Here is a 71,413-nt window from a genome sequence, read left to right as displayed (position 1 = left end):
TTTGTTTTTGTGCAGGTCCGTAAACTGGAATTTCTGATTGCTTTTCTGGTGTCACTAATAGCAACTTGTTTCTTAGTTGAGCTTGGGTATTCTAAACCAAATTCTTCAGAAGTTGTGAGGGGCCTCTTTGTTCCGGAACTTAAAGGGAATGGAGCCACTGGCCTTGCAATCTCATTACTTGGTGCTATGGTGATGCCGTGAGCTTCCTGTCCATCTCTTTTGTCCCAATCATATCTTTATCTTTTGACAAAAAAAAAACCATTTTCATGTATTGCTTTTATTACAGGCATAACCTTTTTCTCCACTCAGCATTGGTACTATCAAGAAAAGTGCCACGGTCAGTTCATGGGATCAAAGTAACGTCCAGCTTCCTTTTATCTTATCCATTTATTGTTCTGGTGATTATAATCTTAACTACTACTCCCTCCATTTCATATTATAAGACACTTTGGATTTTCTGTAAGTCAAAAATCTTTTAAGTTTGACCAAGTTTATAGAAAAAATTAGCAACATTTCCAACAAAAAATGAAAATCCTATAAAAACATATTCAATGATGAATTTAATTAAAATAATTTGGCATTTTAGATGTTGGTATATTTTTCTATAAACTTTGTCAAATTTAAAGAGATTTGGCTAAGGACAAACCAAAAATGACTTATAATACGAAACGGAGGGGGTATCCTTTATGTGCCTGAATTTATATCTTTGCTGCTGTGTGCATGTGTCCAGGCAGTCCTACTGAAATTTTGTATATACCATTTGAGTATAATTATGTAACATGTATATTGGCATGCAGATGATATAAGAATATAATTGTTGTGATTAAATAATTAATTTATTTCGTCCAATTCACTTTCTTGCAGGAGGCATGTAGATTCTATATGATTGAAAGTGCATTTGCCCTCACGATAGCGTTTCTCATTAACATATCTATCATATCTGTTAGTGGTGCTGTCTGCGGATCAGATAATTTGAACCCTGAAGACCAGATGAATTGCAGTGATCTTGATCTTAACAAAGCTTCGTTTTTGTTAAAGGTTGGTCAACAGTCTTGTGGTATACATATTATTGTATTAGCTGAAATTATATGATATACTGTTCATTTTGAGCTATTTTTTTATGGTTTTGTTATGGACAGTGTTGTATGTATCATGTGATAAGTTGGATGCATGCAGCCTACCTGATTTATGAGATTTTATTATTAAAAAAAAACACCTTATGATAGGAAACCTTGTCTTCTTTGGAAGGCTCCTACTTTACTGCCTTTTCCACATACTAGCTTAATGCCCATGCTTTGCGACGGACAAAAAATATATTAAAATATGGCATAAAATAAATAACTTTTTTCCATAAAATGTATTGCACATCTTTTTTCTATAGGGAATATTCATCTTAATTTAATTTTATGTGTCGCTGTCCCTTTAGATTTGATTGTTTCTTAATATTAAGTTTAGGGGTAATTTGCAAAAATTACAATGTGAGTAGGAATTGCAGCCACCGCTATTTTCTTTTTAAAGGATGCACTCAAGAGTTTAGAATACTTTTCCCTTTTAAAGGATTATAGAAACTGTGCGTCAATAGTTCTGAAATGTTCTTTGTCGATTTCCATATTGTAATTTAAGTCTGATCCATATTGACCTTTATCTGTTGTTATAGAATGTTCTCGGAAACTGGAGCTCAAAGTTATTTGCAGTAGCCTTGTTGGCATCTGGCCAGAGTTCTACAATTACAGGAACTTATGCGGGACAATATGTCATGCAGGTTATGCACATCTTGTTTTCTTGTCCTAACTTGCAACTTGGAATTTTAATGGTAGACCAATATCTTGTTGTATAATGCAAAACATACTAAAAACATATAGATATATTTGTAATGTTACCCAGGGAGGTATTCACACGTATAATCACTAGGAATTTTAGTTGAGTTTTATTGTAAGTTATTTAGTAAATAAATTATAAAAAACATTAGGTTTGAATGGCTACCAACATTGCTAGTACTAGATTTTCCTGTTGAACCTAGTCTTGGAAAAAATGCAAGGAAATACGGAGATTGGGGTGCTACCATTGACATTGGCAGATTAACGATGGTCAATTAAGTTGGGGATAAAATGGACAAAGTTGATAGGTAGTTCAGTGCACTACCATTTGCAAGTGCCCCATATCATTCCAGGAGAGGGTCACTGACTCTTGTGTATGTATCTAAATGTTCAACCAAGATAGTCTAACACTGTACTTTTAATTTATCAGTATTTCCAGATGTATGAAATGTAATCTTCTAGGGGCTGACCTTTGCTGATTTGTTCATTCAGGGGTTTCTAGATCTTCGAATGACACCCTGGCTACGGAACCTTCTAACTAGGTCCTTGGCAATTCTGCCAAGTCTGATTGTTTCGATAATTGGAGGTTCCTCTGCAGCTGGAAAGTTGATTATCATTGCATCGGTAATTGCATATTATTTACTATTTTAAATTATAATCCATTCATCCTTCTTAATCTATAATGGACTTCAATGCACAAGAGAATTTAATTGTTCCATTCCATATGTCAACTTTTAATTAATGCCTTACTTTATTGTGCACAGATGATACTGTCATTTGAGCTTCCTTTTGCTCTAGTTCCACTCCTGAAATTCACCAGTAGCAGGACAAAGATGGGGCAACACACGAACTCAAAATTTGTAAGTTCTCATCATGATGCGGAAATATATTAGTGCAATATTTTTGTAGCAACACCAGTATGACACATCTGAAATGCTTTCTCCTGAATGCAGATTTCTGTGATAACATGGGGGATTGGCTCGTTTATTGTTGTCATCAACACCTACTTCCTGATAACAAGCTTTGTCAAGCTGCTTCTCCACAGTGGGCTATCGACCGTCTCCCAAGTATTCTCCGGAATATTTGGTTTTCTGGGGATGCTCATATACATGGCTGCAATTCTTTACCTTGTTTTCCGGAAGAACAAGACGGCTACCCTGCCATTGCTGGAGAGTGATTCGACGGTCCGCATCACAGGCTGCGACACGAGCGCTGAAGGAGAAGGTTCTCTGGGCCATCTGCCCCGGGAGGATATCTCCAGCATGCAGCTTCCTCAGCAGCGAACTGCTTCTGATCTAGATTAGAAAGATGAAATTCGACACACTCAGTCACTCACCAAAGAAAGTATACCACTGATGATAACCATATGCAATCAGTAACTAGCTTCCCCAAGAGTTAGCCAGTTGGTCACTCAGGTATTCACCTATATCATCCTAGTGAATACTGATTCTATAATCTATATATAGTGACAATAATTTTGTCAGGATCTCTATAATCTATATATTGTGACAATAATTTTGTCAGAATCTCTGGTACTGGTGATTGTACACAAGCGGGTTGGGATAGCTAGCTAACTGTGGACCTGTGACATGACAACAAAGCTAAAGTTGCATACAAAATGCTAGACTCAAATGCTTCTTACATATAATCGTGTGTAGAACAGATGTGCTCATGTAATCATGTGCACAGTGAACATGCTGATTTTTCGGGAATGGCAACAGTGCACTAGCTAGCTCATGTCATTGGTATCAACAAAATACACATCTTTTGGACTCCCGAGCTCACTGAATTTTCTTCTCGAGATATTATACTGAGTTTTTTTTACCATCATCGAAAAATACCTTGAGGGACCAAAAAGTATATTATAAAATTTTGGTATCTTAAGATATATTGTATCTCAAGGTATTAATTTTTTACATAAAAAACATAGTATCTCGAGGTATTTTTTTAAGAATGGTAAAAAAGACTCTTAATATAATATCCCCGTCTTCTGATCTTGGTGCCCTCACCTCAAAGGCTCAAACCGGTGGCCGCCGGCCGGTCGCCGGAGTTTGCATCCCTTTACATGGCAAGGCTAGTGTCTGAATATTACCGAAAAAACTACGCTCATTTTCCTCTCCTGCAACACCACCCGGACTGCCGTCATCAGGCTGCATTTCCGGCTTATCATCCCGTCGGAGCGGTGGCCGCCGGCGGGCCGGCCGCCGGAATTTACACCCATCTCGAAAGGCGGCTGGCTTCTGAATTCTGACATATAGAATGGCAAATTATTGGATCTTGGATCTTATCATGAACGCCTCCCGAGGCTGCCGCGCGAGTGCTGCCTGATTGCCGCATCTACGCTCTCGTCGTCCTCGCGATGGGACACTGGGACCAACCACCGCCATGCCGCCGTGCCGGAAACGGCCAAATCACCGGTCCATTGCCGCGGCGGAGGATCACCATAAGAATGGCATCCATGGCGCCTTTGAAGATTTGGTAGGTGTCTATAGGTCTAGCTGCCTCTCCGATAAGATGGCGACGAGAGCTCCGCCATTGTTGCTGTCCCTGTGTCTCTGCTTCGTTTCTTGCTTCAGCTCCCGGTGGTCCGATGAGCTTGCAGCTTCCGGCAATGGCTACTACCGGACCACGGCGTTTCTGGTGGACGGGGAAGGGAGGCGGCTCCGTGCCGAGCTCGCTGCCTGCGGAGGCGGGCCGACGGCGTACGGCGACGACGTGCCAAGGGTGGACGTGTATGCCAGGTGCACACGTCCGGCCCCTTTCTAATTTCCTCGATTCATATTTACCCTGTTTTTTCATTTATGCTTATATTTATATGTCAAAATTTAAATTTATAACTTTAAATCTTAGAGTTGATTTTGAGTTTTTTTTTGTCGTAGTTTATTTTTCAACCTTTTAGATATTTATAAATTATTTCTCGTTTGCAAATATGTTGTTTCACTTATTCGTGGAATAAGCAAAAAAAAGGCAAATGTGCTGATCCTCTAGATTTATATATACATTAATGAATCAAGATACATACATGAAACATATTTGTTGATATATAGATAAATTTAAATAGAGTCAAAATATCTTAAATATAGGACAGAGGGAGTAGTACTTTCACCTTCTATTTTTTTTTCTTGAATTGTTCAGCAAAGTTGATGAAAATAATTCTGTATTTCTGTCAAGTTTTCACAATTGTTGGACTGCATCCAAGGCCATTTTTTTGGGTCAATTTCCATTTGGCTGGCAGAGTACACTCATACCAAAATGTTTGGTGCAGCTTGATGAAATTTTAGAGCCACCGTGTCCGAAAAACTCACGGCTGGTAAGAATATTATAGGATTTTCGTATGAATTAGTTTAGTTTTCTAAAAAATCTCTAAAGTTTCTTTGTTTCAAAAGTGGCCTGAAGTGCAAACTTTCTAGATGGGTTTTTATTTCGAAACAGGTACACAACCAGCTATTACATATGAGTCTGATCAGTTAAGTTACTGCTGATAAGCCGTAGTAAAATACTAATATGAGCAAACAAGCTAAAATAATTTATGGGTCTAAATTTTATATTTGTATTATTTATGGTTTAAAATTTAAGACTAAAAAATAGGCTACCATAAAAAACCAAAACCAACTTATTAAATTAAGTTTTAAAATTTAAATTTATACCTAACTCTCTTTACACATTGACTCAAGTTTTGGATTTCCAGATGAGTGCATAGCTAACTGTTTATCGAGTCATTGACCCCATTTAGTAGAGCATTTTTCCCATCCTTAAAAAGGTACTATGAGATATCACTGTTTTCTATGTAAAATTTGATACCTCTAGTACCTTAGACAATAGAAAATATTAAATTTTACATATAAAACAGTGGTACCTCACAGTACCTCTTTAAGGACGTGAAAAATACTCTTCTTAGTAAGCACAATGCAAAAGCCCTAACACAAAACACACACGACACATCATATCCCTATGAGCACTTTCGAATACAGGACCGATCATATGTTGAGATTGACAAACGTACTCCAATTAGATCATCCAAACGCTATATCGCCTTTATTAATACTAGAATGGTCACATACGCATTCCAATTAGATCGTCCAAAATCCAGACACTGGGGCTGTAATGCACCACAGCAATTTGGACGAAATATGCTCTACACCTTTTGGCCCATGCTTGTAGGTGTAACGTACAAATCTTCTGAAGCAAAAGGTACAAGCTAACAATAATGTATATATAACCGGATAAAAACACAAACGGTTAGGTTACAAAAACGTTTTGACATCGAAAAGCAGAAAGCTAAAGATATATGCATCACGAACTAATTAACAGAAAATTAACCAATTATTGGCGTATCTAGAGGCACACGCAAACATGAAATTTTTTGTTGTTGTTTTTTTAATGTTTTCCTGCGTTTTCTCTCTTCTTCCTGGACTATCTCCCGGGGGTCTGCAAGCGATGAGAGGTGTTCAGACAAAGATAAGATTCTTTCAATAAAAAAAAAGCAATTAAACGGATCAGATAAAGCAATCATTGATGTTATGATAAAATAAAGATAGAGCAATGATTGAAAACAGTTTGATTTTTAAAAAAGGTAAAATGCATCTTGTATGGTATCACAGCTTGTAAAGGGTAGGTGCAAATTTAGTCGATTTTTTTCCTTCAAAATTGCTCAAACGAAACACTGATCTGTTCGATCCAACGGTGTAGTCACGTCAAATGTGTGCATTATGAACTATTCATTTCCAATTTATATGCTAATGTTAGTCTCTTTCCACAAACATGGGCTATTCATTGCCAATCTATCTTCTCAATTTTTCTTTAAATTTATCAGTGACTATTTAGGTGATACAAGAAAGTAGTGCATGTCCAATCAAGTGATGAAAAAAACTCTCTCTAAATATAGTTGGATTAATTTGCATGTTTATTGATTGCCTACAAAACAAATAAGATCTCTATCCACATGATACACGAGTGCATGACTATCAACTCGGCAACAAACAGTCTATATATGGCATTAAATGTATTTTACGACATCCCCACTCCTGAATCATGATGAATAATTTCTTTGAGCAATTTACAATATGTATGAATAAATTCTACCCCTCTATTTTTTTATTAAACATTATAGACTTTTAAATCTATGTTTAACTGTTCGTCTTATTTAAATTTTTTAATTAAAATATGTAAAATTATAAGTCATGCTTAGAGTTTTTATATTAATATATTAAATTATAATAAAATAATTAATAACTATATAAATTTTTTGAATAAAACGAGTAATCAAACGTTAAATAAAACAAGAGAGAGTATAATTTATTGATCCTCGCATCATTCAGCTGCGGGTATCAATCAAACGGCCGTGCATGACACGGTAACTCCGCCAGGGATCTCAACCATGCCGGTTTCAACTCCCAAAAGCAAACGCCCTTTTCAGTCCAGAAAGAAAGATCAAAAAGGAAACATTATATATATATATATATATATATATAAAACAAGACAAAGATCAAAAGAAACCCATAGCGTATCATCTCTGATTAATTAAAGAAAAAGTTGTCAAGAAACACAATCTTCTGAAAACGGCAAATAAAAAGATGTAAAGTTCAGGTTCGATCAGAGACTAAGCCTTGCACGCACTAGATTATCTTCTTCTCCAGTTCATCGCCTTCTTCCCGGGGGGAAAAAAAAGAAGGAAAAAAAAGCGCGGGAGATTGCGTTACATGTTTGCGAAATTACGAACTTTTTTTTCAGCTCTCGTGTTTCAGACACGATCGAGATGGCCAGCACCGACAAAATCGCTCTCGTGCGAGCTATTTACTATTTAATTAGCTCATCGTCTTGTCCAGCGAGCTGCCACTAGCTCGTAGCCCATTGGCGAAATCGTGGGCCTTTTTTTTGGGGTGTCTCTGACGGCGATGGGCTCGCCGTCGACCTCGCCGCCGCCGCCGGCGCGTCGTGGCGCCTTCTTCTGCTTGTTGCTCGTCTTCCTCCTGCTCGCCGTGCCGCGGGGCGTCGACTGCGGGTACAGCGTCGCATCGGTGGCCGGGTCGAAGGACCGGCTGAAGGCGCGGCTGGACCTCGCCGGCGGCACGGCGGAGCTCGGCGCCGACGTGCAGAGGCTCAGCCTCACCGCGAGGCAAGTATGATTTGCCGTCTTCCACGATGAGCTCTTGTTATTATCTGATCGAGATTTGATTAATTAATCTTCTCTCTCGAGGTTAGCAAGGAGTTACTAATTTGTTAGATGCTCGATTGATGGTTGGCAACTTGGACTGAGATAGAAAATTAGAAATTATTTGTTCGATCGTCCACTTGGGTGGTCAGCTAGATAAGCTTGATTTGTGTTTATTTCCTGGGGCGGCTGGATCATTATGATATTCAGATAGACAGCATGTCAGAATCCCTTTAGTTTATGATTTTCTTTTTCTGGTTTTCTTTATGACGATGGAGTAACTGAGACGTTGATTAATTGATTATACGATGAATAGGACAACCTACCAAATTAGTAGTAGGAGTATTCGTCAAGCAGATGAGTACATATTACTAGAAATAACCAAAGGTCTTTTGACTAGCTCCAGTCTATGTTTGAAACCGTCTTAGTATCTGAGTTTTTATAAGTACATAATACAGAAACATGAAAGTCCTAAAAGAGTGATGATATAAAAGGCAATCCTTTTCTTTTTGGGAAAACTGAAAGAAGAAGGGAAAAAAAAAGATCAACCGGAGATTAAAAAAAAAAAGAAGGGAAATCCGACAAAGTTTCGGAAAGTAAAAAAAAAAAAAAAAAGCTAAAACAGACGCGAATTTTTTTTCTGCGACCACTGCAAAATTTGTGCTAATAAACCCCATAATAATCTTAATTTACTAGGAGCAGACTAGCTACAGTGATTTCTAACGGTAGGAAACAAATTTGGATCATTGATTTATTAGGATTGTACTTATCAGTAATTGGTGTAATAGTATTAACAACATTAGGAAACACATCTAATTACTATTTTTTTTGTTGGCGCCGGTGGCAGCTTGGAGACGGACACCCGGCTGCACGTCCGCATCACCGACGCCGACCACCGGCGATGGGAGGTGCCCCAGGACGTCATCCCGCGCCCCACGCCGGAGTCCTTCCTCGACGCGCCGCGCCCGGGCGCCCGCGTCCTCTCCACCGCCACCTCCGACCTCACCTTCGCCCTCCACGCCTCCCCGTTCCGCTTCACCGTCTCCCGCCGCTCCACCGGCGACGTCCTCTTCGACACCTCCCCAAGCCTCGTCTTCAAGGACCGGTACCTCGAGCTGACGTCGTCGCTGCCGGCCGACCGGGCGTCGCTCTACGGCCTCGGCGAGCACACCAAGCGGACGTTCCGGCTGCAGCGCAACGACACCTTCACGCTCTGGAACTCCGACATCGCCGCCAGCAATGTCGACCTCAACCTCTACGGCTCCCACCCGTTCTACATGGACGTGCGGTCCGCGCCCCCCCGCGGCCGCGGCGGCAACGGCGCCGGCGCTGCGCACGGCGTGCTCCTCCTCAACAGCAACGGGATGGACGTCATCTACGGCGGGTCCTACGTCACCTACAAGGTGATCGGCGGCGTGCTTGACTTCTACTTCTTCGCCGGCCCGTCCCCTCTCGCCGTCGTCGACCAGTACACGCAGCTCATCGGCCGCCCCGCCCCCATGCCCTACTGGTCATTCGGTAAGCTCTCTGTTTTAATTCACTCTGTTTCTTCTTCCATGATCATGATCTCGCCGCCGACATTGTCCGACATTGCTGCACTCGTGCTCGTTGCAGGGTTCCACCAGTGCAGGTATGGGTACAAGAACGTGGCTGATCTTGAAGGCGTCATCGCCGGCTACGCCAAGGCGAGGATCCCACTTGACGTGATGTGGACGGACATCGACTACATGGACGCCTTCAAGGACTTCACGCTGGATCCGGTGAACTTCCCGGCCGACCAACTCCGGCCGTTCGTCGACCGCCTCCACCGCAACGGCCAGAAGTACGTCGTCATCCTTGACCCAGGTACACTACACACGTCAACCAAGTTCGATCGGTCGCGTCAATGGCGAAATCGGTGATCGTATCAATGGCATCATCAACGCAGGGATCAACGTGAACACGACGTACGGCACGTTCGTCCGAGCGATGAAGCAGGACATCTTCATCAAGTGGAACGGCAGCAACTACCTCGGCGTGGTGTGGCCGGGGAACGTCTACTTCCCGGACTTCCTCAACCCGCGCACCGCCGAGTTCTGGGCGCAGGAGATCGCCACGTTCCGGCGGACCATCCCCGTCGACGGGCTGTGGATCGACATGAACGAGGTCTCCAACTTCGTCGACCCGCCGATGCTCAACGCGCTCGACGACCCGCCCTACCGCATCAACAACTCCGGCGTGCGCCGCCCCATCAGCAACAAGACGGTGCCGGCCTCCGCCGTGCACTACGGCGGCGTGTCTGAGTACGACGCGCACAACCTCTACGGCTTCCTCGAGGCGCGGGCCACGCACGCCGCACTGCTCCGCGACACCGGCCGCCGGCCGTTCCTGCTGAGCCGCTCCACGTTCGTCGGCTCCGGCAGGTACACCGCACACTGGACTGGCGACAACGCCGCGACGTGGGACGACCTCCGTTACTCCATCAACAGCATACTCAACACCGGCCTCTTCGGCATCCCCATGGTCGGCGCCGACATCTGCGGCTTCGGCGGCAACACCACCGAGGAGCTCTGCAACCGCTGGATTCAGGTAACAAAAACACCGAGTTCATGTGCCCTCAATTAATGGCGCGAGTTGAAAAGGTTAATTTGGTCGTTTTTGTGTTTGAAGCTTGGCGCGTTCTACCCGTTCTCGAGGGATCACTCGGCGATCGGCACCGTCCGGCGAGAGCTGTACCTGTGGGAGTCGGTGGCGCGGTCGGCGAGGAAGGCGCTCGGGCTGCGCTACCGGCTGCTCCCCTACATCTACACGCTCATGTACGAGGCGCACGTCACGGGCGCGCCCATCGCGCGGCCGCTCTTCTTCTCCTACCCCGGCGACGTCGAGACGTACGGCATCGACAGGCAGTTCCTGCTCGGCCGCGGCGTGCTCGTGTCACCCGTGCTCGAGCCGGGCGCGACCACCGTCACCGCATACTTCCCGGCCGGCCGGTGGTTCAGCCTCTACGACTACTCCCTCACCGTCTCCACCAAAACCGGCAAGCGCGTGACGCTCCCCGCTCCGGCGGACACGGTGAACGTGCACGTCGCCGGCGGCAACATCCTGCCGCTGCAGCAACCCGCGCTGACGTCGTCGCGCGTGCGCCAGAGCGTGTTCCACCTCCTGCTCGCGCTCGCCGACGACGGCACGGCCAGCGGGGACCTCTTCTTGGACGACGGAGAGTCACCGGAGATGGTCGGCGCGCGGAGCAAGTGGAGCCACGTCAAGTTCAGCGGCGCGGCCGAGAACGGCGGCGTGGTCAGAGTCAGGTCGCACGTGGTGCACGACTCCTACGCGCCGAGCCGGACGCTGGTCATCGGCATGGTGGTGCTCACGGGCCTGCAGTCGCCGGCGCCGCCCAAAGGGTTCGCCGTTCATGTCAACGGCGTCCAGGTGAACGCGAGCACGACGGCCGGCAGCGCCGCCGCCGGGAACCACAAGAACGGAGCGCTGGGCACCGTGCACGTCGGCGGGCTGGCGCTGGCCGTCGGACAGGAGTTCGATCTGAAGGTCGTGATGAACTATTAAAGCCATAGAATTCGAGCATTATTAGTAGCTCAACTGAATAAATTTCGACGAAATTGAGTTGGAATAAATTGGCTTAAATTTGTAAATGGCCGAAACGAATGTTGCATCTACCCCTGGCCCAACAGCAAATTCTAACTCACGGGCTGACGGCCCATCTACCACTCGGACCAACTTATGGCCCACTCGTATTTGCGCACACCGTTCCGGCCCAAGAAGCCCAATACTGCTCAGAAACCGGCCCAAGATTCAAATGGGCTGGAATTATCTGGAGAAGCTTGCTGCTCTCTCGATCCAAGTTTTTGTCTTCTCTTTTCTGCTTCGTTTTCTTTTGTCCAGTGAGATAAATCAAATCGAACTGAAACCTATAGATTTAAACGATAAAATTACGAAGAAAACTATTTTAACTGTGCTCTGAGATGCTTGGTTACCTTGACTGCTCCCTTTGGATTTTGAGTTTTTGACTAGACACCGAGGTGAAATCACTGAAATGTTCAAGAACATCTATGCCAATTTGAGGCACTTTCAGACGTCCAAGAGACCATAACCCAGCAACAGTTCAGAAAACGATCACCGGTTTCAGATTTAGAGTTGAGAAAACGACCACTGGTTTCAGATTAGAGTTCAGAAAACGACCGGCCTTTCTTTTTCGCGTGGAAGCAGTTAGATAAGCATGGACAGAGAGTAATTAACTGAAGCGATCGATCGAGTTCTAGTTAATTAATCCATGTCTTTCCAATGTCCTAAAGATCGAGACAATAGGTGTTCTTTTTTATCATTATTTGTAACGACAAACTAATCAGCCTCAATCAGCATCGTATCATTGTCTTCCATCGCGTATAAGTATTGATTACACGCTCTCCGACACCCAAAAAACGTATTATACGTCTGATTATTGTAATGTCTTTCCAGGACAAAAAGAATCAAAAACTGTTGGTTTGTTCATTCAGCACTGGTTCTGCAGCCTTCATGACCTACAAAAATGCAAAATCATTCTTAATGTTTCAGGCTTTCAGCATCATTTTCTTGTGTACATTATATACTAGCTGCTAGCTGCCGGCCGGTAAAGTGTAGTAAATTATACTGTGTTACGACTGTGTAATACTAATTATTGTGTGTAAATTATTGGCTGAAATGATTGAGATGGGGACGTTGAAGAGGAGATGCAAAGCAAGGCCAGCAAAGGAGAGGTGTGAGATCAGTTGAGATGCTAATCAATGGTGCAATAATTATCTTTAGTCAGAGGGGGTACTTGTGGAGTTAATAGTACATGATGTACGTCACCCAAGCACAGCAGCATGTACAGCACAGTGCTGAGCTTAACTGAAGACCTAGCTAGCTAAGACAATTAGCAGATCAAATGCAGGTTGTTGGGGGAGAATTAAGCCACAGGACAGTATTGAGGCTGAGGCCCACACCCTGAAGGCTGCAGCTATTTGTCCTGTTTTCCATATGATAGTTACTTTTAAAATCATATTAATATATTGTTAATTTTATAGTTAATACTTAATTAATAATATGGTAATAGGTTTTTTTTCATCGGGGAGGGTTCCTAACATCTCCTCTCGAACACAGCCTTAATGAGCTGCATATTATAGTTTTTTTCTTCAAAACCTTTAGTATTTTTAAAACTGTATAAAACTATATGTTCTTATTTAGATTCTAAGAATAGGTAGTTACAAAATACGCAAAATCAAGTATTAGTCAAAGGTTGAATTTTACGGTTTCTTTTTTATACTCTCGCCAATTGGCTACTCACAGTGTACTATCTCCGTCCCATATTAAGTTTATTTTTCAGTTTTTAGATATAATATTTTGACTTTTCGTCTTATTTGAAATTTTTTTGCGTTTAATATTTTTATTGTTACTGGATGGTAAAACATGAATAATACTTTATGTGTGATTAATTTCTTTTAAGTTTTTATACAATTTTTTTAAAAATGACGAATGGTCAAACTTTGAATACATAAATCAAAAAATAAAGTTATTATGGAATAAAGAAGGTAGTACTTATTAGAATCCTTAGTTTCTCCCAATAGAGCCATTTGTGAAATAAGAAGCATCCAGCTGTGGGATCTAGGGAGGATGACAGCTAGGACCCACCATGTACTGCTCACCTATGTTTGTCACCAGTCTGGCTAGCATATACTAGCTTGAGCTGCAACAGCCATCACTATGCATAGACTGTTTGGCATGTCTGTACCCCCGTAGTTGAGATAAGTACATGCCCAACTACTTGAATTCATTGGTTAGGCTGGCAACTGCATCATTAATACTACTATGTAAGGATCAAAACTATTTATATATGTGGATATAAAACAAAGTACACCCTTTGAATTTTTTATGCATGCCTAATGATGATGATTGGGTAGGAGAGTATCTTCCATTCATATCAAAGTGGTGGTAGCAGTAGTATATATCAAAATGGATTAAGGAATGAAAATATTGCTACTTAATGTTATTAGTTGGTTCATTGTTTGTACTTGCAGTACTGTTATTATATATGATTCACATGTTGGTGGTAATTAAACAGTTTACAAATTATTTTTTCAGTAAGTAATCTCAGTCCAATAGTTTATTTCAGTTAGTTAGTTAGTTAGTAGTAAACGGTTATTTAAGGTCAAGAGACGTGATAAACTCATGACATACGTGTGAACTTAAATCCCTCTCACAAAATATATTAAAAGAATCAGTGCTAGTTATGACTTTTGTCTTTGTTTTTTGTCCACTTGGGCAGAACTGATCATTTTTATTTCCCTTTTACGTACATTAGATCAACTATATTGGTATCACGGGATAAATAATAAAATAGATGGATGCATGAACTGATTAAACTCTTCTGTGTACCTAGTTCACTCTATTGACATTTTTTTGGCGAGGATATTGAGTAGTTTTTCAAGAAGACTTCATTGACTAATTCACTTGATATAGTACTAACGACTAAAATTCCTTGTAAAGTCAAGTTAATTAAAAAGGAATAGTCTAAAGTACTCTGAATTGTTCTGAAAAAAAAAGTACTCTGGATTGATCTTGTTCTTTCTTTGGTGGGACGCTATTGATTTTGTTTCTAAGGATTAGTGAACCTTCTATGCAGCGGAATCCTAGACAGGGTACAAATTATTTTGAACATATTTGAATCTAATACCTCAAAATATTTTAAATGGATTGAAAAATGTAGATTATCCTTTTTCAAAGCTCCAAAAATAGGATTAATATAAAAAATTTTCCGTGTGACACTCAAAAATGGAAGTTTAGCAAAAGTGAATGGATTTCTCACTTTTTCTCGATTACTCAAAAGATACCCAAACAACTCTAAGCATGCACGCCACATGAAGAACACACCTATAAATGTGCCCCTAACACACGCTAAAAGATACGGAGTACAATAGCAAACTCCTAAACTCTCACTATAAATTTCTAATGAAATCGCAGTTATATGTGCATAACATTTATGGGTATATATAATAATTAAACCTTGATGGTGTAACTCTCACTATAAATTTCTAATGAAATCACAGTTATATGTACGTAACATTTATGGGTATAATAATTAAACCCTGATGGTGTGACTCTCACTATAAATTTCTAATGAAATCACAGTTATATGTACGTAACATTTATGGGTATAATAATTAAACCCTGATGGTGTGACTCTCACTATAAATTTCTAATGAAATCGCAGTTATATGTGCGTAACATTTACCAACACGTTTTCTTATGATTTGAACAAGTCGATAAGGATAAATCCAAACAAGTTAATTGAGTAAAATATTTGGCACCAAACGTCATCGAGCATGATCGAACCAACAGACTACCTATTATATTTATAACGAATTGAATTAGTGGTTTGTTAGATTATGTCTAAGTAGAATGGGATGACCAGAATGTGTTATTGCCTCTGTTTTTGCGTTTGACCATCCGTCTTATTAAAAAATTAAGTATAAATATGATAATATATATTATGCTTAAAGTACTTTAATGATAAAAAAATCATAACAAAATAAATGACACTTTAAAAATTGAATAAGATAGATGGTTAAATGTTATGTCAAAAAGTCAGTGTATATTAGATTTAAAAATAGAGGGAGTATATGCTTTAAGAGTTGATTTTCCTTTTTTTTTTGGTATACAATTTTACTTATTTGTATTCAGAAAGCAAAACAAGAGTCGACATAAGGACCCCCACAAAGAAGATCCTAATTCTATTTGTATATGTACTTCCTCCGTTTCATAATGTAAGACTGTCTAGCATCGCCAAGATTCATATGGATGCTAATGAATCTAGACACATATATAAATTATATACATTCATCAACGGATGAATTTAGGTGAGGCTAGAAAGTCTTACAATACGAAACGGAGGTAATACGAAATGGAGGTAGTATATATATATCCTTTTAGGATCATGCACTAATTTTCCATCACACCCTAGTACACAAATAATGTATTTACATCATTGATAATAATCATTCTTTTCTGGTCACTATTTTCTTTTGCAAATAATGTGAGCTAGAAATCTAGAATGGTATTATACGTCTATACCACAATTACATGCAATAGCACATAGCCACACTTTAATAGTCTCCTCCTCAATTCGCAGCAATATATATGTATAATCTCCTTCGAAAATCAACTGAGTGAATTCCACATTTGTGTGAATCCACTCTCAGCTAAGTAATCAAATCCATCCTGGGAAAAATTACTTTGAAGTGCCTCCCTCTTCACATTGCCTTCAAACTTGGTGAATTGGCTCAGCACATCCTTGATCGCCCTACCCATGTTTTGCTCTTGATCAGCCATGGCCGTCGACGGTGTTAATGGAAGATTGTTCATCGTCGACGACGATGGATGAGAGGGATTATTGGAGAAGCAGGGCACTTGCTCATAGCCCTCTAGGTTTTGCATGGAAGAACCAGGCTGGTCAAAGGCAATGTAGTTGTCAATGAGAGGAGGCAGTGAAGTTGTGGCCACACTGTTGTCATTGTAGATATCTGTGGGCAGCTTGGCAATGGTTGCCCTACTCTTGTAGAACACTCTACACAAGACCCAGTCCTCCTGTTGTTCACACAAAAACATTGGATGGAGATTACACTAATTGATACATATAAGTATTTTGGTTTGTGTTAATTATTTGAAGAGAGAGCATCCATCACATTAAGAAATTATTGGAAAGAGACATGAATGCTTTATAGAACTGAGTCAATAGTTGCACATGCATCTATTGAGGTGTATCTAGAAGAGAACATAACTCATTTGTAGCTGGCATGAGAGTGACATGGAAATAAAGAATAACTATGAAATTATAAGTGAACCTCATTAGCATTAACTAATAACATCATGACCATATATTAAGTATTGATGATATGTTCTAATCATAAATTATGAGATACTTGACATCCTCACTTCTTATTTTTATATATATATATATATATATATATACATGCATCTAAATTATCATGAAGGGATGCGTAAATTTGGTGTTTCTCCCTTTCAGTCATATATATATGAAGTTATGAGAGGAGACATGTACACAGTTAGTTGTCATTCCATTATCCATTGCATGTGTATATATAATATCCCAATGAAGAACAACGACCTGGCATGCGCATAATCCAGTCGGTCTCCTTCTCATGCAGATAACATATGAACTGAATCATTTAAATATTTGAACTATTTTCATACTGACTAGCTACCAAATCCAATACTTCTCATTGGCACAAGGTCTATATATTCTATATATGTGAAAATTCAATATTATGATCTCCATTTTTCCTCCCCCCCCCCCTTTCTTTTTTTTTTACATTCATTATTAGACATCGTACACATATATAATATATACAATAATCAACTAATCAATGCATAGATAAAGGAATGGCATCAAGCAAAACGATATTTTACATGGAGTAGCTAGTAGGAAATGAATAATATGTATACCATAAATTAAGAATGTGTTGAAAATAATATGTACCTTGAGAGGCAACTTCATCGCATCGCCTTGTTCTTCCTTGCGGAATTCATGCATGACCCACTCAGTCTTCTTCCCCTTTGGGGCTCTACCTTTGTAGAACACTAGGGTTTTTCGCATGCCAACGAGCAACCCCTTCCGGCTTATTGGGCGATCCTTCCCCGTGGCCTTCCAGTACCCTGATTCAGTTGCTCTATTTGTTCTTTGGCCAGTGGCATACTTCCTATCCCTAAGGCTATAGAAGTACCACTCCTTGCCCCCAATACAAGCAATCTCTGAACTCAAGAAGAAAACAATCAAAGGATAAACACATAATTAGTCAAATGTAAATCTATTAGCTTTTAATGATCATAAATGTGGATATGCAAAATTAGGTAATTATTAGCATCACCCTCTAGTAAGATCTACAATTAAACTACAAGAGAATTGAAATTAACATCAATTTATTAATGGGATACAAGTAGCTATGAACAATACATATTGCTAATTCTTGGAAAGTATATATAGAAAATGAATTAATCATATTATTGCACCCATTCAGCATATATTTTCTGTCATTTATTATCTTTTCAGTTGATTGATTTCCTGGCTAATATTCTATAAATAGGCAAAGTGAGAGGCCCTCTTTTGGTGTCAAGTTTGTCCCCATCCAGTGGCTGTTAATTCCCTTTAAGGATCAGGCAAAGTGGGAGAATATTTGATTGCATGGCAGCAACAGGGACACATAAGGAGGAGAAGGCCAAGAAGAGGCCAAACAAACTCATGGCAGTGAGAATATCCTTCTGTTATGGGAAGGCGACAAGCAAAGCTGGAGGCAGACAAGACGTGTGAATTTGTTTCTCGTTGTGGGGTTAATTTCAGCAAATCATCTGATCAAAGCTATCCTCCACTGGAATCGAATTTGAATTTTAAAAATATATGGTACTGTTCGTTTGAATTAAAAGACAAGTTATTATTAGCCACCCCAGAAATCTACGCATTTTAATTTGGGATTAATGATCTCACTATGTATATATATGATATTTCTTGCGTTGGCTCGAGACTTTTCAGACGGTTAGCAGCTGTGCATACAAACAGAGAAACATTAAATGTTGTGTCAAAAAAAAAATAATAGTGCCAGTAACTAAAAACAAAGGACATGGGCACACCCAAAAAAGGGGCCAAGAAAAGGGAGAAATTAAAGAAAAAGAGAAGGCATGATTCTTGGGGTATGGGAGGCTAGCATGTATGCACAGTTGAAATTAATCTGCAACTTGATCTATGAGAGTTGCACAAGATGTCAGGATCACTTCAGTTATTGCTAGCTGGAGTTAGGAAAGGATCAACTGACAATATGTCAGACATATGCACCTTCAGTTTGGAAGCATGCAATTGATTGGATCAAGAAGGTGTAGCTGTGCCACTGAAGGAAAAACATTGCAGGCATGTAGGAAAGGAACAAAGAGAATTTTCTTGGAATAGATAGGTAGAAGTTATGCATGGTTGGTTACAAGATATCTTGTTCTTTTTGTCAAGGAAAAAAAGTTAAAGTTGGTTCCAAGATCTTGATGAATTCAAGTACCGATTTCTGCAGAACCAACCAGCAGCAAGCTAGATAGATAAGCACATGATTGATGACCTTAGATGCGTGTGTGCACGAACAGATAATAATTGTGCAGTGGGAAGAGATTCTCAGAACTGGAAGAGTTCTGCAGGCTAGTCTAGTACATGGAAGACTTGTCTGTTTGGAACAGATCATCCACACCATTATTAATTCCATCAGATACATACAGAACTGCAGGGTGATTTTATTTTTAGAGGTAGAGAACAAATCAGATGTTTTTAATCATTAATTTGACAAGCTCATCTTAGCTACCGATCGATAGAGAAACTAAACAAAAACTACACAATAAGAAATCAATACGAAGAAAGAATATACAGCAACGACAGCACACGGTTTCCCCCCTCAAAAAACAGCATAAGAATTCAGAAGCAGATGAACCAATAGCAAGAAAAAAAATATGAAGAAGCTCAAATCGACCATGGCCATGGCCATGGACAAGCTCCATGCATATGATCTGAAGACGTACGTCGACAAGCGGAGCCATGGCTAGCGACGACATGATCATGGGTGCAAGCAAATTAAGATCGATCGATTTTGTAGCCGAGTCGTCTTACCAGGAAGGTCCCAGGGCTCGCACTTGTTGAGATCGACGTCGACCATGGCCGGGCAGCCGTAGACGGTGGCCACCGCCGCGCCGCCGCCGCCGCCGTCGAGCTTGCTGGCCAGGTAGTCGAGCACGAGCTCGTCGTCCCGCGGGTGGAACCTGAACCCCGGCGGCAGCCTCGCCTCCACCATGCTCAGCGAATTCATGGCCGCCTAGCTAGCTCCTAGCTGCTGCTGCTACCCCTCGAATTCTTGCAGCTCGACGAGATCGACACCGATCGGTGCTTCTGCTGTCCACCACCACTCCAAGAAGAAGACGAAGAAGAAGAAGAGAGATCGAGGAGTAGCAAGCTCGATTCTAGCTAGCTTGTACCAAGAGAGAGAGAGAAATTCAGGAGAGGAGTGCAAGGAGAGGAGGGTATTAATAGGATCGTGGTAAACATTAACAGCTCAGCTGGTTGGTCAACTAGTGTGTGTCGATGAAGAAGAGGAGAGAGACTTTTCTTGGTTCGCGTGCCAGATGCCAGGTGGCGCTCATTAACTCGTTGATTAATTAGGCCGCGAGTGATTCGCTGGTCGAGCTGAGCTGAGCTGAGCTCAAGTACGTAGCTGATGATCATGTCATGCTCCTTCGAACCCCATCGCTGATGCATGTGTGCAGACGACACGACCATTTTGCAGCTAGCTGCATGCCATTGATTTCAGGGCAAGCATGCACTGATCGACCTAACCCTAACAGAAGATAGATAGCTCGATCGGCTAATATCTCAGATTGCTTCGCCTAATTCTTCGCATTTGCAGCTCTCGATCATCAACAGATGGATGGATGCAAGCTGCATGGCAAGGTATGGGCTGTTGGGCACGAAGGGTATGTGCCTTGGTGTTCACATATGCAATTAAGGCGGAAATTTGAGAGGCTAGTTTCAGTTCAGACGAAGATATATAAAATTGCCACGCGTACAACGAAAGTATGAGGCAAAAAAAGCGGGGGGCATTTAACTTTTTGCCACTCTTAGAAATAGCACCTAATATATTTGTCACCCGCTGTCTATGATATATGGAAGCTTATGTTCTATGATATGTGGACTCAGTGACAAATATATTAACAATATTTCTGAGAGTAACAAAAAGTTAATTATTCCAAAAAGCGGCCCATGCAGATATTCATACGATCCATCCTTTTTGGTGATGACTTGTATATGGATTTGTTTGAAATATCATGTGATTTTGTTATTTATTTTCTACCACCTCCGTTCGTTAAATATAAGAGATTCTACGGATGAATTTAGATATGTGTTATATTGATTCATCTATAGAATCCGTTACATTCTACCGCCTACGTTTCAAAATATAAATATTTATAGGTTGTTTAACATAAATTAAGGAGATATTAACAAAAAATTAGTCACTTCACTGGTCAATGTCTGAATTTTGAATAGTTTAGATCCCTTTATAAGTATTGATTGGCAGAAATGTTTGTATTTTGGAACGAAGTGAGTACAACATAAGGCACCTATTTTTTATATGCATAATCTACCATGAAACTGTGGTATCCATAGCAATTTTTCGTTGACATAAAGGTGTGCTTACCAACAGCAAAAGTTGTTCAAGCTAGAAAAGTAAGCAGGGATGGGAAGGAGATACCAATACGTGCATGTATCAAAAGTAAGCATGCCCGTAAAGGTTACCGGTAAAGTGACGATATTTTTTTGCCCAAGTAATATATAATTCAGTTTCCAAAAAAAAAATCTCTTTTCAAAAGGTTCTTGTTTGGTCGATCACAATACACTTTTTTCTTCCAGTAATCATCATAAATTAAAGCAGATCACCGGGTAATACATTTAAGTAGTGGTGGCTGTTAATTACTTCTCTGGTAAAAAAATATTTATCGCTTAAGATAAAATTTTATCAAACTTACAAAATTCTGACAAACAATTTATGTTAAAATAAATTTATAAAACCTAATAAGTTCATGAGATTATGATTGTCATTTTCGAGAAGAATCTATATATTTTATTTGTCTTATATTAAAATTAAGCATTTAAGAAATTTTAAGAATTTATTTTATAAATTTAACTAAAGGACATATATTCTTCGACGAGAGGAAGTATCTCATTGCAACATGTGTACGTATCAATGGAACCGACTTATTAATGGAAGGTCTCTCTAAGCATGTGCGTAATTACGGAACTTGACGAGGCATAATTCAACGTGGAGAGGCGTACGTCAACATCAGACAAATACGTATTCTCGCCCCATCTATACGTACGTGCCGGGTGTATGTTACGTGCGGAATACGTATTTTTTCGAAGACCCACTGTTAATTTCCACCACGTACAACCTCGATCGAACCATTGAAAAAAGCAAACTTATACCATCATGTTCATCCTGTATTAGATCGAGCAAAGAAGTACGTATTTCACGAAATACACATGGCTTAATTGGTTATGTTTTTTTCTATCAAACCTACTTATTTGGATTTAAATTATAGATTTGACTTAAGTGATTATGTTTATGCATAATTATTCTTATGCTGGTAGGCAATGCATCGGTAAGACACCCGTGTTAAAGTGAGTAAGACTAAGAGAACTGAGTTGAAAATGCCATAAGTCTTATCTTATTTAATTTTTTTATGATGTTGTGACCATTTATTATTCTCAATTATAAACTTCTCGATTAGAAATAGTTATATATTGATCACACTTTACTATTCTCTATTGAATGTATAATTTATTTTAAAACTTATTTTAATTTATACAATTAAAATTAATTTAACTCGGTGAAACACATGTACATTTTTCTATGTACATATACATTTGCATAGGCTGGGCCACATCATGGCCAGGTCAGACTCGCGTACGAACCGCGTCGGAATGAGCCGGAGCCGTACACGTCAGCAGAGGGCCCACCACTCCTGTAGGGCCACGTGGCCAGCACATGCCCAACACACACCCAACCCATCGCCATCCGATCACGATCGTAGGGTCGATGTGCACCGTCCTCCCCGCCATGGGTCCCCATCCCTAAGGAACACTCTGTCGCCGTCCGATCGCGATCCGACGGCTGCCAGTGTCCACATCAGCACACACACATGCAAGTGATCGACACGGGCACCCACAGTACGAGCCACAGTGAACTGCAACTTGACGTCTGTTTTTCGCTGCATTATGCATATATAATTCTATGTTTTTTGTTGGTAATGGACTATGGCACACACATTATCTGAGCTGCTGATGATCATTAGCAGCTAGCATCAAATGCTTGGGCTTATAAGTATAAATTTTGTATTTGCAATATAAAATTAAAGTTGATTTTAGGGTTTTTTCACCGAAGTTATTTTATTTTCTAGACTTGATTTTTAAATCGTCAAAAATTCATATATAAAAGTTTTATTTACAAATTATTTTTCAAACCTCTTTATATATCACATCCTCGTCTCGTTGCAGTGCCCATGTGTTCATCATCGTCATGTTACACCGATGGTTATGTTTCCATCTCCTTCTGGCCAAACAACTGTAGCCAAATCAAGACAAAGACACAACCATCACTAAAAAAGCAAAAAAAAAATAAAATTTGGTTTGCTAACATATTTTGAAGTAAAAATTATGTTGAGCGGTTCGGATCAACCAGGATCCTGACTCATTAAGCAGCCCATGAGTCATGACCAGGGACGGATCCAGCAAAAAATAGCAAAGGGTCTGACCAGATGACCAAAGCAATCTAACATAAATTAAAACATGTTGTCTCGTATGTTTTAATTTTCCTAGATACACTTGCTAACATATCCATGGAAGAAATTTGTATGGGGATATTAGGGAGGGTCTCCATGGTTCCGATGCCGGTAAGGGGGCTGAAGACCCCTGCTCACACGCCAGCTCCGCCGCTGGTCATGACTATTTTAGCAAAACTCTCTATATATGTGTGTACAAGTTTGCTAGTCAAGGGCATCTCCAGGAATTAGAGGTTTGTGAGCAAAATATAAATAAAGGCCCTAAAATACAAATGAAAGTGAGATACATGGCGGCACAGATGGACATTGGAGACATCACTGAGATGCAGTGTTTCAATTGTCACCGAATGACATGTGCTAAATCTTAGAAATATGGATCCTTTTCGTTTGGCCAGAAAAAGCCAAACAACATAGTTGCAAATGAAAAATAACTTGTGAATAATTTTTTTATATATGTGTGCTCTCAACAATTTAACAATAAAATGCTAAAAATAAACTATGATAAAACCCTCAACTTTCATATACATGTTCTTATAGTTGAAAATTTGAATTTTCTCTCATAAGCATAAAAAAAAGATAAAAACCGACTAAACCTTCCTGGTATATTTTGGGGCCCTCCAGTTTAACAGGCCCTGAGCGGTCACTCAAATCGCGCATGGCCTTGGACGGCCGTGTTAATACTAGTTTCACTTTCTTTTCATGTTAGACCGTTTCGCTCAATTTATTACCGGAGCATATCCGGTGGATGGAGCGAAGTGGCTGGCTGGTGCATGCAACTCGATTAAAACGAATCTGCGCAAAAGGGAGGGTGGACAGCTAGGGGTGGATTGGCTGGAGGTGCAACAGACTGGTGAGAGGTTAGGCTGGGTGTGATGACATAAGGATTGCACGGCAATTTGGAGGGCATGGCACGGGATTTTGGACACAATCTCTGGAGTGTGATGAAACGAACCGGTCCCTGCCGGCTCACCTCACCTGTCATCCGGCAACGCCACACTAGAGATATCGTCATGTGGCCAAATTGATCGGCAACGTCGACATATCTGCAGCAGATGCTTTTGATTAGTTAATTAAATAATCTGAGTGTCGTCGAAAATAAATAGAAATAGAACGATGGTGGCCCCGTTCGAATCTAATTATAGATTGTGGTTTTCGTGTGTGTGTTTTTTAAGCTTCTGAACGTTGTGAAATTTTCGGTATAAGAGTTCCTCGTATGATCATATAAATTAAGATTTTTCATTTTGTAGCGGTTAATTCAGTTGTTTATACGCTTAGATTTTTTCTAGAGAAGTGTATTTTTACTCGGCCTCTGTATCCGGCTGTATATATGCAATATTTTTCTTTTAAAAAAATAGAAACTTAGCCCAAGTAGAGAATTTAGTCTCTCAAATAACTTAATCTAAAATTTATATTTCTAAAGAAATTTGAACCCAAGATCTTGGATGAACTAAGCTACGTGCGCTTAGATTTATTAGAGGAATGGAATACTGCTAATTGTTTTTCATGCATCGATTCCTTCTCTTTTTGTCGATTGATTGATAGCTTTTGGGCTTTTCTGGATTAAGCATCAAGGCATATTGATTGCAGAGGAATTGCTGCAGAAAAGAAGCATCTATTCCCGGGGGAGAAAGAGAGCCGTCAGTCACACTGTCATTCAAGAATCAAGATTCAAGAGGGCTAGTGCACTGAAAAAGCAGCCGCAGTCTCGGCAACTTTTTGTTCCAGTTTTCAAGCAGCTTTTTTTGTTTTTGTCAGCAATGCAGAAACCATCACAACCGAACACTTTGCGTCCTTTGACCAAAATGCAGGCATAAAACATTTCCTTACTACTGATGATCTCTCTTCTTGATGACAAAATGTAGTTCTACTGACTTGTTCCAATGGCTGCTAGCACAAGATTTTTTTTTTTTTGGGTGTGATTTTGTCATCAGGCAAGCTGATCTGTTCTGAATTAAAGCTTGAGAACAGCTGATGTGAATTAAACCCTCACATCTGATGAGACTAGATGAAAGCATCCAATCACCACTCACTAGATATTAGTAGTAGCATTTAAGCATGTGGACAAGACAGTTTGCAATTTGTTGTTTTGTATGATTTGTGGCACCATCAAAGGGTTATTGTTCATGCACAGGAAGGGCTCACCTACACGTTCTTCATCCACCAATTAAAATTTTGTTGGTTGGCTGATCACAAATGATAAGGCGAATGAACAGAGAATCATTTGGTGAATGTATACAAGTATTTTGGACAAATGGAGCCTGCAAATAAGAGTCAATGTAGTTAGGTGGGCATACACACACGTATGGACATACGTGTGTGTGTCTCTGTGTGAAACTGTATATGAATGAGAGCCATATGTATATAAAATTAATTGTCATTCTGAATATTCATCCACAGATTAGCAGATTATTCATTTAATTCTCTTTCTTACTTTGCATAATCTTTTTTTCTGACCTTACAAGGTCAGTTTCTGTTTGAGCTAGGGATGAATTATTCAGGTCGAATGAAGATAGCAAACATACATCCCTTTCAGCAACAGGCAACAGGGCATGAAAATGCAAGAGAGCAACAGAATGCTCTCAGAGAATTCTTTTCTAAGAAAAAATAAACTCAACAATACTGCCAAACCTCCTCCTGTTTCTGAATACTTATCCTTAAGCCGCATTCAGACATTTTTTATTATGAAGCTGTATAATGCTAGAGGCCAGGATTGGTGCCAAAACATAGCTCAAGATTTGTGTGATCAACTGATGGTTATTGCAAGGATAGTATATTGGCCCTTTTCTTAATATTGAAGTGTACTATGATATGACAAAACCAATTCTCTATCTGAAAAAGTCTTCTGTGAGCTGAAGTGGACTGTCATAATTATTATTATTATCCTAATCATACATGTATCACTCTCTACCAGTATTATCCAATTGTGAGTTGGACAAACCTTCATCCTCCAAGGGCACCTTGATTATATCTTTTTGTACTGGTGCAATGAAATAGATAACGACTGTTACCTACGCAGGAGACCAGCTCCAATGATACGTTTCTGAGAGACCAAAAGCCTGAAATTCTTCTGATTTCTGGTATTCAATCTGAAGCTTCACCATGACAAGTTCTTGATGGAATTGCGTTCCCTAAAAAAAAGCCATTTTTAGCTCTTGGCGGAAAGAATTGAAGACCAGAAAGAGAAATATAGGGCGTGCAAAACTGTACATATGCTGACAGGAAAAGTGTACCTGTATACGGAAATCCAATTTGAGTACTAGAAAGAATTTGAGAGGTATTGTGTGTCAACAAATACATGCTTAAGTCTCATGCTTGAGTGGTTACAATTAAGCAGCAATACTGGTACACATCAATTTAGTCTTCAGGAAACAGAAGGAACAAAGACACTTTGCAACAGGGAAACCTGAATATGTCCAGAAGAATCTGATCACTGAACTGATCCCAATTTGCAGACTTGCCTGCCACACGAAAAGAACTGAAAGCTTCAGCTCTCCAAGTTGCAACCTGTGTGCATAATCAATGTTGCATTCGTGCACTGACTAAAAGAAACAAGGCATTTATTGGTAGAAAGAGGATTGCAGGCCACCTAATCCTGTAATGTGTGAGATCACTTCTCTGTTTCTTTTCTCTGAAGAAGAAGAAAAAAACAGAGAGAGAAATTTGGCACATGTTGAGGTCATTCAGAGGCTTGATTTGTCAAAATAAACAAAAACAGCAAGAGTAGTCTTGGCCGGCATTTCTTGCGATCAGCCGGGGTATTAGGGTTCTTAGCTATGATTGAGAGACTTTACACACCCGTGCAAACAATATTTAACAAGGTGAGTAGTACTGAAGAATAAATCAATCAGCAAGTCACCACGATTTGTCTCCCTAACCCCTACGTGTGAAACAGTGAAAAGATCTTAGTGTTAGGTACTTAGAACTACTCAATCCCATCAATTCACAAGAAAACTTATCAAAAGTAGTACTTATCAGTTGACATCACAATTCTATTTCTTTTCTTAATTGCTTCTTCTCAAGATGCTATTCTATGTCCTCTACCTGGTAAGCATTACTGGCTGCAATTCTGCAAACACTACACCTATAATATGACTACTGGATTTCATTCAAGGAAGTGTGAAGAACAAGTCCTCTTCTTTGATAGGTAGTAGTAGTAAGTAACTATAACCAAGTAGGCAAGTACTAATGCATGCCAAAAAAAAATTTCTTCTACCTCAATCATTGGCAGATTATAATTATGGAGATATTCAGGCTTTCCTCCATGGCCGATCGAGCATGCAGGGTTCAGACTTAAGATCCAAGATGCGACAAAAGTGCAGATCAGACTGGCACAGGTTTGGCGAAGAGCTGTTCGATCGCCATGGACGCATGCATCCATGCAACAGTATCAGTGGAAGAATAAATCGATCGATCGATCTCGATCAGTCGCACTGTTGCAGCACGGCAACAGCTCGATCGATCGCGTGTGTCCAAGAGCGATCGATCGATCGATCAATCAATGGCAATGGCTGCACGAAAGAGGTAGCTAGCTAAAACTAGCATCTTGTGATGAACAGCTTCTAGGGTTTAGGTGCTCAGCTCTTGTTAGTGTGGGTAACCAGGAAATTGACTACTGATTGTCGCCACACGTATGTGGAACAGTTAGGAAGAGGTACATGGTGATGGTTTGTATTTTTATGGAAAAAGTCAAACGATATATTTGTAAATTTTTTTTATATATTAATTCTTAACGATCTTAAAGCCAATGCTGGAAAATAAACCTCAGTGGAAAAAATCTGAAATTCAACTCCAAATTTTTAAATGGTAAAATTGAAATGTTGCACCGCTTGATTGAAAGAGAGGGAATAAAAAGAACTCGCCTGTTGTTATCTGACGGGATGAAATGTTGTTGTCCTCGTCCATTTTCAACACAAGGGTGACACAATCATGGCAGTAATGAGTGATTAGATAGATCCAAGATAAAAAGAATCAGGTCTCTTGGTTTGGTTTGGAGGATTTTCAAAGAAAATTAGATGGAATGAACTGGTTTCCGTGAAAATCGTATAGACTACGATGTTCCGAAGAGGTCATCAGCCCCATTATAATCCAAAATTTAAATTTTCAACCATAAATTTAAGGTTAATTTCAGATTTGTTTTTTCCTGAATTTTATTTTTCAGCTTTGACTTTTAGATTGATACGAACACGTATATAAAATTTTTATTTATAGATTATTTTCTGTTTATAAATATACCAACTGATTTTTTCCACCAATAACCCGTAAAGACGAGGGTACTAAGTAGTAACGGGTGATCAGTGATCAGGACATATCTTAACTTGTAGAACTGTGGCTTTTTTTTTTTGGCCTAGTCAAATCCAAGCAATTTGCCTTTTTTTTTTTTTCTTTGAGAGAGAGCATCCAAGCAACGTGCTAGTCCAGCCGTCCAGCAGCATGGACCAAGTGCAACTTTTCTGGGCCTCATGTCCCACTCTTACTGTAATGGGCTGGGCCTAATGAGGAGTTGGAGGCCCAAATATGAAAGCCACTGCCATGGGCTCATCTTGACAAATGACAGTCCTGGATTTTTTTTTTTTTTGGCTACATGACGTGTGAGCGCAACTAAGATTCTCTTGTTCGGTTTGAACAAATTTCAATCGATTGGAACAGAAAAGGCGAATGAATACAAATACATTCACGTTTTCGAAGGGGTTTAGGTGGATACAAATTTTAATTATTTTCTCTCTCTAAACTTGTAGAAAAAAACGTCCCTTTGTTTTACCAATATTTCATTCAACGTCGTTTGTGGAATTGATCCTTCAGAATCTAAATAATTTGTCTTTCATTCAATCCGAACGAGGCTTCTCTCTCCAAGAGATACGTGAGAAATCGCTACAATACTAGTACCTCAGTTCCAAATATAAAAGTTTCCACTTCAAACTTTGGTCCACGACATGATCATTTCTAGCCCTATTTATAATAATTCTTATGTTATTCACCACTTCTCATTCAAATTTCTTCCAATATTACCTCTACGTATCCTCACACTAATTCACTCCATATTTATTGATGCCAACAAAGTCGTTCTTACTAACCTTAAATCTACTCCCTCTGTTTTATATTATAATATATTTTTGTTCTATCTAGATTTATTCAAATATCGATATATATTTTTATACATGTATCGAGGTTTATGGTTTTCATGTAAATCTTATAATACAAACAAAGAGCAACACACATTTACTTCTTGTTTTTTTTAAAAAAAAGTCCTGCAAACATTACTACGTGGATGATTGGTGTATCTATTGCTGACATGACAAAACCAGGAGAACAGCACAAACCAGTAGCAGCGAAGCACGAACAGCGGCCACCCCAACACCGGTTGCCGATCTTTTCGCTGCGTGTTTATGTTCTATTTGATAAATTTTAAGTTAATTTTAGAGTTAATTTTAACAATTTTTATTATAATTTACTTTTTAGATCACTAAAAACATCAATTAATCTTCTATTTATAAATTATTTTTTATTTATGAATATGTCGATCACCTCCCGATCGCGCGCACGGTGGCCGGCAACTGTCCTGCTCCTGCTGCTGCCACAACGACGGCGACTGACGCACAGGCAGTAGTAGAACGTACGAAACACAACAGAACTGGTACTAGTAACAGTACTGTTACGTAGTAGCAGCAGATTATTAGCCTGCCGGAAGAGAAGGAATGGAGAAAAAAATTACAGTCCTGTGCCAGTACTGCAGCTGCCAGAGTATTAGTTGGGATAGAGAGAATCCTTTTCGCGGAGATGAAGATTATGAAAAATAAAAATAGTCGGTGGTAATCCTAAAATAATGGGTTTTTTTTAGTTTCTGATCCTTTTATTAGGTTATAATTCTTCCGTTCCATATTATAAAACTTTCTGACCTTACGTACATTCATATATATGCTAATGATCTAGACACATATATTAATATATACATGGATATATAGATGAATCTAAACAGATCTAGAAAATTTTATAATATAAAACAGAGGGAGTATATAGATATGAATTTGTAGGATTTGAAACGTTGGAAGAGCAATAGGCTCTCGTCAATTCTCGTTTTGGATGAGCGAAAGAATGTTTTTGCAAATAAAAAATAATTTATGAGTAAAACTTTTATATACATATGTATTGCATATAGACTAAAAGATAAAAGTTATAAAATAAATCAGGATAAAAAAAGTCATAAAGTTCTATCCAAAATTAAGTTTTAGAATTTAACTTTCATGGTAGCTGAGAAACAATGGACAGATTCTAAAAGAAAACGCAACCGCTACATAGTACAAGTTATCCAAAACAGGGCTATAGTCATATAACACTGTTTTTTTTTTCCTCCAGCGGTCGACAGAATTTTTTTTCCAGGGGACATAACACTGTTCTCCATCGGCGATAAAAAAATAAAAAATTAACCAGGGTTTGTCTTTCTCGCCTGCGAAATCGCTGGCCAAGTTAAACTTCAGAGCCCTCATGATTGGCACTGTATCTGTTAACAGGGTGTGGCTGATGCATCTGCATTGATCCATCCATTTGCATGTGAGATCCAATACTTTGCACGCAGCCATGGTTTTCCTATTGGATGTCATCACATGCCAGATCCGCAGAAATGGAGGCACCAGAGGGACCACCCTGTCAGCTTGGATCAAACAGTCTGAATCTTCCACAGGCCCTCCTCTCTCTGAATCTCTGAATTTTTGATCCGTCTGAAAGATGTCACTTGATCGATCAATGGCTACTACTCCTACTTTGCAAGCTTTGCAAGCGAGTGATCTTGATGGGCAAACTGGCAAGTGTGCTAGTGTTTTTCTGTGCTCGTGGCAAGCATGCATGGGTTGATGGCAAATTCAGATGCGATGATCTTGGTTAGCAGCTTTGCAACTTGGTTAGCAGAGATGAAAAAAGAAATGATAGTAGGAGGAAGAAGAAGAAGAGATGAAATCGGATTGATCGGCGCCAGCCAGCCAAGGAAGTGATCAGCATAGCAGCACAGCTGTCTGTCTGTACGCTTGGCAGAGAGGGCTTCAGGTTCAGGGCCAGTGATGAACAGTTCTCTCCATGGATCCATCACATGGCTTAGATGGCTACAGTGATATATCCAGTGACCACTGGATACCTAGCCTACTCACCTAGGCGTACTACTCTATACTCCTACTATACTGAAGTATACTATACTATATTATACTATACGAGCTGGTCAGAATCCAGACAGGGAAAAAAGAAATAGAGACTCACAGTCACAGGACACTGAATCAAGCAGTTCAATAATACTTGATATTACTTTGACGACTATGGCTGTAGCCTCATCAAACCGCTCTGTACATATATATCACCAGTCTTTAATCTTGTATGTGTTGTGTTGTGTTGTGTTGTTGATCAGTCAAAAGGTTCTTGCTTACATGTGGATCTCTTGTTTACTTAACGTGCAAACGTTCGGGGAATTTGGGGGGCACATGATGGGAATGGTAATGTAATGGTAGAGTAGGTTCCCAATCGCATACACGGCATCGTCATCGCAGTTGGGATGAAACGATCATGTTGGTTAACCTGAATTGGCTCCGGAGACGGAGGGAGTCACCATGGTTTTTGGGAAAAGCCCAAGCAACATATTTGTAAACGAACAATAATTTATAAACAAATTTTTTATATACGTTTCTTAGTTATCTAAAAGCAAATGCTGAGAAATAAACTATGATAAAAAAATCTCCAAAATCAACTCTAAATTTTAGGTTAAATTTTTAAATTTTAGTTTATCAACATAAGTATAAGCAAAATAATGAGGCTGGAAGGGTGCAATCTTTTTTCTTTAAGACGTATATGCCATTACCAAAACTTGAGTTCTAGAACTTAATTTTGTAGATTTTTATTGTGATTTTCACCATTGTTGTTTAAGTCGCTCCGAACATAAATATAAAAATCTAACTATAAATTATTTTTGTTGTTAATATGTTATTTGGCATATTATCAGTAATAGGCTAACAGATGGACCTCAGAAAAGGAAAGTACTGTTTGTTGTTTAATGTTCTTTTATCTATACATATCCTCTCTGTGCTTTGTGGTCTGCCTTTTGAAAAGGCAAGCAGGGGAGATGAGAGTTTGAGAAAAAGAGGGCCAAAAATATTATTATGGCAATTTTGATGAGGGTTTCAGATAAGAGACATGGGTATCAAGTAAAGAGATTAGTGCATGATACATCCATGTTCTGCAGTCCTAAAAGTGTGCTTGTCCTTTTTGTGAGGCAGTGGGTCAAACCTAAAGCATCTCTTTTTCTTCTTTCTTTTACCACAAAGATCACATGGTTGTGAGAGAAAAAAAAAGAAAAAAAGAAAAAAAAAAGGAATTGGGTGTGTTTGTGGCTAGATGCAGCAGGTGGACACAGATGAAAGATAGTGTACAGGTGAGACACATGCAGAGGATTCAACAGCTTTGCTCATGTTGCACAAGGCCGTGAGAGTTATTTTAAACATGCCGGTCGCCAAAAGGTAGGTGCATACACCCCGGGTTTTATATGCCACCATAGCTTCTGTATTCATGTACCAGTGCTACCAAACCCCAAACGGCCAGTTCAGTTTGGACTACTCGGTTTGATCGTACTGATTCTTTTATACTGGGTCCTTGCCCAAATGACATATTTGCAAAGTTTGTAGATAAAACTTATATATATATATATATATATACACACGCGCACTACTGCACCTGGTTTTAAATACCTGTCATTTTGACTATAGATATTTTAATTTTAACCATTAATAATTTTTAAATGTTTAGTTTGTAATTGATGAAATATATATATTTATATCGGCGCATAATACACAATACTATTATGGCTAACTTCTAAGTAGTATTAATCTTTTGCAAAAAAAAAAAAAACGAGTTATCTAAGTTCCAAAGTGAATAGTAGCAGTGACAATTATTTGAAACCAAAAGAAGTATATATTCTTAGGGTTCTAGCAAAAGCTAAAAATAAACTATGATAAAAAAACCATAATCAACTTTTAAGTTTGAAGTGAATATTTAAATTTTCGCTTATAATTATATGCAAAAACGAAAAGTTGAGGCCCTTACAATTTTTTGCCAACCAATTGTGGGTTTCGGTGAGAAAATGTAGTGGTATATGTCAGTGCTTAGTGGCCTAGCCGTAGTTTTGTGTATAAATTGGGATTGGTTGAGCAAAAATACGTAGATCATGTTATATTTAATTGGGTAATTGGTCCAATTAAATTAATTAAACAAATTTTACGGCTCATTGAGGTACGAGTTACGTGTATCCAGTCCCTCATGCGTAATCAAAGAGAATATAAAGAGTATTGAGAATTAATGTAAGAATTGGTTATGACATAATAACATAGTCCCTCATATTTTTTTGACGTCGTTGACTTTTTATCTACGTTTGTCACTTCGTCTTATTTAAAAAAATTATATAATTATTAACTATTTTATTATGATTTGATTTATTACTAAAGTAATTTTAAGTATGATTTATAATTTTGTATATTTGGACAAGATTTTTAAATATGGCGAAGGGTCAAACGTAAATAAAAATTTATCGGCGTCGGAAAAAACGGAGGGAGCACCAATTACATCTAATTGATGGTTTTTTTGCGGTGGTGCAGTGGAGTGTGATGAATGAAAGTTACTCTACTGTTCCTGATCCATGTCTTTACTTTTTTTTTCTTCCCCCATGCAAAAATACCACTTTACTCGTAAAAGTGTATCCTGGCCTTGGAAGTAACTTCATATGTTTAAATGGTAAATGAACTTTTTGCATGAGGCCTAATGGAGTGCACTTGACAACAAGGCTAATAGCGATGGTAAAAGAGAAGGAAAAAGACGCTCGTAGGAACCTATTTCCGTATAAAACTCGTATTCAACCATGGTAATTTGTAAATTTTATTGATTGTTAGTGACAAAACGTAGTATTCCTCAAACATATAAACAACTAATCATTGTACAAGATACACATATATACGATGTGCGTAGATATCTACAATCTACTTCCTCCATTCTAAAAGACAAACAATTCTAATTCTGATGGGATTACAAGTACTACTTGATAATGTTCCCTAAATTTACACATACACTAATAAATCTAGACATATATACTGATCAATAGATAAATCTAGGCCTGACTAAATGGTCATATAATATGAAACAATGTGAGCACTTAATTTTTAATATCACAGCATGCAGCATTGCTAACCATTCCCTTTTTAATTTCTTTTTTCCCTTTTGAAAAGAGCATGTCGACGGCATGGTCGGATGGGATGCTAGGAGGGAGGGGTAGCCAAGACGACACACCGCGGCCGACGAAACCAAAGCCACCTCACACCGCCCGCGCGCTGTGTTGGGTGATGAAAATTCCCGATCAACCGACCACCGGGGATAATCGTTTGGCTTATTTACAAATAAAAACCGTTTTAAATAAAAGTTTTATATACGTGTTCTTGGCAAGTTAAAAGTCAAGAGCAAAAAATAAATCACGATAGGAACCCTCTAATTTAGTCTATATTTAAAGTTAAAAATTTAAATATTAGCGTATAATCATAAGCAAAATGAAAAGACTAGGACGATCGTATTTATAGAAGTCCATTCGACTTTTATCCTTCTATACGTAGCCATATATATAATTTGTTTTCTAAAAAGAATAGTTTACCATCATATTGCATACATAAATATGTGATTTCCGACGTAACCAGTGTGTGCCCTATTTTTTAGATTTTGTTTATGCTTATAAGCTAAAATATAGCTGATTTTGAGGTTTGCAGTTTTTAATATAGTTTTTAGTTTTTAGATAGTTATAAACATGTATATAAATATTTTATTCATATTTTTCGTTTTAAATATGTCGTTTAACTTGTCTTTTAAGAACTAAAAAATGAACCCGTCGTTTTTACGGTCATGCATGCGACCTCAACATGCACGCATCCCATCGGTGCGGTGTCCCGTCGAGGTCCCCGGGTAACCCGCGGGGCCGAAGCGAGTCCTCACGCCGGCCGGCCGGTGTCGTTCTCCACTTCGCCGGCCCGGGAAGCGCAGTAGGCGGTCAATGTGGATTCCCGTGCCCGTGCCGGGGGCCGGCCGGCTGCAGCAACTGCAGGCCGGCCAGCGCTGCGGCGGCGGCCGGAGACGTGCACGGAAGCCTTTTTGACCGGCCGGCCGGCTGGCTCAGTCGGGTCAGGAATCCTGCGCCCCCACCCACCGGCGCCGATCGAGCCGTCGGCCATCGCCTCTCCCGTCGTGGACGCGACCGCCGGCGAAGCGGACACGGGCGAGCGTTATCCTCTCTGCATGGCCCTGCATGCCTTGCCAGCTCAGTTTGTTTATTGCTGCGGCCGAAAGAGTGACAGCCTTTTTGGCGCCTTGCACATGCTGTGTATGCACACTCCACTGCCAGCGCCCAACGGCTATTTTCGCTGCCTGCAAGTGTTAGCAGGAGCAGCGAGCCAGGGATTCCATTTATCACGAGGAGAGAAGAACATGTTAATGCAAGTGCTAGCATGGTGAGATTACATTAGGCACGAGTTGTTACTGTTTAGATAAAGATCACGATTGCCGAAGGAAAATGCACTGGACTGCCCACTACTCTATTAAGGGCAGGGTCAATACAAGGATTAGGTGTTAATTAGCTTAAAACAATCTTTTATTAACCGCTAACATCTGATACGTACAATGTGTTGGAGTCTTTGTCACAGCTGATTATAAATTTATATTATGTATTTTTATCACTACTTCGCATAAACAAAACATGACAATGTAATTTTTAAAATATGTGTATACTCCCTCTGTCCCAATGTTTGACGCTGACTTTTTTATACACCTTTGACCATTCGTCTTATTTATTTGTTTAAAATATATAAAACTATATATATGCATAAAAATATACTTAACAATAAGTAAAATGATATAAAAAATAATTAATAATTATATAATTTTTTTTGAATAAAATAAATGATCAAACATGCATAAACAAGTCAACGGCGTCAAAAATTTAAGTACAAAGACAATATATCTTAAGAGGATGAAGGCTTGTGTAATACTAGGGCTCTTTTTAGAAGAGATTTTGACATTACAACTTCTCCACGAGTCAAAAAATCTCACAAACAATACTCAACTTATAAAAATAAATAGTTATAAAATTTAAAAAGTAAACTATAAAACAAAAGCTGAAAAACACTTTTTTTTTCCAAATTATGAGAAAGAGCTGGTATCACAGTCTTAAACTCTCCGGATTACGGGTATGACTAGAGAAATACTACTACGGAGCACTTTCATGCGCAGCGTAGCTACGGACTGGAGTACGGATCAGGGGCTCGCATCCGTACGTAGCACCACACCGTAGTGAAGGCGACAGAGAGATGGATGTGTGTGCGGTCGCGTCAGAGACATGCTCGTCGTCGTACGCCCTTTCGCTAGATTCCGCCTACCTATCGACCCGTCCGCAGCCGTACCAACCATACTCCGGCACCGGCAGCCGCAGGGGCAAAACCGGTCTTTCCGCCGGTGAGATTATGCTTGCTTTCCTCGCTCGCCGGAAAGGCCGTGGTCCCCCCGCCGGCCGGCGAGCTTTCACTGTTCGCCGTGCGCGCGCGGTCAAAGCCCCCCCCGCCCCCCCCTCGTCTTGGTCCCCGGCGAGTTGGTTGGCCGTGGACGTAAAGGCAGGCCCGGCGCTCGCCGACCGGGCTCGGAGTGCTCGCCGTGCTGCATGGCACGGGTGATCGAGGTGGTTGCACCGGCGACCGCGCGGTCTCGGGAGCGGGGTGGTCAACGTGTTGGAGAGCATGCAACTCATCCACTACTCTTGTATTGCGGTGTGGGCGAGCCGTTAGTTAACGAAGCTCGGAGCTAATCTATCGGAAAACGCACCGGCGGCTGTAAAAAACAGAATAATTAACATTTTGCCACTCTTATAAATGACACTAATATATTTGTCACTGGTCTCACATATCATAGACACATAAAGGCCCACGTGTCATAGACAGCGGGTAACAAATATGTTATGTGCTATTTCTAAAAGTGACAAAAAGTTAAATGCTCCGTAAAAAACGGACGTGATGCTGGCTAATCCCGCGTCATCATCAACAAGGAAACCAGTATCAGTGTCACGCAATATGATTTGTACGCAAAATACTGCAAGTTTTAAGGGTTTCAAACTTATAGAGAAAAAGTTTCTACGAACACTTTTGAAATAAAGTATAGAATCGTGTTATTTTCTTTTAAAATTTGTATGGACTGGACAGTCCTATATATGGACCTTTTGAAGTAAAGTAATCATAAGTTCCACCTCATTTTATTTTTCTTCATGTGTTTCTCCTGTTTGTTAATCAGACGGGCATTTTAAAGATTTTTCTATGTTTCAATTTTCTTATAAATACAGTAGACATGCTATTCTATTTTCATGTTTTTTCCCAGAAGGGTCTAAATGTTCGCATCACCTTAAATTTTTAGCACCAGAAATCGATCTGGGAACTTTTTGGGAGTTCTCCCAGCAAGATCCATAGTTTCTGAACTACTCAAAAAAAATCCCAACTTGGAGCTATGCACACACATGTCCATTTTGTTGTTTTGCTCGCTCTGTCACCTCCTAAACCTCTACTGCATACTACAATAAATAGATATCGTTTGTCCCCGTGCGAGTAAACTGTGTATGCTGCACTCAGTTGGCTCCAAAATCTCTGAAGAGTGTAGAGGTGTACCCACCTGATCCTGTACTGTAATTTCACAGCAATGGGCATTTGCTAGGAAGATTCCTGCGTTCACCCGGCCGGGAGAAACAACCCACATGTACGTGAAGAGTAACATAAGGGAGATGTCTACACGTATAAACAAAAGAATGCTTGTCTGATCCGATTTCCCTCCCTACTCTTGTAAGCTCACGGGCTCACGTACAATACAAAGGATGGATCTATGGCAGATCAAATATTGTGTACGTGCATAGAAAAATGATAACAAAAAAAAAAATGCAAGTGTTCATACGAAATGCCGACACTTGGACAATCGCTGAATCTACATGAAGCTCAATTTGTACGAGTTACTCCGTCTGTCCCAAAACAAACTAATCTTTTAGTTTACATGTCCAATGTTTGATTATCAATTTATTTAATTTTTTTTAAGAAATTAAAAAGAATAGTCACACGTAAAGTACTATTTATGATTTATCATCTAATAAAAATAAAAAATACTTATCATAAATTTTTTGAATAAAATGAAGAGTCAATTAGTTTGTATTGCATTGCAAAAACTGAACTCCCAAATATACTAGTCTTACAAGGCAGCAATTGTTTAGTAGAGCACAAGCAGGAGATCTCTACTCACAAAAAGAGATTTTCCATGGCGATGAGAGAAGCTCCCAAGTAGCAACCGGGAAACGCATCTCGAAAAAACCCCCATCGCACATCCCCACGGTTTTCCGCTCTGTATCTCGCCTGTCCGTGGCTGTACCGATGCGGCCGGTGCCGTTGCTGCGAATAAAAATACTCGTGAAACCCACCCACGGAAACCGACGAGCTGAAACGCTCTTTGCCTCTGCGCACACCTGGAGCGGCAAGGCCTTCCCCCAGAGGGCAGATCGCGTCCAGTTGAAGTTGTGTTCGCCGTGCGACTCTGCTTCCGCGAACAAACACTAGGAAGTTTTTTTTTTACCACCTCATAGCAAACGCAACAGATCGTATACATACTGTCATCATCCTAAAAATAAATAATATGACTTAGAGCATCTTTAATAGATGTCTAAAATTAAATTTTAAGAATTATATCAGAAAATATATCATTAACAGGTTACAAAATATATTTCTAATATTACACGCAACTAAAAGTATCTCACTTGTATTCTAAATTTAGAACAAAAGTATGGTTTTCTAATACAAGTTATTCGTTTTTTTAATTTGTGTTGAAGGAGTGTGTAATTTTTATATCCAATATTTCTGAACTCAATATAAATTTTTGGATAGCAAAATATTAGTCCTCTCATGGAGATGCTCTTATAAGAGAAAAAATAGATTTGAGCAGATCATCTATCTCATCATATAAAAATAGAGTATTTTTCATATATGAAGTTACTTTTTTTTTCTCTTTATATCTCAATAATCAATCATAAGAAGATAGAGTAATAAAAATATAAGAGCATGTAGTTACAAAATATTAATAATATATATATATTTATATATAGGATAGAATAAGAATATTTTGTTAGAGCGATAGCTGATATAAATAGATTGATATATAGATTATATTTTATATGATCATCGAAATGACACTGTAAATTGAAATTTACTAGTAGCTGTTAGGAATGCTATGGCCCGCTTATATATATGGAAACCTTTACCACGGCTCAGGTCTTAGCTCTCGGTCTCGCACGCATCGCCCATAAAAAGGAGAGGGATTAGTACCGTACCGGGAGTCTAGGGAGATCGAGTACGGGATACACATCGTCCTCCACTTGTTGACTACCGTTGATGCGCTTAGCCACCGCCTGCCATGGCCTCCGCCGTCGCGAGTAACTTGCTGCCTGCCGCCTCGCCCGCCGCCTTCGGTGGTGGCGGTGGTGGTGGGTGGCTCGGCCCGCGTGTCTCGTTCAGCCGCGATGTCGTCGTCGTCACCGGGGCTGAGGACGCCGCCGCCGCGGTGGTCGTGTGTTCTTCTTCTCCTGCGGCGGCGGCGACGCCGGAGCCGGCGATATCGAAGGACTTCATCGACTTCGAGTTCAGCCTCGGGGGCTCCGCCACCATGCTCCCGGCCGACGAGCTTTTTGCCGACGGGAAGCTGCTCCCGCTACGGAAGGCGGCGGCTGTGCCGGAAGTGGATGCCGCGGCGCCCCGGCCGCCGCAGCCTGAGGCAATGCCGGTGGCTTCGGAGCCGATGAAGCCACTCCGGGCCGCCGCCGCCGCCGCGGTCGATGCCACCGACCCGTACGTTTTCTCTCCGAAGGCGCCCAGCTGCTCGAGCCGGTGGCGTGAGCTGCTCGGGCTGAAGAGAGCAGCCGCTCAGAGCCCGAAGCCATCGCCGTCGCAGCCGTCCGCGCCGGCGAGGACCCCCGGGAGAGCGATGAACTCGACGGCGGCGAGGTCGCTGAAGCTGCTGCTCCAACGGAACAACGGCCGGTCGTCCGCCGCCTCCGCGTCGGAAATCGCGTCGGCGCCGCTCCTCCGCGACAGCTCCGACTCGGAGGCGTCTCTCTCGCTCGCGTCCTCCCGCTTCTCGCTCTCCTCCTCGTCGTCGTCCTCCGGCCACGACCACGACGAGTTCCCGCGCCTCTCCCTCGACTCCGCCGCCGACCCCAACCCACCCGGCATTCGCCTCGTCCGTTCCTCCCACCGCCACTCAACCTCCACCACCTCCCGCGCCGGCCGCAGCCCGGCTCGCCGCCGCCCCTCGCCGCCGCGCTGCCTCTCCGTGGACTCCCCGCGCATGAACTCCTCCGGCAAGATCGTATTCCAGGGGCTGGAACGCAGCTGCAGCTCCCCGTGCACCCTGCACGCCTCCTCCAAGCCACGCAGCTCCCGCGCCGTCGACCGGTCCTACTCCTCCGGCGTCCGCGTCGCGCCGGTGGTGCTCAACGTGCCGGTCTGCTCGCGCCCCGTGTTCGGGTTCTTCAAGGACAAGAAGGAGACGTCGACGGCGAAGGACGGCGCGGCGGCGAGGACGAGGTCGTCGCTGGGGCGGAGGACGGCGGCGCCGCCGCAAGGGTGGAGCGGCGAGCTGGCGAGATCCTGCGGGTGATTTGACTCGGTTTGACCGGTTAGTTGTTGTTGTTTGTTGCTTTGCTGCGACCGGTTTGGTATGATGAGTGCACGGAAAAGGCAAGTTGATGCCATGATGAGATGAGATGGGATGAGATACTTTGGACTAGCAGTGAGTGCTACCTGTAGTTTGGTTTTAACTGATTTTGTTTGTTCTTTGGAGACGCCTCATGGAAGGTCTAATCAATTGACTCTTCTTTTTTCTTTCTTTCTTTCTTTCTCTTCAACTGTATATTCCGATTTTTGTTTGTTTTTGTCTTCCATCATCAAAGTTTAATCCTCTTTTCACCTTTCTATTGGCTCATCCGATATCCTGTTCAAATGGCAAATGGAGTTGGTGAAGAAGTTGAAATGCTGAAGTGAAACCATATGATGTGATGAGTTGTTTGTGGTTATCTGCATGGGAGTCAGCAACGGTAGATGCCGGGGGCAGAGTTCATTTTAAAAACAGGAGGGAAGGGGGGTGGAGCGATGTGTTGCTGATGTGGATCCGGGCAGCCACTGTGCCGCATGTGCTCATCTCTAAATATTCGCGCAGACGAATACCCAAAGAGAGAAAAAAAAATAAACGAGCCGCTTGCCACGGCACCGAAGAATAAAAATCTCCGTTTTTTTTATTTTTTTGTGCTGGCGTGCGAGACACCCATGTGGACGCTGCTGCAGGCTGCAGGCTGCAGGCTGCGGGGCAGCGATTTCTGCAGCGCGAGAGCTCGCTCTACTGTGTGTGTGATCTGCTGCTGCTGTGGTGCGACCTTTTCGAAGCAAAGCTGTACCACCGCTTTCTGTGTAGTACGCTTCTGCACTTGGTGCACTCTCTCGGCCGGATCACCGTCCTGGCCAGTTCAGCGGTTCTTCATATCCTAGTGTTTCCTACCGTTGGCTTCCTTCTGCTGCCGTCAAAAATTTGTTAAATCTATTTCTTAATAGCATGATTTGATTTATATATTTAGATAAGTTAGTACCAAGTATGGAGTGCAGGGTATAGCTCCACACTTGTCTGCTCTGAACATGAAACCAGCGGGGGTTGCTTTGCCTCCCGCGTTTACCACGTTAACCATAATAATTATTACGACGAGAAACCGTTCAAAAACACTGATAATTACGTGATGACGGACGGAGCTCTCGACCCCTGCCCACCCATCTCGTCCTCTCCTCTTTGCATCTGCCTCTCTCCGCCATGGCCGCGTTTGCTTGGGTTGCGTCTCGATTCGTCTGGGGCCTCTGCGCTGCGCCCTGCAGCGACGCAGCAGACGCGGGTATGGTAGTGTGTGTGCGCGTAGGTAGGGCACCACCAGCACAGCCACAGGATGGGCCGGGGCCTACGACGCACTGCCACTGCTCCAGACCACACCGCTGCTGCCATCCATCATGCTACTAGCAGCTGTCATGGACTAGGCACCAAGAAGGAGGAAAAAAAACACATGCGATAAATCGATGCTGCGTCAGGAAATAGCCCCAATCGGATAATACAGCAGCAAATTATAAACAAAAGAATACAATTCATAGGTGATGGTTGGTAAAAAAAATCCAAGCTATAGACTTACAAACGAAAAATAATTTATAAATAAAATTTTTATACATGTATTCTTAACGATTTAGGAGATAAAACTAAAAAATAAATTTCAGTGTAAAAAACCACATAATCAACTCTAAAATTAAAATTAATATTAGAAATTTAAATTTTATTTTATAAGTATAAACAGAAGAGAAATTATAGGCTTTGGTTTAAAAGCCTTCTTAAAGAATTTTTCCTATATGATTGAAATTTTCTGATGGTATGTATTCCTTGGAATGAAAGTGGGCCTAAGGTTTGCATTGAGTAGATAAAAAACATTATGAATCCCCATCTCTCGATTAGTGTTCGACGGTGCGTATAATTGGGCATTGGAAAAGGGCGGACAAGAAAGGGTGCTCATCCAATAATGACCCAAACGTATGCACATCTTGGCATGTTGTGATCGATGGCTGACAGCGTTTAAAGAACCCGGGGGGAAATGAAATCATGGCCTGGAGAAGGCTTCAAAGCAAGCAAAACTTTTGGTATGATGAGTGAGCGTGAGTTCAGCAAGAAAACCCGTCAGACCAAATAAAAAAAATGTCCAAGCGGGTGATTTTTGACTTTCCAAGAGAAAAAAAAACAAAACAGTATATTTATAAATAAAAAATTTTATGTATGTGTTTTTAGTGATTTGATAGACTAGACTTATAATAAAGTATGATAAAAGAATCTTCAAAATTAAATTCTAATTTATAAATATAAGCAAAAGCAAAAGAAAATACTCGCCGCAGAATGAAAGGCAAAGCAATGAGGTCGATCAGAAATTCAGAAGCTTTTTCTTGCTGAGCTGAGCTGCAAGCAGCAGTGAGGGAAGCACACCTGTAGTACGCTACGGCTACGTACGCACCTCACCTTATCACCTGCGCCGTCTGATGCAGCTCCGGCCATGAAACGACGGCCATCTGACGGCTGCCATGCCAAGGCCAGCGTCGTGACTTCCTGCACCGCCACAGGGAGGCAGCTCTCCTGATCACCTGTCACAACACATACTGTACTACCAGTACTAGCAGTATTTGGGGATGAAAAGAAAATGAAAACAAAATTGTAGTAGTAGGATCTTGGTTAATTAGGGATGGTCCTAATCTTGGTTTGTTAGTTTTTGGTCTGAAAGAAAGCTTCATGCGATTGTGCTTGATGGGGGGCAGGCAGCGACTAATTAATAATCTACTTCTCTTGTTTATTGAACGCTAGTTTGGACTCTAGTGAAGAGGAGGACGACAGCCTGTACTGGCACCCTGTACTGTGCTGCTCAGCCAAATTAATCCCATCTTGCTGTTGTGTTTGGCTATCTTCTTTTGTCTGATGATGGTGAGAGATTTCGACGTTGTTCGTTTCGAATAATTTAGCTTTAGATCTATATGTAAACTGGTACTGAGGGCGAGTTTTTTTAAGCCAAAAAAGCTTAACTAATTACCCACCCAAAACAAGATGGGTTATGACAAAAATTCCTATAGAAATATACTTTAAAATGACAAATAGACTCATTTTCAGGTTTAAAATAATAAATATGTAATTAATCACATGCTAACGATCTATCTACTTTTGTGTAAGCAAATTGGTTAAACCCAATTTTCTCCAAAATGACACGCTCTAAATAAAACGGTTTGTTATACAATTCAAGACACAAGTTTGTGGAAACACCTAGGTTTCAAATTCTGTAAGACGTGAGCTAAAATATGACATGGGTGTCGGTGATCATGCTGAATCTGTAACGTTCATTTTTAAAATGGACGGATTTGATTGCACATGTTTTTATGAAAAAGATTATTAGCGTCTGAGTTGTGCTGTGTTCTTAAAAAAAATATATAGACGGATTTGATTGTACATGTGCATTAGTACTGTCCCGACACGAATTTTGCAAAAAAAAAATGTTGATAAACCAACATAAACCGATGAAATCTAGACAAATGTAATGCAAAATTCAAGAACGAGTTTGATTTTTTTTGTAACTTCACAAAATGATATAACGGTTTGCATTATCGATCACTCGAAGATACCCGGATCGAATCGGCTCACCATGCCTGCGAGTTGCGATCGAGTTCACGAAGCGAAAGTTGAGAAACGAGGGTAGCGCATCTCGGGTCTCCTTTTTTTTTTTTTTTGTCTCCCTCCTTGTTTTTGTTTTTTTTTTGTCTTGGTCTCCCTACTCTTCGGTTTGGAGAAATTTCACATAAATTTTAGAGAAATTGAACAATTGAACTGTTTACTCATAAATTTTACGAGTAGTGCTTTGTCTTCTCGTCGATTTGCACACACCCTCCACTGCCGCGTGGGCCACGATCGATTCCGTGAAAACCCTCGACTCCACCGCAACGCCGGAGTTTTCGGCAGTCGCCGGTCGGTGGATTGCAACAGTGGCTGTTTGGGTGAGCTCGAGTCGAGCTCATCAAACCTTCGAGCTTTTAAACTTGCTTGGCTTAAGCTTGGCTAAGTTCATGAGCTTAACTCGAGCGTGCAGGATAAGATATATTTTGATAATTTCTTAATAAAACAAAAGTATTAAGTTAATGATGTTAAATAAAAGGCATTTCCACCGTTCCAACATATGGAAATATAGATTTGGTCGTGACATATCACAGCACTACAAATCTAAACATAAATGCAGGTTCAAATTATTAGTGTTAGGATATGTCATATTCAACAGTAGGTTCGTATATTTGTAATAGAGATATTAATAAGGACTTTAGATTAATTTATAATTCCAACGCCTAATTAGTTTATCATATGAATGCATATCAGTTTATAGTTAGTACTATCTCATTAATTAAATAAAATAAATAAATAATAGGTTCATGATGATAGTTATGCGTATCAATTTATAGTTAATCTACTATCTCATTATTAAATATCGTCCGAATTAAAAAATTTGGTAGAAAAGTCCAAAAGAAAATCATGGTGATAGGTATGTTTTTCCGGAACATATTGGTGAAGAATTTTTTTAAAAAAGACATGAATCAATAAAAAAAAGTCAGAAAGTGAATTTTACTGAGTTAATTGAGGGAAAATTGAAGGACGAATTGTTCATGAGGCCCAATACGGCCCAATGGGGATTATCGTGCGGTTTAACATGGTAACCTCGCAATTTCAGTCATTTTTCGCACCGATCTAATTGGGCCATGCTTACACGTGAGGTTGAGCGATAATTACGACATCTTGAACAATTATCTTTCGGTCGTCCCAATAACAATGCGTTTACGGTCCCAGACATTTTTGCATTCCACTACCAATTCTGAACAATATGAGCACAACAAACAGTTCATATAATCATATCATCCCAATTTTACATGCCCTATCTATTGTAGATCTCGCAACATTTCGGTGTATCCTACTCATGTTTAAGCTCGGTTACTTCTACCGCCGTGCTGCGAGTATCTGACGTACTCGGTCCGCAGCATGTCGAGCAAATCGTCGTCAAGCTGCTCCAGCTGACCGGAGTCCCGCAGCTTCGGGTACAGATGGGCGACGCTGCCGACGGCGGCCTCCACCATCTCCCACTGCTCCAGCTGAGCCGCGAAGCCGACGAGCTCGACGGCGGCGGCCGTGCTGGTAGAACTAAGGCAGGAGGTGACCACTGCGAGGCTCTCCTCCTTCACTCCCTCCAGGAACCAGAATTCAGCCAGCGATGACAGCTCTGCGTAAGGCCGCAGCTGAGAAAGCTGCTCCTCGCTGTTCAGGTTTCGCCATCGGCAGTCCGGGGTGATTTTGGGTAGATCGCCTGAGTAGAACCAGTGGACCAGTTTGTCCAACGCTTGCCGCCCGATTGGAACTTTGATAACTTCTGAGAAGCTGCACGCGTTGTTATCATCGATCAATTGAAGGATGTGTGAAAAAGCAATTGCAAGTGCCAGTGTAATGCATGAGGTGTTCTTAAAAATAGGAAAAAGATAGAGCTGAGATTTGACAGCAGTTTGAGCAAGCATGGGTTGTTAGCAAGTAGAAAGTTACTGGTAGAAGGCTCACCTTTCATGCATCCCAGATTGAAATAATGCCCGAAGGTAATCACAGTTCATGCTCAGTACAATCTTATGGCAATGAACATGCGGAGTCGATAGTTGGCATAAGCCACACTTCATTTCTTCATTGGATTGAGCTTCCAGAATAATATCCCTGGAATTAATATGGATCAGGAGGGGGCTTCAAGAATCAAGAGAAGTTAACAACACTACACAGGATAAAATGCAAGATGATGTCTGTTTTATATGGGATAACAGAAGGTGATGTGTGATCTCTTCGGACTTCCGAGGCTATAGTATACAAAAAAAAAAAGAACTCTTTGAAGTAGCTAGAGAATGAAAAAAAAAAAAACTAAGACTAGACAGTGGTAAGAGTAACAAAAAGTTGTAAGGGAGATCAGACTGCCCTTCTGGCCCACAAGTTGGAATTGACAAAAAAAAATGTAATTATAGGAAGAACTTACGAGAATGAATTTTTAACTGGTGCAAGTGCTGCAGTAAGATCATATCTAGGACAATCAGAGTTCCACCTGGGCTGATTTTTTTGAAGCATCTCTTGTAATGATTTCAAGTGACAGTACTTTGCAAGTGTCCTTACTGTCTTAACATTGTCATCTACCATGACAAAACTTGTGTATGCATATTCCAAAATTTTCTTCAAGGCAAAACTATCCACACGATCAGACATTCGAACACGATAAAATGGTCTGTCCCATTCATCAGTAATTTTTCCATCACTACCAAGGGATTTTACAGATGGCAACAACTTTGGACACCTTACTGAAATGATGGCTGAATGAGCTTTTAAAGATTCACCATCTGAAAGCAACAGTTCCAGATCAGCTAGCTCACTATCATCTAAGGCCCCTTTCATCTTTCCTCCCAACTTGCTTGGAAAACCACACAGGCCAAACAAACTCAGTATATGTGAAATGTACAACTTCGGTCCTGAGCTCAAGTTTTGACATAACACATTTTGAAGAACTCTAATCAGATCTTCACTATAATGATCTCTGCAATCACTGCACACAATGCCCATATCCAAATTCCTTTTACAGTGAATACAAACAAAATTGATGCTCTTCAGTAGATTAAACAACACCATGAGACCATAGAATAAAGCAATATTGTCACCTTCCCATTCTTCAACAAGAGTACAACATGAAACTCCGTCAAAACAAAATTGCAGATGAGAAGCAACTTTTGACCTCGTGAGATGTACATTATTGTGTAGACATTCCTTGATAATGGTGGATAGTACAGCTACAGCACTCCCTGTGTTAAGGAGATTATGGGAAGGTTGTAACATCACCATGCCCGCTAGACTCATGAGGTTGGACATAATTTTAACACTGTCAAAAGATGCGGTAATGCTTCTTGTCGTATTTGATTCTAACGATGTGAACAGAATATTCAAACAGTCATCACCTAAAGAGAAAACTTGTAAGAGTTTAGAACTTGCCTCAGATAAAATGTATCCACTGGATGAGAGAAGCATCATCAGAACAGCCCTCAAAGCCGGCTCATGCACATCCTTGGATAATTTCATGGTGCTACTTTTCTGCATAGCATCTGTTGCAACTGAGCTGCAAAGAGGACAGAAAATGTAAGTCAACACACAGAAAATCATGTAAGTTCATAATACTCAAGAAAATTATTGCAAGAATAACAAGATAGGATAGTACCTAGTACCTACCAAACACAATGTATCAGTGTCCGCAAGGCACAGCCTTTCCCTTCCCTAACAGAGAGATACTCATTATTGCAATGTACCGCTAGATTTCCAAGTATATCCCATACGTAGGTATGTATATCCATGAAATTCTTGAGAACCATATTGACCAGCTCATCATGGGACAAAATCTGATGGACTTCATCTGAGGAGATGCAGCTACTAGTAAGAATGTTATATAATACATCATCAATAGCATTAGACCAAAAGAGCCGATGATGATCCCCAGAATTACGAAGAACCAGTAGTGCAGTGCGGCACCCCTCTGTTATTAACATTTTTTCACCATCTGTAGACATTGCGTTAACTATGCCTTCAGTGATGTGCTGACCATGTCGAGCCATTAACATATCACACCCCTTTGAAGATCTCTGTAGATCATATTTCAGCTTCAAGATTTCTTACAGCAGATTGCAAAAATAAGAATATTTGTATTACTTAATCACCAAAATTAATAATCTTACCAAAAGAATCTGACAGAATTTCAATGCTTCAATCCTAGCAGCACATGGATGGGACTTCCCCATAAGCCGAACAACCTTAGCCATCAATTCTTCATTTTTCAGAAGGGTCATTGCACCATTGCCACATAAAGCTGCATTACAATAATATTTCGGAAGATAAGATGCAACAAAAGGAACATCAAAAGATGTATGCAGATTTTACTATACAAAGGTCAAAGAAGGTAAGTACCAAAAAAAAAGTGTACCTATAGCAGCATATAGTTTGATGACCCTAACAGCAACATCAATTTCAGAGGGAACACAGTATTGTGCTAGCTTTCCCATCAAGTTGGAGTTACTCCATACATGGTATCTCGAAGAAGGCCAAATCCACAGTATAATTCTTAGCAGAGACATCATTTCCATCAGATAGTTTAATGGATGCACGTCGTGGGAGTAATTCTGTAGAGCCACACTTACACTTAAAACTGCACCGGTTTTCTCCAAAGCTTCCCAAATTTCTATGTGAACTGAACCTCTCGCTGTCGCTAGGGTGTTCAATATGCCGTTCATTGCACTGGCAGAAGAGATAATTATAGGTATCTGGTCTGCTGCCAGCTGACAGGAGAGAGATGTAACGATCTCTAAAATTGGGTATTGGCGAGCTAAATTGCCTACAGTCGAAACTAACTTAAAGCTCACATCTGTTGCTGGGATAAGAACCGACTCATTCTTGGACTGAAGAATACCTTCCAATGCTATGAGTATATCCGAAATCGACTCCTGGTAAAAGAAACTATTTTTCAGAATTTCACTACCACCATACCACTGTACCAGTCGGGCAATCAGCTGGAATAAGGTGAACCTTTATAGGAGGAAGCCGCATCAGCTCATTTGACAAACAGCCAATAAACGATGTTGCTGCTCTGAGCACATGAGACTGTACTCCAGCACAAGTAGACTGCCACTTCTTTGGACGGCCATCAGACCTGAAAAGCACACAAACAGAAGATCACAAATAGACATCTCTGCAAAATTGCAACCGTCTGAAATTTTATACAGTTCCTTCATTCAGATAATTTCTCCTCAACAAATCTCTTTTAGATTACTAGCTACGCTACAGCCAACTCCGTCCTATAACAAGCTAAACTACAAAAATTAGAGGAAGCCACCGAGCAAGACCCGACTAAATCATGTACGAGAAATTCTCCTACCGAGAGGGTGCGGTAAGTGAAGTAGTAGCAGTAAATTACTTGGCGAGGCCGAGAGCGAGGGCGTTGTGGAGGCGCGCGCGGAGGGAGAGGACCTGGTCGGTGAGCAGCTGGCCGCCGGCGGCGCCGCCCTTCCTCCTGCCCTTCTCCTTCCCCGCCGCCTTGGAGGCCGCGGGCCGCATCGCGTTGCGCCGACTCGCGAGTCGCCTCCTCCTGTCCCTTCTATTTTTCCTTTTTTTTTTTCTTTTTGGGGGAATTCGCGTCAAGTCTCTGGAGAGGGGAATAAGTTCACTCTCAAGTCCCTCAACTTAACTTAACGTAGAGTCTACCTGAGATTTCTAATCCTAAAACTAGAAATGTGTACTTCTATACTCATAGAAACCGTTCACAAAAGGTTTCTCGACAGTATGACTTAACTTTTAACCAATTTTGCTGATGTGGCATACGGTAGATCCCACATGTCAGATTTTTTTTCTCTTTTCTTTTTCTCCTGCCCTTTTCTTTCCTCTGTCTCTCTTCTTCCTCTCCTCTCTCTCGGGCTGGGGCCTGCGCGGTGACTGGCTGGAGGGCGGAGCGCCGAGCGCGTCCACGGCCTGCGCGGGCTTGCAGCGGTTAGGGCGTGGGTTGCAACGGAACCACGTAGGGGAGGTGGCGGCCAAAGCGAGCAAGAGGTGCGCTGCCGGCGTAGGCTTGTGGTGGCCGAGGCATACCAGAGGGCAAAAGTTCAAGCATTTCTGTTAGCCGAAGCATGCATGGCGTTGAGATTTGCATTGTCAAAGTTAGCAGCATGTCACATAATGCAGTGCACGCTCTCCCTCTCCCGTAGGCAACTCCATCAATGCAGAATTGAAGATAGATTGATTAGTTAACTCATCTTTCGAAGGTGAATATGATTTATGAGTACTAGTTAGTTAATCAGGTTGGTCGGTCGATGGCTCTGAAGATCTGGAGTGTCCAAAGACACTGCATTTGCTATATGTATCAAGCAAGATAATGCACTTGGGTCTCTTCGGTTTTCTGCACTTGGCTATACCGGGTCTCTGTGGGAACTGAACTAAATCCGTAAATCGAAGTGCGGAAGCCAGTGGAACCGCGCGGGGGTGGAACTAGCCGGGTTGGCGGCAACGGCAGCCGCAAGCCGCCGCCCGCGCTCCGTCCTCCGGCCTGCCTCGGTGACAGCAAGCCCTCGTCGGTCGCCGCCTGCGCTCTGCGTCTCCAGCCTGCCTCAGCCGTCGGACGCCGTCGCACGAAGGTGCCAGCTCCAACCAAGCATACGACACATCCAGCGATTCCAGCCTCGTCAGCCGCCACCGCCCCCGCGCGCACGGTTCCGTCATGTGTCCGCGCTCCAGCTGTAGCCCGGCCTGCCTTGACCGTCGCACGCCGCCGTCACAAGCCCATGTAGGCCGCCGGCCATGCTCTGCCCTCCAACGTGCGCCATGGCCCGATAGAGAGGAGAGGAAGAAGAAAGAGAGGGGAGAGCTCAGTAGAAAAGAAATGACGGAAAAAGAATTGAGAAAAAAAAGGAAAAACCCCTGACATGTGGGACCTACTGTATGTCATGTCAGCAAAATCGGGCAAGAATTGAGTCAATACTGTTAAGGACCTTTTGTAAACGGTTTATACAAGTTTAGGAGTATACATTTCTGGTTTTGTGGTTAAGGGACGACTCAACGTTAAGTCGAGGCACCGTCGGTGAGGGTGGTTGGGCTGGAAGGGACGTGGGCTCGGGAAATTGGGCCTAATTTGTGTTGAGTTGCAGAACGGCCAAGCTTGATGGGAAATACAGAAAGGGACGGGACCCTCCCCTCTCTCACCTGTGTCCACACTAACCAGGTCGTTGGGTGTTTAATAAGCGGATGTTAGCGTGTGACGCGAAGTCTCAACGCAAAAGGTAAACCGGTTTGGTTGATGTGGTTGAATAATGCTAAATGAGAATGATGTGGTTGAATAATGGTAAACAATAAACCTCATTATACTTTGTTTACAATTCTAAATCTATTGTCCATGTTAGTGAGAATGATGTGGTTGAATAATACTGTCGTACTAGACGCAGTTGACGTAGTAGTTTTTTTTAATAATAATGAGATGTTTAGTTGAGGAAAAAAAATTTGAGTATCACGTCAGACATTTGATCGAATGTTGAAAGAAGTTTCTGGATATGAATGAAAAAATAAATTTTATAGCTCGCATGAAAACCACGAGACAATCTTATGAGTTTAATTAATTCATCATTAGCATACGTGGGTTACTGTATCATTTATGACTAATCGTGGACTAATTAAGCTCAAAAGATTTGTGCTGTGATTTATCCCATAACTGTGTAATTATTTTCTTAATCTATATTTAGTGTTATATTTAGATGTCCAAAAGACGATGTTTTTGAAAAAAGAATTAGAAACTAGTTGTACTTTTAAAACTAGAAAGGGACCCAATGAAAAAAAAAAAAACCTTTTCTTGGGCGGGCGCGTGGGCGTTTAACCGGACGCAGCCGGTGGCGCCACACACACGCGTCCAGCTAAACGTCGACGCCACAGGCAGTTTGGCGCGCCACACGCACGCAGGTTGGGGCGCCTATAAAAGAAATTTTGCTCCACCACACAACCAGAAGTAAAAAAAAAAAAAAGAACGAGAGGGAAGGAAGGGAGCGCGCGCGCGCGATCGCTGAAAATTACTACTTGCAGGAGGCGGGGATGTTGCCTAATCGTCCCCGGCACCGGCGGGTCCTCAACGTCGTCGGCCGTGCGCTCATGCTGTGGGGCGCACTGGCCGTCGTCGTCTCCACCGTGGGCGACCCCGCTGCCAACACCACCTTCCTCCTCACCGGCTTCCTCCTCTGGACTCTCGGCGTCAACCTGCTTGCACCGCCGCCGCCAGTGGCCCTGTGAGTCGGCATCGCCATGGCCAGCTCCCTTCTCAACTAGAATGACCGTGATACTACTCCATGTAATGTAATCGCGTTCATCCACTATGTACTGTCATGTCAGTGTGTCTTCCGGCTCTGTTTCTTCGCTTTGCTCTGTCCTACTGATTCCTGCATATATGGCTTCATGTCAGTTATTATTATCAAGTGTTGTCTCCTGTCCGTGGGTCTGACCAAATGGACCGTTATGTTCGATCGAATCTTTGTATTGCCACCAAAGGTGAAGTTAATAGTAGCAATCTCATGCGTAAATTACTCAGTTGCAGCACAGGCCAGCACATCACCGCTTTGCCTTTCTCTTGTACTCGTTCCCATTGCTCACTTGCAGCGACGACGAACTTACATGAACACAAGGAATCTGTCTCGTGGGCTGATTTGAACATATGGCCAGCTTCTCCCGGCGTGGGCTGGCCCAAAGCAACAACAGGCTGACTACTACTATCGGGCCACGTGATGATCGAATCGAAGTGGGCTAACTGTAAGAGGTTTTTAGGGAGGCCGAATTCATGCACGCTTGAGTTTTGGGTTGACTGGACAGGGGAAAAGAATGCGGTGTAGCTTACGCCTTTATGCAGGCGTGGCCGAGTTTGATTCGCGTGCCTCCACCGCAAAAATCATACGGTCTTTTTTTTAAGCTTGCTTTATTTTTTTAAAATACAGTAAAAAAGAGGTAGTACTACAATCGTACGTTTTTTTATATAATGTTTTAACTCTTCGTCTTATTTAAAATTTTTCTACGATTAATATTTTTGTGGTTACTGGATGATAAAATTTAAATAGTATTTTATAGATGACTAATTTTTTAAAGTTTTTTTATAATTTTTTTAATAGGACGAATGGTCAAGACATGTAAAAATAAAAAATAAAATTATTATAAAACGGTGATAGTCGATGATATCCCATATTTTGATGTAGAATATATGGAAGTATGTTAAATACCGCTGATATGATGGATGGATATATATTAAAATATTATAGACATGATGTATGAGAAAACGATTTGACATGATTATATGTTAAGCTTTAGTATAATCCAACGAGATGACATGCGTGTATTAGCTTTAGAATATAATAATTATCAGTCAGAGTAATGGTGTGATATGTTTACATGTTGAGCTCTATGCATGGTCAGTGAATTTCAACTTGTATGGACTCATGACCCACTCATAATCAGGTATAATTCAAGTTAACCACTACATCAAAGACATGAGAAAATGGAATAAGCCTTTGCTGCACACAAGAGGAGCTCGTTGACACGCTACTATATTAAAATTCCCGAAGGAAGATTAGGGCTGAAGCAAAAGCAAAATGGAGCGGGATAATTAAGAGCGGTGCTGGGCGGCTGGCAGCGGCAAATTAAAGGTGAAAGCTGGAGAAAAGATTAACTAGCAGGACTAGTCTGCAGGAGAAACAATTTAATTTATATACTTGGTTGAACTAGTGACTTTTGTGAGCATTATTGAACCAAGAAAGAAAAAAAAAGAATAGTTAATTAATCCCCTAAAGATATATCATTAGAGATTTGCTCCGCTCTAATAAAAAGTATTTCGAGGTACCGGTAGCTCGAGGGTACCATTAGATCTAGCTAAGTAGGATGTACACTGTTAGATTTATCCATCAAAAATAATTTGATACCGGTAACTCGAGTTACTTTTTGTACTGTAAATTTGCTCATATCATTAGGTGCCGAGGAGCATTGATTCATATGAATTACGATCCAATTTACGAGCAGGTTAGCATTCAGCTTTCTTGCGTTTTTTTACCTGTTAACGAACGTGACATGCTGGAAAGTAGACACCTCTGATTCAGCTGCTTTGCATGCACCATGGCTGTCCGCCTCACTGACTGTCCCAATCCCTTGACTAAGTCAACTTTGACCGGCACATGTAACCTGTCTTGACCACAGTGGACAGTCCACAGGCCACAGCTGCTGCTTCCTTTTCATTTTTTTCCCCTTCTGCCCCTAAGTATAACTTGATACATATCTAGCAAGAACGTCACCTTTTTCTTTTGGCGATGTGCATGCAAACGCATTTTATACCATCCGTATGAACTACGAATCCCTCACATAAACACCATATATCTTGCTCACCTGAAATGACATACAAACTAATGCTAAAATCATAAACGTGTGCTTATTACTCGAGCATAAATCCCTCAAGTCTCTCGGGCTACTAAATATTTGACGTCATTGACTTTTATATATATTTGACTTTTTGTTTTATTTAGAAAATTTACATAATTATTAATTATTTTATATTATTTTATTTATTGTTAAATATATTTTTATGTATATATATAGTTTTACATTTTTTTAAAAAAATTAAATAAGACAAATAGTCAAACATGTATAAAAAATCAACAACGTCAAATATTTAGGAAGAGAAAGAGTATTATACTTTTGAAAGACAATGTTATTTATAGACCGGACGTGTGTGTTGGTTAGCCTTATATAGGTGAAATTGAAACCGGGAAATTAGAGAAAGAACGGTTGATAAAAGTTGAGTTGGCCGGGGAGTTATATATCAGCAGGGTTGTGTTTAAAGTGAATGGAAGATAGAAGATAAAATATTATTTGATTATTATGATATCTATTTAATAGTATTAACGATAAAGTTAAGTACTATAAAAGTTAAAAATCTAATCTACAAGGATGAAAACTTTTATATATAAACTTGTTACAGAAAACATTAAACACACATTATGCATTTATGCTTGCATCAAACGCTGATCAGAAACAATACGAGAAACTCTTTTCAATAAAAGAAGGCAGCCATTGGTGCGTGCAAAAAGCGCAAAAGCTGTGGAGGCCAGGGAACTGGGGTGAAAAAAAGGTCAAGAGGATGGGTTTTAATTTGCTTCTTCCATGCTGCCTGCCTGGTCGTAGATTTCATCTTTCCCAGCCCAGGAGAATGGCTTCCTGATCTGTTGCAATTGTTCCCTTTAATTTTTATGATTGTTACCTTTTGAAGAGAGATTTCTGGTTAAGCGTGTTCTATAAAATGCATGCATGCATGTGTTTGCGGTCAAAAGATCGATCCACTTTAGGTTTTGTATATGTAGAGTGAAATAGTGGGTGGGCTGACTGATAGTGATCAGGGTGATTGATGAGGACGTTGCTGACTGGGATTGACAAATGACAGTAATTTTGTCTTTGCTCCTATGTAAACACTGAGTCCTGCCAGATCGACGCCAATGATCACCACCGGCTTTTGCGCGCTTATATCAACACTCGGCGGCGGCCCCGGTGAAACTACAAGCTAGCTCGATCCATCTGCAGCAACGCACGACAACGCCGGCGCGGCAGCATAGTAGTCGGCGAGATGGCCAACTACCCGCCGCACGAGCAGCGCGACGTGGCGGCGGCTGGAATTCACGACGACGACGACGGTGCAGTTGCTGCAGGGCGGCTCGTCGTCGTCCTCCTCGCCGGGCGCCTGCTCATGCTCGCGTCCGCGGGGATCGTGGTCATGGCCGGCCACCAACAGGCGGCCGCCGCCGCCTTCGTCGGTCTCCTCCTGTGGCTCCTCGGCGTCTCGGTCTCCCTGCTCGCGCTCGTGCCCGCGACTCGCGGTCGGCTCCGATGAGCCTCGCGCCGCCGCCGTCGGCCGGGATCGGTATTAAGTCGCTTGCTCGCTGCATGTATATATTAATAGATATGGTCAACGCACTTGCACCGTGTCCATAAATAAGTGTCGCTTTGGCAATGCGCCAATGTCTCTCGCTTGGCCTGGGTATGTAATTTTTAGCTTTGTTGACTATTCTCATATCATACTCTTTTCACAGTTTCAGTACATAGTTTCTTTTTACTTTGTACTAAGTTGTGAGGATGACCTAGGCTTGGTCACACAATATTATTTGGTTTGGCCTTGTTTTTAGGATGGGTATGGGTCGACTTATAGGTAGTTTAGGCGCAAAATGAATTAAGTTTCACTACAAAATAAACTTTAGTTCATTTAGTTAAATTAGAGTCGATCCTAAAATATTTACGGATCGACCCACGGCTATCCTACTTGTTCTCTTGTTAACCGAGGTACCTTCTTCTTCCTATACCATGGGCCTTTGGCGAGGAATCCTATCATACGAACAAAGTGGACAAACATACTCCTATTGAAAAAAAAAAGTCTTCGATCAGGACGGCCTCGTGCAGCAAAACTCAGCCCCGCCCAAGAACAAGTCAATCTCCGGTATCCACTGCTCCAATTGGGCCGTGGACCCGGCCGAAACAGTTGGTCCGTCTGCAAACTGCAATCAGTGACAGAGATGGATTTGGCTGTCCTAGTGGATGAAACACCCAATCGGAATAATACATAGACTATCCGTAACCATATATATATATATATATATATATATATATATATATATATATATATGTGAAATTAATTGTATAGTTGGAGATGATGCAATGGCAAGCACCACTCGCTAGATCGGAGGTTTTGATTGGTGCGAGGTTGGTTTTCAAGCCGATCGCTAGCTCACGGGTCGAGCATACTTAAAAACCAATTGCCATCTTAAACTAGCTAGCTCTCTCTCTTCTCTCTCGGGGTCAACTACTCCGGCCGCTCCATGCCTGCCGCTGCGAGATCTCTCTCGCCTGAGCCGGCGGCGGTGTAGCCAGGCATGCATGTCTTCCGCCGCGCCGATGGAGCGTGCGTGGCTCTCCCGTACTACGTCCGACGACGACACACGCATGCTATACGTACGTATTTGCAGTCAATTTTTCGTTCTTTTTCGCTGATGAGTTTTTGTTCGGGGTGAGGCGTATGATGCTTAGTAATAATATAGTAATAAGCTATCATCCCATCATTTTAATTTATGTACTTGTTTGGAACACAAATAGAGGTGTGTGTTTTGGATCTGAAGGGAAGGGAGAGATCGAGCCTCTGTTTATTTTTATTTTTAAAAAGAGAGAGCTAGGTAGCCTCTGGATGTTCATGTTTGGTATTTAGGACCTGGTTTCATGTTTGATGAGAATTCACGTATCCCTTCGACACGCACAAAATACTCCATTATATATTTCCTTTATCTTTATATGATAAAAGATATCAATTTTTTCTCACGGTAGAGTCATGTAGGCATGATATTAGCTAAAACCATCTCGTAAACCGCTAAGGGAGGGTAAATATATGCCTGGTATCTATAGTGTAGGGAGCCTCGTACCCAATTTTTTATGTTAAGATAAATGAATTAAACTCCACTGATAGTTGAGGGTGATAGTTGAGGGTGTCCAGTAGACTTTTTCCATTACATAACCACCATAGCCCATTTCTCTAGACAAAATAAATAACAATCAGATCCACTGTAGTCAATGTCTACTTCTACTATGTCCTGCTTCCTAGCCTTCTTTATATAGGCTAGCCGTGGTTGATCCACATCATATCTATATACGTATATTACAAAAAGCATGATACACATCCTTTTTCTAAAAATATACTCCTTTTATTACATAATACAAGACTTCTATTATATTTTAATCAATCTAAATATATATAGATTATGAAACCATTTGCACCGATCACTGAATTAATCTAGATATAACTAAAAAGTTTGACAACGTGAAACTGAGTAAGTACCTACTATACGTCAAAGTGTTTGGCATGGATAATTATTTAGACTTCAGTAAACAAAATCAGGCTGCTAAGCCACGAGATAAGGAGCCCACGTACGAGTTGACTAGTCTCCGAGGGAAAGAATATTCGTGCTAGCTTCAGTTTGTCCTTTTCCAGTATTGTGCATATGGATATATGCTCAGTAAGTTTGGATAATACTATAAAAGTCTCTAGTCTGCGCAACAACCTACTCCTATTGCATTTTTACAATTTATCTCCTTAATTTTGTAATATTAAAAATCAATAAATCTATATAGATATTCACATAAAATCAAATTGATATAGATATTTCCTATATAAAAAGATGGTCACATATTTCATGAAATATATTTTTTATTCTAGAAATAACATAATATGTTTTCATCCTTTACAAAACACAAGCATTCAGCTAGTACCCTAAAATTTTAGTTAACTCCTTCTGTATCTTTAAATTTTCCCTACTTCCTTGTATACTCCAAAATTTGATTTTAATCCCTTCCATATCCTCCTGTCAATTAAACATCTAATTTCTATAAAATTGATCATTTTATCTTTGGATGAACATAGAAATTTCTTTGAACATGATTCTGCTGTTGCCCCTTCCACGCTAGCTGCTTTAGCTTTAGTATCGGCATCTTTGAACGTGTCTTAATTCGGTAGCTAGCTTAATTAGCTAGCTTGGGGGCGTGATGTTCCCCTTCCCCGGCCTCCCCCTCGTCGTCCTCTTCTTCATCTTCCTCTTCTCTCTCTCTCTAGATCTAGAACCGCAAAGGCAGCTAGGCAAACACCCAGGCAATCTCTCCTATCCGGCTCTCTCTCTCTCTCCATAGATCTCATATGATCCGGATGGTGAGGGTAGCAACTTTGATGTTCTTCTCCCCTCCTTAGTCCTTAGCTCTTTAGGTTAATTTCTTTTCAAGAGCTAGTTAAAGCACGCTCCAGTCATACTCATAGGCTAGATCCAGAAATCTCATCTTATCTAGCTCCAGTCAGTAAGCTAGATAGGTTCGATTCTTGGCTAAGTTCAACCAGGTGAGCTGAAATGTTTTGTTTTGTTTCCCTTTCTCATTCCGTTCCTTTTAATTAATTTGTCTATTTGATCTGGTTTTGTACATGTCTAAATCTTCTCTCTTCTAATCAGCCATCATTACTCATCGAAGAGAGTGAGAACAAGGGGAGACGACCTGCGTGATTAACAACTCCGCGAGCAAATCGCAAGGTATATACATGGGGCGCAGCATCCTGATCGAATTGCGAGTGCCGATCGACTCGTATCTACTCTCCTATACATGTCGTTTGTTCTTCTAACCTCTTTTTTCCCCCGATGATGGCGATCGATCGGAATCATGGATGCTGCTGCAGCTGCGGCTCAACTTCACAGGCGATGGATGGCGGCCAAAGGGTGGTGATGGCTCCGAATTCAGATCTGCCCATACAAGTAACTAAACAAAGGGCTACACTAGCTCATCATCTTTTCATCATACTAGCTATAGATCTTGAGTTTTACTCACATCCTTCCTTTTGTACCTCAAGGTATCGGTACCTCGCGGTATCAAATCATCTCTGATCGTTGGATCTAACGGTGCACATCCTACTTAGCTAAATTCAATGGTGAGAAACGATTTGGTATCTCGAGATACAAAAGTAAGGATGAAAGTATAACTCATAGATCTTCTCCCTTCTCCCTCTCTCTGGGTTCTTTCCTTTCTTTTTTGCGCTTTCTCTTCGCTCTCCTCTTTTTCCTATAGTTCATCGTTCATGTATGAGCGAGATTGAGATGCACAAGGATAGATCTGCTTCCTTGACCCCCTACAAATTAACTCCAAGAAGTTGTACATGCATGGTTAAGATGCCTAGCTAATTAGAACAGCTGGGCGCGCATGCAGCGCGCTTGATCACAAGACTGAAGAGATGTTAGGAAGAATTTGGTGTACTTAATTTCATGAGAAGATAGTGGGTTGTCATTTATGCTAGTGGTCTTCGGTCTTTTCACCGTTTTCTCCACCATATAGTTGTCTAGGCAACTAATCTTCGCAAAAGAAACAAAACATGTATTGATTATTTGCATGATTTTCAGAAATAGTGAAGCACACGAGTTAGTTTGTCGACATGCATGAAATATTAACAGGAGCTTGCATATATATGCTCCAAAACTTATTTTGTTTCATTAATTACTTTCATATGCATTGATGAATTTGTATACATGTGAGAGGCTAAACATAACTACTCCCTCCGTTCCAAAATCTAAATATATATTTCTAGAATTTAAATCTTGTACCATGATATAAGAATTTTTGACACCATTTGTTCACAGAATTACTTATCTTATCGATCACTTCATATTCAAAATTATTTCCCTCTCATCCCTATCTAACTTCCCACCCCATCCATTTCTGATCTGTTCTTCTTAACCTTAATACTTACTAAATAACATAGAAATAATTATATTTTAAAACAAAAGGAGCAATTAATAGTTAAGAAATTTTACAATGCTTAATAAAGTACCTAATGTATCAAATTTTAGTGTAAATTTTGATGCCTTCACATACCTAATATTTGGAGGTACGTATACTAGAAAAATCTTATGATACAAAACGGAGTAATATATTTTTAGTCACTGTAATTCGATCTTAATTATTTGATCCTTTTTCTACTCATAGACACTCGTGCACATGCATGTTGTTGAATGTTAACCATTTTTATCAGGCTACTTTTTATCTCTGTTTTACGATGTAAGACTTTATCGCATTTGCTAGATTTATTTGAATGTTAACCTTTTTTATACTGACATCACATTACTAGTCTCTCTATCAGTCTACTCATTGATGAGCACTAGCTACTTTTTCACAAGTACGAGGCTATCTTTAGGTAGTAGGATTATGTTTCATGAAATTTCGTAAATAGCAAATAATACAAGTGTATTTATCAGGCTATCACTGGCAGAGCACTGCATAGCTTTTTTGCGGGATCATCCATGCATTACAAAGATTGTATATCACACAAACATGCATGCCTGAATGATTGTGTTCTCGCTCTAAACTTCCGTGTGCATGTAATAACAGATGCAAGGAGGTGATGCCAATAGGGTGATGAATCAGCCTGCACGGTGGCTTCTGTGGTGGTTCCTGATCGCTGTTTGGGTGATGATTCTGACCAACTGTTTCTTCGTCGATGGAGGCCACAACGACCGTGCTGAATCCGACAACTCGTACGCCATGCTCGCCATATTCATGGGCCTCCTGTGTGCCATCGGCCTCATGTTTCGCTTCCTTAATTAAACGGATCGGAGATGACGCGCGTCGATCGAGTGTCACCTCGATCATCATATCTATCAGCAGTACTTGATCACTTACCTGCAGTATCTACTGTTACAACTTAATTAATTAGTTATCAGTACTGTAATAATCACAGGAATTAATATGTACGCACGCTAGCTAGCTAGCTGCTGAACTAGATAGCGTACCTTAAACCTGCAAAGTTTGTGGCTCAGATATTGGTAATTTGGGCGATCTCTGGCTATCACTATTGACATTAATTTAAGAGCAATTCTACCATCCTTAAGATGTATCAGGATGTACCACTGTTTTCTATGTAAAATTTGGTACCTCTTAGTGCCATAGATACTAGAAGATATTAAATTAGTGCATGATTAGCCATAAGTGCTACAGTAACCCACGTGTGTTAATGATGGATTAATTAGGCTCAAAAAATTCGTTTCGCGGTTTCCAGACGAGCTATGAAATTCTTTTTTGCATTCATGTTCAAAAACTTCTTCTAACGTTTGATCAAATGTTTAACGTGGCCGCAAAGATCATTTACTTTTTATCTGTCGAGGAAATAATATATGCATGCATGGGTATATAGCACTTGATCAGGAAATGATAAATTAATACGGGATTAGTTACAAGGTTAAGAAGGAAATTATACAAAGAAAAATCCAAATAAGTTAATACACATGCACGGCGAGTCAGATCGAGATCCGATGTAGCACGTACTATACCGCACTTCACTCCGACCGTCGACGTCTATCTGTTACATGCTACAGGATATATATATTAATTAATTGTCTTCAGCATATGGAATAGTAAACGCATGCATATACCACCACACTGATGAACATGTGTGAATTAACAAGCAGTTGTATGTGAGAATTTAGAACAAGACATTTTGCAAACTCTAAAACACAGACTTTGGAACGATATATGTAGCTGTGTATATATAAATTTCATAGCTAACAGCACTTTGGCTCCGTTCATTTCTTATATATGGTGGTGAAGACTTTTCCCCGGTATGCAAAGCAAGAAATTATCATTATCATTAGTATATGATTATTTAAGTATTAAATATTAATAATTTTAAAATAGATTTATTAATTTGATTTTAAAATTAATTTTGTAGATTTTTTAAACACACATGCACTGTTTAGTAAATTGAAAAATGTGCCCACATAAAACACAAAAAACCAGTTCAGACGATAAAATTAAAGAACGAATTCATTAATTATCTCTGTTTTATATTATAAGATGTTTATATATATATATATATATAACATATTTATTGAATTAACCTAGATAAGACATATGATGATATGGAATACAGGGGAGTATGATTTACTTCACTTCTACATATCACTGTAATAAGTAATAACTGAAGGTAATAACACCTTCTTGGGGGCTAAGAAACCTCCGGTCGTCGGTCGGAGACGACGCGTGAGACATACGCTACTGCCTTTTGCTAGTATCAGCCCCTCCTCCCCAACTCAATTAATTTCCGCTCATCTTCCTCCTCTTTTCTTTCCAATTCAATCGGTAACAACTCTGGTAGCATCGATCCTTCGATCACCATGAGTTTCAGAAGAAGTTAGCTGCCGATCTAGGAAGAAACAAGCTTAATTAACCGATCGATCGAGTTGGAGGTACGGTGCTAATCCTTACTTTCTGGTCACATGATTGGATGCATCAGCTTTTCTTACTTTCTTTTAGTTGCTTGGTGAAGCTAGCAGGAAGAACTAATGAACTTAATTGCACACAGGAAGAAGAACGCCATGAGGGCTGGCATGGAGAAATCGAAGGTCGTCAAGGGCACTGCTCCTGCTCAAGCTGCGGTAGCCGCCGCCGGAGACGAAGCAAGGGAGCTGCCTCCGGGCCGAGAACATCACCTTCTCCCTGCTGTAAGAACAAAATCCTCCATGTATATACATCAGCTTCTCATCGGTGGAACTCGCTGAAAGTTCTCCTTTCGTTGCATCTTTAGCCCCTAAATCAGTCCAAGTGAAGAAGAATCGATACAATAGCTTGCTAAAATACATTCAGCTCGCTACTCACCTGATTCTGAAGATGTACTAGAAAAGAGATTGGTGATGTTGCTTCGGTGGATCTTCAAAGTTTATATCCAGATATGATGATACATCCTTCATAATATAATCATGCAGCCACTGCAAGATATGGGGGAGATGGACTCACAAGACAAGGTGATACAAGAAAGCAAGCAAGCTTTGCTGAATCAGGAGGGGGATTTAGAAGCAGGAGGAGATCAATCAAACGGCCTGCCAGTTGAGGTAACCAAAAGATCCTTATATTGTTCCATGGATGGTTGATTAATTTCCTTCCCCTTTCAGTTCTCCCTCATTTTCTTCACACGGAGGAAGAGGGTACTCGTTTCCAAGAAAATAAAACAAAGGTTTACTTCACCCCTTTAAGCTTTCAAAAAAGATTAACTAATCTAAAGAAAAACAAAAAAAGAATTCCATTGAATTGTATTTTTATTGATCAATTAGAACTGCCTTCTAGAACGTATAATTGTTTCAAAAGAACCAATATCCACACACTATTGGACCTTTTGAGTAAGACGGAAGAGGATCTTATGAGAATTGACACTTTTCGTATGTAAGATGGAAAACAGATATGGGACACTCTAGAGAAGTATCTCCACATGGATTTACCTAAGAATAAGTTCTAGTTTTAAATCTATTGCAATTTTTTTCCTCTTCCTCTTTTTTTTGAGTTAGAATAAAAAGAAAAAAGAAAACAATTTTGCATCTTTGGGACAATCTATATTTTCGCGAAATGGATCATAATAAAATAGATTATAGGTATCTAGGGAAGATTCACTTGGAAGTAACTATTTCCTAGATACCTGTGCATGGTACTTCACGATTGAATGAATCAAACTGAACAATCCCTAAAAAAGACCTAAAGTTAAGGATTTCTGTTTATTTGTTCGCCTCTTTCCGGCCATGAAAAGAAACAATCTACGTCTTTCCTGTGTGGATGCAAGTAGTACACATATAAGCTCTCTTTTATTTGTATCCAAACACTATTTTATTGCTTCAAAGATTGATCAGTTCATAGAATATATAGCCTTTCTGGATATTGTTAGCATGAAATATCAGTGTAGTTTTTTATGAGGAAAATATTAGTGCGTGCATATACAAATGATTTTGTTAAGTCCTTAATCTGTGCGTTTGATATTGCAGAACCGATCAGCGATGAGCACTGCAAGAAAAGAGAACAAGCGTCTGATGCATCATTACCTGAAACTTGCATTGCTCCTCATCACAATCTCTACGGTCCCTCTGATTGACATTCTATTTCTTCGTGGATCTGCACTCAAACTTCCAGATGGACTGAAATGTGCAGTCTTCTTCGCATTCACGGGCTTTGTCGCTGCCATTTGCCTCTTGTTCAACACCCTGAAGTTGATGACAATCAAGCCAGAGCACATCATCATCCCCATCAACCAACTCAGAGCTTCCATAGTCCTCTTGGCTACCTCTATATCCTCCCTTATTCTGACAAGCATTTCCATCACATGTTCTCTGATTCCTAAAGCCTATTACTTCCTGCCCATTTCATTGCTCCCTTCAATCCTTGCTGGTGTTTTTCACTTCATTTATCGCGGCAAATTTGAAGACAGAGATGTGACGCCTGAAAAGAGTAAAATTCTGAAGAAGGCTCTGAAGAGTGCGACTCAGCTCACCTTATCTCTGGTGACCACATCTTTCTCTGGCTTCATCGGTGATCTCCTTGGAATCTATCACAAGACAGAGAAATTGGGTGACCAGTATTCGTTCGTCAAGGTGTCCATCTTTCTCATGCTCGGTGCAGGCGTCGCTGGAATCTTGGCGTTGCTCCTTTGTAGATTGCTGTCCAAAAATGGAGATCAACCGGCGGCAGACGACGCGTCGGGAATATGGTGGCAGAAGACGATACTAGCCAGCGCAAACATCGTCACGCTCGCGATGCTAGTGCCGGCGCTGCTGTTGATCGCGGCGACAATCCTGCACGGGCTCCTCCTGCCGGCCGTCGTCTTCCCTACTGCTGCCGGAGCTGCCGCGTGGGTGTTCATCGAGTTCTTTACCGCGGCAGGCACCGACGACGACGACGGCGGCCGCACGGAGGAGGACGGGAAGGCCGAGCTGGGCACGATGTACGCCATCTCGGTGGCGGTGGCGTCGGTGTCGTTCGGGGCCATACTCACCGTGTTCGGCGGGCTGCTCGGCGGCACGGTGGGCAAAGGGCATCTGAAGGTTTCCACGTTCTTCCTGGCCTCGGCGTTCGTCTCCGCGGTTAGCCTGGGGGTGGTGGCGTCCACGGCGCCGGCGAGGAAGGCGAGCGTGGCGGTCGCGGCGGCTGTGCTGGCGTGCTGTGGGATGGGCACGCTCGTTCTCGCCGCGCTCGCTCTCTTCTATCAAATCGGCGCATGATGGAGTGCTTCGCCAAGCCAGCTGCCGGCTGCAAGCGTGTGCACCGCATGCATTGCGGTGCGGATACTTGGTCGGCTATTAAGTGGAGAAAACGACGGCACTGTGCACTGAAAGGGCATTCAGATCAGCGGTTACATACCATGATGAGATTTGTTGCAATCCAATAAAAAGTAACAAAAAGTATCTCGTGGTACTAGTACATGGTACCAAATCGTTTTTTGATCGTTGGATCTAACAGTGCACATTCTACTCAGCTAGATCTAATGGTGGAAAACATTTTGATACCTCGAGATACTTTTTATTAGACCGGAGCAAATGTCATAGAAATAAAGTTGGCAAGAGACCTCTAAGTCTCTGACCATTCATTTGGAAATTTTGTACTCCCTCTCCCTTTGTTCATTAGGTCTAACCAAAATAAAATACATCATATATTTTGAAACAGAGGGAGCAGTAAATATGTGACAGACTAGCTAGACTGCCAGTGTGTATATGTGACAGGTCGAATTTAGATATACATATTTTTGGAGTGAAATATCATACATTAACCTATCTTACCTTTTTTTCAAATTCTTTTCTAACATGCAAAAATGAAAGGGTGTTCCCTTAGAGGGATTAGAGCATCCCCAACAGCTCATCTATCTCATCCTCCGTCCTAGAAATAGAGAATAAAGAGTAAAAGTTGAGCTCCAGCAGATCATCTATCTCATCATCTATTTATAGATGTCATATCCATATTAGGAGAGAGAAACTCTCTATTTAGATGTTCTCTCTCCAATCCTCCAAATAGATAGAGAATGTCATATATAGATGATCTGCTGGAGTATAAAGGGATATGAAGGATGAAAGTGTTTTAGATGATTATCTAAATGAAGATATGGATGACCAAATTTAGATGAGTTGTTAGGGATGCTCTAATGAATCCATTTCTTACATATCTGGTACCATATTAATGCTTAGATGTACGTACTAGCTAACTGCATAATCCGCAGACCTTAGACAATGTAAGTACCGTACGTATTACGCATAAGTCTCGACTTAGGTTGTGTTTGTTTAGTAGATGAAAGACCAAAGGTTATATGATATTTTTTAGTTATTTATTAGTATAAATGATGAAATTAATTACTATAAATTAAATATCTACTCTATAAAGGTGAGATAATGAACATAAAACTTTTATAAAAAATATACCGCTTTTAATAGTTAGTAGTGTGTGTATAAAAACCAAGAAATAATCTGGCTCAAAAGATCATCCTTAGTAGCAATCAGCAGCTAGTACGAACCAACACCATACTGTACACGTGCCTATCAAAAATCTTCAATTGTAGATGCAATCTTTACTTTACCCGGCTGCTTGTGTTTAATTTATCGGCCAGCACCGTCATTATATTGGATGGTCAAAATGGTGCTGCGCGCTCACCAAACATATATATGCATTTTTGCTCGCAATTAATAATTAAGTATGTGATGTGAACAGCTGCTAGGGTTTGACAAAAGAAAGTTAACAACCGGTCACGAATCTACTGTATATACTATATAGAAAATAAATAATTACACTTCATACAACCAGCTAATGATATTAATTTGAGGCGCTGCTGTCAATGTCAGAGTTTATTTGCCTGCCGTATATTGCCAAAAGCATATAGTACTAGAATCCTACGTACGTAGAACCTTATCTGATCCTGATCTGCTCAAGTTCAGACTTTGCATCATCGATGAGGAAATCAACGTCAACGGAGACCCTGACTGATCAGGAATTGATACTAAATATCCGTGATCGATTATATATATATCTGGACCTCTGGCCTCTGGGGGATAATTTCGATCACCAACTATATAATTAATTGATTGACGAGCATATTGTACTGTAATCGATGCATTTCCATTTCATCCTAATCATATCACATCGATGTCACGCCTAGGCCTGATCTGTGAAAGCTTCTACTTAATTAATCCAGTAGTAGTAGTGTAGTAACTGTCAAGACAGATCATATCTCGTTTGGTCTTCATCGGTACCGTTCCTGTTTCCTGTCCTTGACCGATGGTAGTAATTACTCTATTTGTTCCAACATACTCTTTTTGTTTTTTAATGGATGCTTTTGACTTTTGAATGTATGTTTAAGGTTTTATTTTATTCAAAAAATTTATATAATTATTGATTATTTTGTTATGATTTGATTTATTACTAAAGTAACTTTTAAGTATGATTATTTTATGTACTACTTGGATAAAAGTTTTGAATCGACGAAAAGCCAAACATAAATTTAAAAGTCAATTGCGTCAGTAAATTAAAAATCAGAGAGAGTAAGTGATTATTTTGATCAAATTTTATACTGTTTTAGGATTTAGAAGAAAAGAAAACAACAAAACAAAAGGCAACATGCATAATTATTACACCTATGGGCCGGTGAGTAAAGTTAGCACATATTTTCATCACTGTATATAAAAAGATAAACAAATAAAGACATAAAGGTTATTTGACTTGAATACTTATCTAAAATTGACTTATATTTTGAGACGTTGATCGACAGATCGAGTAGGTCATTGTCGGAAAATAGTTTTTAGCACACGGGTATACATACACCCGTGTGCTTGCATGCTATCTAAATAGTCATTAAAAAATATAAAAAAATTGACAAGATAGATTAATATGAGTTATATCACTTCACAAACATGCATATTTAAATTCAACTTCTACAGGTTGTAGCAAAAAAAAACAAACGTACGCATATTCATAATTGTTTTTGTTATTTTTGCTACAACTTGTAGAAGTTAAATTTAAACTTACATGTTGGTGGAGTGATATAACTCATATCAAACTATCTTATCAATTTTTTTCATATTTTTTGATAACTATTTAGATAACATGCACACAGATGTATACTTCTTCCGGTCACTGTCAAAGGAACCTTCCCAGAAACCCTGAACAGCTTCCCGCGAAAACCACTTAATTGTACAGTATAATAATAGGGTAAGCCGTGAACAGTGTGTGTATTCGCTTCTGAACCTTTGTGCGAACCTTCCTCGCAACTCTGTTAATGTATTATCCTACACCACAAAATGCATTATAAGCGTCATTATTCGCTTCTGCTGTCGTGTAATTAAGCGCAAAGAGAGCTAGAGCTAGAGCGCGAGCGCTAGACTCAGCAGACGAGTTCACGACGGCGACCGCGGCCGGCCGGAGCTGAAGCTGGAGATGGGAGGCCGAAGGGACGAGATGATCAGCAGCAGCGTCGTGGCCGCGGGCAGCAACGGGAAGGCCCCTGCCCCGCCTCCGCCGCCGCGTCACCATGAGGCTGTCGGCGGCCACCGTCGCGGGCAGAGGAGGAGGCGGCGGCCGCGGCGCGTCCGCGTGGCGATCGGGCTGATGCTAACCGCGGCCGGGTACCTTGTTTTCTCCGAAGCTTTCACCGCGCCGGCGGCGGCGCCCCCTTCGCCGGGGTGGTTTTTCATGGCGTTTGTGCTGTGGATCTCGGGGCTAATCATGTTATATGTTTCCAACATGAACTGACGCGAGCCGGCCGCCGCCGGCGAGCAGTTATCATGGCTTGATCACGCATGGCTGGAGAGGAAGGTGAAGCTGTATATACATCATATCGCCGGTTAATTAGCCTCGACAGGGGCGAATTTGGTATGAGGCGGCGGGGGCTCGAGACCTTGATACCCTTGTTAAAGCCATTAGAGCTCTCACAAAGTCTTTCCTAAAATTTATGGCAAACATCGATAGAAAGGGGTCGAAACTCTATCTGATTGTTCAGACCCCCTAATATCATTGGCCGGATCCGTCACCCAGTCTCGATGTTTTTCACGTAGTCGTCTCGATCTCAATCTCTTGTTTCTACTTAGTGCTACTTAGTGATCTTTAGGTGGAGTAGATTCTAAATTGGCATGAGAATATGAATATCCCTTATCTATTACATGTTGCTTAAATAGTTATAAAGAATTTATAAAAATAGATTATATGAAATATATCACTTCATAAACATACAAGTTTAAATTATAAAATTTACACTTTATACCAAAAATGATAGATTAAACTCAGAATAGTAAATAGTCATATTTTTTATAATTCGTTGAAGTTATATTTGAACTTGTACGTATGTGAAGCGATATATTTCATATAAATCTATCTTTTAATTAAAAAAATAAAACTATTTAGATAAGATGTAATAGATGAGAGCATATCCACTTATGAGTTTAGAATTGTTTTCCATCCCTAGGGTTTCTATTGTACATCATTCACAAGAGTTCATTTTTTTTTTTGGGTAGAGTTTGCATATAAATGTGCAGTACATCCGCATGCAAATTACCAAAATTTGTCAAAATTATATTAGCCGCGAGAGATCGATACACGTATGTTGTATCAGTGTGTATATGTACCTAATTGTAATGCGCGCAAAGGGGTTTGTTAATGTATCATCTTAACATTTTATGTTCTTTATGTAATTATCTTCACTTCTTATTAACTTCAATTTTTATTTTTATTTTATTTTTTGGAAAGGATCAGGCATTCAGGCCAGGGGGAGTTTCCCCACCTGAATTGGCATTGAAAATAAACACACGGTTTGATACAACTCATCACCGAATAGTGTTAAACTGGAAAAAATAATGAAGAGGAAGAAGAAAAGAAGAGAGAAAGGATGAAGAAGTAGAAGCATGTAATTAATCTAAACAAACTATAATTATAAGCATATAAACTGAAGCTAGTTTGCCTTTTTCTTCTTTTAGACAGCGTAAGCACTAAGCAGTCTAAGCTAGTAGTAACAATTTTAACGACGGGTGATATAACTAAGCACTTGGAAATGCATGCTTGGAACCTCCACTGCAGGGGTAGAATCAGAACTAGCTTGAAATTATGGGAAACATCATATAATTTCCAAAAATAGTTAAAAAGATTTACTTTATTTTTTCGGGTTCTGTCACTGCTCCACCGCACACGAACGACTACAGCAAACCTTGCCACAAAATAACACGTCAGCACGTAGAGCGCGTGACACATCCCTCGTGGAAAAAACTAGCGCACGTGCTCTAGCAAGAAAACTACAGTACGTAGTGGAGTACATTCGGGTACACAGTAAGGTATATATCCTGCTGCTGTAAGTTTCTCTGCAACTGAAGAGATCAGGTTCCGCTACGAACAGTTCTTGTCTCTCGTTCCAAAAATATATAATTGTTCTTAGGGCCTTTTAGAAAAAAAAGAAAGATAAAAG

The 71,413-nt window shown here is 40.8% G+C and overlaps 6 protein-coding genes across 6 annotated transcripts in view; 4 read left to right on the top strand and 2 right to left on the bottom strand.

The window, feature by feature from the left end:
• LOC102710311 (metal transporter Nramp3) overlaps window positions 1-3,596 on the top strand; it is a 6,793-nt gene extending 3,197 nt beyond the window's left edge. The window contains exons 8-14 of the mRNA XM_006656308.3: window positions 16-197; window positions 287-356; window positions 865-1,038; window positions 1,658-1,762; window positions 2,310-2,441; window positions 2,582-2,677; window positions 2,771-3,596. Coding sequence (XP_006656371.1) covers window positions 16-197; window positions 287-356; window positions 865-1,038; window positions 1,658-1,762; window positions 2,310-2,441; window positions 2,582-2,677; window positions 2,771-3,121 — 1,110 coding nt within the window. The 3' untranslated portion in view covers window positions 3,122-3,596. The remainder of the gene's footprint in view (window positions 1-15; window positions 198-286; window positions 357-864; window positions 1,039-1,657; window positions 1,763-2,309; window positions 2,442-2,581; window positions 2,678-2,770) is intronic.
• Window positions 3,597-7,586: 3,990 nt separating this feature from the next.
• On the top strand, window positions 7,587-11,596 carry LOC102709187 (probable alpha-glucosidase Os06g0675700). Its single transcript, XM_040524825.1, has 5 exons — window positions 7,587-7,932; window positions 8,816-9,486; window positions 9,583-9,813; window positions 9,896-10,536; window positions 10,618-11,596. Exons 1-5 carry the CDS (start codon window positions 7,712-7,714, stop codon window positions 11,512-11,514), a joined length of 2,661 nt encoding a protein of 886 aa, XP_040380759.1. The 5' UTR covers window positions 7,587-7,711; the 3' UTR covers window positions 11,515-11,596.
• Window positions 11,597-15,906: 4,310 nt separating this feature from the next.
• Window positions 15,907-20,016, bottom strand: LOC102710029 (NAC domain-containing protein 21/22-like). The gene is made up of 3 exons (XM_015838232.2): window positions 19,634-20,016; window positions 17,480-17,751; window positions 15,907-16,566 (listed from the first exon to the last, which is right to left on the bottom strand). Exons 1-3 carry the CDS (start codon window positions 19,827-19,829, stop codon window positions 16,141-16,143), a joined length of 894 nt encoding a protein of 297 aa, XP_015693718.1. The 5' UTR covers window positions 19,830-20,016; the 3' UTR covers window positions 15,907-16,140.
• Window positions 20,017-39,771: 19,755 nt separating this feature from the next.
• On the top strand, window positions 39,772-41,453 carry LOC102709748 (putative protein TPRXL). The gene has a single exon (XM_040525481.1). It carries the CDS (start codon window positions 39,832-39,834, stop codon window positions 41,071-41,073), a length of 1,242 nt encoding a protein of 413 aa, XP_040381415.1. The 5' UTR covers window positions 39,772-39,831; the 3' UTR covers window positions 41,074-41,453.
• Window positions 41,454-45,793: 4,340 nt separating this feature from the next.
• On the bottom strand, window positions 45,794-50,256 carry LOC102708907 (BTB/POZ domain-containing protein At1g04390). Its single transcript, XM_015838855.1, has 8 exons — window positions 50,033-50,256; window positions 49,645-49,768; window positions 49,046-49,562; window positions 48,801-48,931; window positions 48,301-48,707; window positions 47,069-48,190; window positions 46,612-46,758; window positions 45,794-46,437 (listed from the first exon to the last, which is right to left on the bottom strand). The coding sequence occupies exons 1-8, from the start codon at window positions 50,170-50,172 to the stop codon at window positions 45,987-45,989; spliced, it is 3,039 nt and encodes a 1,012-aa protein (XP_015694341.1). The 5' UTR covers window positions 50,173-50,256; the 3' UTR covers window positions 45,794-45,986.
• A 13,066-nt stretch (window positions 50,257-63,322) lies between these two features.
• On the top strand, window positions 63,323-66,439 carry LOC102708629. The gene is made up of 4 exons (XM_015838708.2): window positions 63,323-63,416; window positions 63,533-63,671; window positions 63,933-64,058; window positions 64,977-66,439. Exons 2-4 carry the CDS (start codon window positions 63,546-63,548, stop codon window positions 66,204-66,206), a joined length of 1,482 nt encoding a protein of 493 aa, XP_015694194.1. The 5' UTR covers window positions 63,323-63,416; window positions 63,533-63,545; the 3' UTR covers window positions 66,207-66,439.
• Window positions 66,440-71,413: the final 4,974 nt, after the last annotated feature.

This window comes from Oryza brachyantha, chromosome 6 (genome assembly GCF_000231095.2).
Source record: "Oryza brachyantha chromosome 6, ObraRS2, whole genome shotgun sequence".
NCBI lineage: Eukaryota > Viridiplantae > Streptophyta > Magnoliopsida > Poales > Poaceae > Oryza > Oryza brachyantha.
Note: the sequence above shows the minus strand (reverse complement) of the source record. Positions and strands in the feature narration are given on the sequence as shown.

Excerpts from the sequence above, each read along its gene's own strand:
- LOC102709187 (XM_040524825.1), top strand. The coding sequence starts at position 7,712 with ATGGGCTCGCCGTCGACCTCGCCGCCGCCGCCGGCGCGTCGTGGCGCC. Across the intron at positions 7,933-8,815 it reads AGGCTCAGCCTCACCGCGAG|CTTGGAGACGGACACCCGGC; the intron begins GCAAGTATGATT and ends CGCCGGTGGCAG. Across the intron at positions 10,537-10,617 it reads TCTGCAACCGCTGGATTCAG|CTTGGCGCGTTCTACCCGTT; the intron begins GTAACAAAAACA and ends TTGTGTTTGAAG.
- LOC102710029 (XM_015838232.2), bottom strand. The coding sequence starts at position 19,829 with ATGAATTCGCTGAGCATGGTGGAGGCGAGGCTGCCGCCGGGGTTCAGG. Across the intron at positions 17,752-19,633 it reads CGAGCCCTGGGACCTTCCTG|AGATTGCTTGTATTGGGGGC; the intron begins GTAAGACGACTC and ends TCTTGAGTTCAG. Across the intron at positions 16,567-17,479 it reads CGATGAAGTTGCCTCTCAAG|GAGGACTGGGTCTTGTGTAG; the intron begins GTACATATTATT and ends TGTGAACAACAG.
- LOC102709748 (XM_040525481.1), top strand. The coding sequence starts at position 39,832 with ATGGCCTCCGCCGTCGCGAGTAACTTGCTGCCTGCCGCCTCGCCCGCC.
- LOC102708907 (XM_015838855.1), bottom strand. The coding sequence starts at position 50,172 with ATGCGGCCCGCGGCCTCCAAGGCGGCGGGGAAGGAGAAGGGCAGGAGG. Across the intron at positions 48,932-49,045 it reads CAAACTATATGCTGCTATAG|CTTTATGTGGCAATGGTGCA; the intron begins GTACACTTTTTT and ends ATTGTAATGCAG. Across the intron at positions 46,438-46,611 it reads CAATCTGGGATGCATGAAAG|CTTCTCAGAAGTTATCAAAG; the intron begins GTGAGCCTTCTA and ends CAACGCGTGCAG.
- LOC102708629 (XM_015838708.2), top strand. The coding sequence starts at position 63,546 with ATGAGGGCTGGCATGGAGAAATCGAAGGTCGTCAAGGGCACTGCTCCT. Across the intron at positions 63,672-63,932 it reads AACATCACCTTCTCCCTGCT|CCACTGCAAGATATGGGGGA; the intron begins GTAAGAACAAAA and ends ATAATCATGCAG. Across the intron at positions 64,059-64,976 it reads CAAACGGCCTGCCAGTTGAG|AACCGATCAGCGATGAGCAC; the intron begins GTAACCAAAAGA and ends TTGATATTGCAG.